This window comes from Gavia stellata, chromosome 30 (genome assembly GCF_030936135.1).
Source record: "Gavia stellata isolate bGavSte3 chromosome 30, bGavSte3.hap2, whole genome shotgun sequence".
In the NCBI taxonomy this organism is placed as follows: Eukaryota; Metazoa; Chordata; class Aves; order Gaviiformes; family Gaviidae; genus Gavia; species Gavia stellata.
Genome location: NC_082623.1, coordinates 3956534 through 4024124, shown reverse-complemented (window position 1 = coordinate 4024124; position 67591 = coordinate 3956534). Strand labels below are relative to the sequence as shown.

The window sequence follows — 67591 nt, the reverse complement described above, 5'->3', positions numbered from 1 at the left end:
TAGAAACGAAATTTAATTCAGGACAGATTTTTTTTCCTTTTTCCCCATCTCCTCCCCCCTTCTTTCACCAAGTTATCGAAGCAGCCAAAATTGAAGTGATCACAGGAGGTGCACGTTTTTGCTCAGTTTTTTTTACTCACATTTTTTCTCTGCCATATGTTGGGTCATCCACTACAAAAGACTTATGATGAAGAGGCTACATGTGATCAGCAGATTTATAGATTATCAGAAAATGAAATTCCGGAGTGCCTCTTCCATGTGATGTTTCTTAACATCTAAGTATTTGGGTTCCTAGGTGTGTACATGCTTTGACTTCCACATAATTCTGTTCTCTGTAATAAATGTGTTCTCCGCAGTAGCTCTTGCACTGATGGGATTAATCGTGTTCAAAAGCAACCCTGCCAGCGTTCTTAGTTTGTTTATGTGCATCACAAGAATATTCTCTCTCTAGGGCTTTGAAGCTGTGCTGCCTTACAATGAAGACTTAAGTAGTAATTAAATTCTCGAAGAACCGCCAAGACTCCTTTGGCTGAAATGGGGATCTTCCGCGCCCTGGATGCTGCGTCGCGGAGGAAAGGATGTTTAAACATGACTCCGTGAGTAGGGCGTGCGAGCGGGTCTGGGCGCTGTTTCTGTGCCTGGATCTCTTTCCGTTGGATCAGAGCATTGGAGGGACTGTACAAAAGAAACCACAGTGCTGGCATGCGGTGTTTTAGTTGTGCTCTTTGTGCGGCTGAGTATCTTTTATGAAACATATGGGCGCAGGACACGGAGTGAAAGCTTTTTGCGCCTTCTAGTATCCCTGCTTTGATTTATCTTCAATATAGTAATTTAGTAAATCAGTTGCTTTTTCTGTTTATGTGCGCTCACGCAAACATGTACACACACAGATGTTCCTTTAGGTTTACTATAACATGGTGTTACACAATTCATTTTTTTACCTGCTGATTTTTTTTAAACATTAAAATGTTTGGGAGGCTGTGGGAAATCGGAGAATTCGAGGGTAGAATGTTAAGCCTGCAGACTTGCAAATGGTCTGGTTATGACAATTATCTGATATTTTTGTGGCTTCTGCGAGAAGTTGGTAACCTCAGTCTAGTTCCTGATGACATGCATTCCAATTCCAAATTCATTTTGTATGTATCACTTTCAAGAGGGCAGCTAAAGATCAAATGTGTGTGTGGACTGAATTAATCTTTTTCTCCTTGGAAGCGTGCCATTCAGGTTGGGTAAGGCGTGCTGGCAGCTGTCTGGGCCGTCCTTAGTAGACAGATAGACAGTTTTATTCTGTAGACCTTGTCAATCCAATATCTTTTGCTGGTACTAAAAACTGCTTTTAAAAACACTGTGCGCAGAAATAGTGTAGTCGGTTGAAGGAAAACTGCAGTCAGGATTGACAAGACGCTACATCTGTATTTTTACAGGTCTTTACAGCTGGTACCAAAGAGATTTTAAATATGTATAGTGGCTCTAAGATCCTTTTCTTTCTGTTTTTTTGCCTTCCAAGGTCAAAGCAGCGAAGACTTCTGTAAGACATGGATAGATGCAAACATGTTGGGCGGCTACGACTCGCCCAGGACCACTCTATCCTGAACCCCCAGAAGTGGCACTGCGTGGACTGCCAGACAACTGAATCTATCTGGGCTTGTCTGAAGTGCTCCCACGTAGCCTGTGGGAGGTACATCGAGGAGCATGCACTTAAACACTTTGAAGAAACCAGGCATCCGTTGGCAATGGAAGTTAATGATCTGTACGTCTTTTGTTACCTTTGTGAAGATTATGTCTTGAATGATAACCCGGAGGGTGATTTGAAATTGCTGAGAAGTTCTCTGTCAGCAATTAAAAGTCAAAAACATGATCCGTCAACAAGAAGTGGCAGGACGTTGCGATCGATGGCTTTGGGAGAGGACATTTGCAGCCATCAAAGAAGCCTTCAGGGACAATCTCAGATGCTTACAGCTCTCTGGCACAGGCGCCAGTCCTTGCTTGCAAAGGCGCTGCGGACCTGGTTTGATAAGAGCTCTAGAGGCCAGCTAAAATTAAAACAAAAGAAACAAATGGAGGAGTTGGAGAAAAAGAAGGAGGCAGCTAGGCAGCGGCGGCAGGAGATGAAGAGACAACTCCTGGAGGAGCTGGCAAACACTCCTCCGCGGAAGAGTGCAAGGCTGTTGTCTCATGTGCACAGAGAGAACTTGATTCCAAGGAAATTCAGGGAGGTGGCGACCGCTTCCCCTACCTCAAGGCAGATGCAGAGCAGCAAATTCAAACAGTTTTATTCCATCCGGCGTAAGCCTCTGATGACTCCCGGGGTAACGGGTCTAAGGAACCTGGGAAACACATGTTATATGAATTCTATTCTGCAAGTGCTAAGTCACCTCCAGAAATTTAGAGAATGTTTTCTGACACTTGATCTCTGTGAAACAGAAGAACTCTTAGCCAAAACTGTGAATGGGAAGTCTAGGATGCCTGGCAAATTGGCAAATGGGTCTGCTGCTAATGAGTCAGGGAAGACCGACAAAGTGGGATCATATGGCACGCAGAGCTTGCCAGCTGGCTTAAATGGTGGCTCCTCAATAAGCAGGAGTTTAGAACTAATACAACCCAAGGAACCGAGTTCAAAGCACATCTCCCTCTGTCACGAATTGCACACCCTCTTTAGAGTGATGTGGTCTGGCAAGTGGGCGCTCGTGTCCCCCTTTGCCATGCTGCACTCTGTGTGGAGTCTGATCCCAGCGTTTCGAGGTTATGATCAGCAGGACGCTCAGGAATTCCTCTGCGAGTTGTTGGATAAAGTACAGCAGGAGCTGGAGTCGGAAGGAACAAAGCGCAGGATCCTCATCCCTTTCTCACAGAGGAAGCTCACCAAGCAGGTCCTGAAGGTGGTGAACACCATTTTTCATGGGCAGTTGCTTAGTCAGGTATGCACCTGCTTTTGCACAGAAATCAATTGGAGCCGTTCACACCAGGAAGCAAAGGCTCTGTTTCTTGAGGAGCCACCAGATATGTAAGAGGAATTGCTTAGGAGCGCCTCCTGAGAAAGAAATCTGCTGGGTTGCTGTGCAGGTTGTCAGCATTTTGATATTTGTCACATGTATTGTAAATTCAGTTGACTTTTGCCACTTCAGAATGAAATCTGCACAAGTACAGAAGTTCTGAGCCCTGAGTTTTAAGTTTTTACTGTGTTTTTAAAGTGTCTTTGTAATTTATTTTGTTTCTTCCTCATTTTGTTTCCATGGCTAGAAAGAATATGATGAAGGACAGAGAGGGCAGTCTTCTTGGGCTATAAAGAATAAGCTGTCTGTGACAATAGCTTTTTTTTCAGGCATTTGAAAGTAATCTTCAGACACTGAGCATGCTTAACACGTTTCTGTAGGAGCTGAAAGTGCCTGTCATGGTGCTCGGTCTCTTATTCCTGTGTTGTTCCCTTGTCTGAAATGTATTATTCCCCACAAGGCAGACCCTGAGAGCATTTTGAAAGTCCTCAACTACCTTTGCTTTCCAGGAGAAATGAAATGTGCGCATAACTTGACACTTGAGAGTTTGCAAGATCAGACCACGAAGCGTATTATATGTGTGCGCTCTCATTACTATTTATATCGTCCTTCTCAGTGCCAGTCTTACTAAGCTTACCACTCATAAGAACTTACGTGCACATTAAAGATTAAAGGGTGTATTTTTCAAGTTAAAGCTTTTGGCTTTTCAGGGAAAGGATGCTTGAAGTCATGGTTCATTTGAATCATCTCTGCAGTGCACGAACTTCTTGTGGACTTCTTAACTAAAAGCTCTTTGTTCAGTTGTCTCTTGACTCTGGAAGGTGGTCCGTGTTCTAGATTCAGTGGTAGGTCTCTGTTAACAGTGTGAATATGTGCACAGATCAGTGTAATTTATCTGTTACTATGACACACTATAAATAACTTGCCGAGCTATTTATTCTACTTATGTAACTCTTGTGTACGTGTACTGTATTTAATTTCAAACCCCTCTATGCACAGAAGACTTGTTCCCTATCTGCTAGCTGCGAATCCATCTTGAAGTTACTGGTGCCTTCAGTGGACGAAGCTGCCAGGCTGCAAGGCTGGAAGTTGGTTTTTGGTGGATGGTTCTCACAATAACAGAGTCTAACCAGACCTGCTTTCTGGTTTTGTTACCTCCTCACGTTCTCACTTTCTGCCTCTGAGTTTAATTGAAAACTTTTCTGCTGTTCTTATTTATAATACTCTGGGATGACATAAAAAAACAAGGGCACCTGAAATTTATCCTTTCATGTTCCATTCATGAATAATTTTTATATAGTTAGCAGAAGAAACATGAAAGGAATTACACACTTTGAAATACGCAAGGAAAGTAGAGAAAATATGGAAGGAAGATTGTATAGTAAATGCAAATGTGTGGGTTTTGTAGTAGAAAACAGATCCAACGTGCTTGTTACCTGACTGTGAATTGGTATTATACCTGTAATGGTGTTTATCCAAGGAAGTGAATCCCATAAAGGTGAATATTGTCTCCATTTTTTGAGAACTGAGAAAGTAGTTTAAATTATCTGCTCAAGATAGACAGCTTTCAAACTGGAAATAAGCAGTGTTTCTCTTAACTCGCAGATCGTCGTCATGTCTGTGAAACTGCGCTGCCTTTTTGGGCATATACTGGCTATTTAGATGTGAATGTAAATGTCAGTCTGCAGGTGTACATGTACGTAACTTAATTTGCATATAAACATTTCATTCCCAGGTCACCTGCATAACATGCAACTACAAATCCAACACCGTTGAGCCCTTTTGGGACCTTTCCCTGGAATTCCCCGAGCGCTATCACTCTATCGAGAAAGGGATTGTCCCTGTTAACCAGACAGAGTGCATGCTGACAGAAATGTTGGCCAAGTTCACCGAGACCGAAGCTCTGGAAGGGAGGATATATGCGTGTGACCAATGCAACAGTAAGTCAGATCCTGCTGATGTCTTTGCCATTAGAAGCACTGTCTCTTTTTCCAAGTGAGAGGTTTCTGATGCGTGTTTTGTGTGTCTGAAAACATGTATTGTGGCCTATCTGTCTAGGAAAACAGTGTTCTTCCTTGCTGCTCGTGCTGTTTTGTTTCCTCCTGTTAGTAGCTTCTGCTCCTTTGGGCACCAGTTTGGATCTGATACGTCATTTTTCTCTCGTCTCCACCATTCAGCAGTGCATTTACTAAGGTTTTAATACGACCCTGTTCAGAACTGCTCTCACCATTTGTGTTGGAGCGGAAGGCAACTTCAAGAATTTTTTGGGTGAGAGGGGGTTGGATTTAGAGACAAAAGAAGGAACCTTATCCCCTGTGGTTTGCTCATCTCTGCATGGCAGGAAAGCCTTCCTAACAAGTCATCTATATGCTCCTTGTTCTTGGTTGAATCCTTTAACCAGAAATCACAAATGCAGTGTTCTCAAGGTCTGCTGCCAGGTTAGACTTTCCATCTCTCTGTAAGCATTTTGTCAAGAAGCAGTGAACTGACATTATTCAGGGAGTCTCGGGCTAATGTATTACCTGTTGTATGAATGCATATGTTTTGCTGCGCTCAGCTAGAAGATGACTTTTGCCTTCCTGTAGTAGGTCTGAGTGTACGGTCATTATACGCCTGAAAATAATTTTAGCCATGTGTATAATTGTGCAGCTCAGCTACTCTGATAAGTTGGATTTTAAATTTTTTTAATGCAGGTATTTAAGGCAAATGTTCATCCCCTTGGGAGGAAAATGGCAATAATTTGACTTACATTGCAACTAAGCAGCTGAAATAGCAAATATTTGTGGAGATCTGTTCTCTATCAATTTGCAAATCTGTTACCAAACATCTTCACAAAGCGTTAGGAAGAATCGTTGACTAGATGTTCTTGAAACAAAGCCAATATAATTTGAACAGATTCTGATTCACAAATAAAGTTCACAAAGTGCTGATAGGGACGACTACAGTTTCATCTTAACTCTTGTTTTCTTTCATTCTTTGTGAAAGCCCGAATTTTAACAGTTACTTTAGAGTTAAATGGCTAAGGAAACATTAACCAGCTGAAAAAAGTCAGGGAAAGGCATCCAGCCTTCGTCTAGGCGCCAAAAACTATTGGGGGCACTGCTTGTCAGACGTGATGGAGGAGGAGCAACCCATCTGTTCTGAACTGGTGCAGTGAGGTGCAGAAATCTAATTAACCGGTACATTTCTTACTGGAAGCTCTGAAAGCTACCTATCTTCCTCCTGGTGTAGTCGTATGTTCAGTGTCCTGGAAGGAGTAATCGCTGGGAAGGGAAACCTTTTTTCCTCTTCTCCCATTTCGATTCAGAGGTTGTCTTGCATTCTGGGGAACGCAGAAACCCTGCGGGAGGTGGAACGTTGCTGGAAGCATTTTCTGCTGACTTGTATCAATATTCTTGAGCTGGTGAAGCTTGCTACTACTATTCCACTATTCTAGTGGAATAATAACTAGTATTTTAACAGAATACAATGTCAAATAGTATTATTTGTATGTTAGTAGTTCACCTGTTGAAACTGCTACAGCCCTAGATGTCTGTGGCACTAGCTCTGTCTTAGTATTTCTAGTGTATTTCTCAGAGCAACATGTCAGCATGAGCAGCTTGCAGGTGATAACTGATTGTGTGATTATGAGCATCACAAAAGTGAAAAAGTTTAAGTATTTTTAAGCGTCTGAGTTTTGATCCTAGAGAAGTTCCTGCTCTGTGAAGGAATTCCTAAGAAATGTTTACCTGCGTGTCCATCCTGAGTGCATGTGAGCTGGACTACTGCTACTGGAAGAAAAAGAGTTCAGAATGTGCTCTTTTCTCCTTCTGAAAATGGATTACACCCTAAAAATCTTTGCCTTAATTTTTTTTTTTTGTTTTGGTAGGCAAACGGCGAAAGTCTTCTCCTAAACCTCTTGTTCTGAGTGAAGCTAAAAAGCAGTTAATGATCTACAGACTACCTCAGGTCCTCCGACTGCACCTTAAACGATTCAGGTGAGTGGGGCACGCTACGTGGTTTCAGGCAAGCGACTTGCCTCTGCCTTTTTGGAAAGAAGTGATTAGTGTGGGCCCGTTACTTCTCACTTTCTGGGAAATGCATGTGCATAAACATTTTACCCAAACCAGACATGTGATACCCTCTCAGAGTACTGTTTCTGTTACAATCAGTAGCCTGTCTGTAGCATGTTTTCTACTATACACACAATGTAATATTTTGTAAATATTAATACTGATTTCCTTGAATTGTACTCAGTGGTATTTGTCTGAGTTTGCAGACAACTTGAAACAGTGGCTGTGAGACTGCTGGACTGATAAGTTGAGTGAAAGATTTGTTGAAGCTGGAAGCCTGTGATAGTTAAAGGTCAATATAATGTATTTACCTGTTGAATAAAACATAGCAGACAAAGTTCAAGATGTTAATAAAAGTTTCTAAAATGGCTAGCACAGGTAATTGAGGTGTGTAGTGTTTATGTAACTGAGTGTTTTAAATGCTGTTTGACTGTCACAGTACATGTTTGGCTTTCTTTGTGTTTGGCTGTTGCAAATCTCAACAATATCCTAACTATAACAAATGGGCATCAATGAGAGAATCAGCTGTATGCAAAAGATGGCTGTAGTACATGCTAGAGTGAAAACGGAAGGAAAAAATGATATGACGCCTACTTGACCCTAGCAAGGAAAGCTCTTCAGAGTTGTGCAGCAGTGGCTACTTCTGTGTGCATCTTCCCACAGCCCTATACCCCTGTCCAGAAGCAGGATCCCGAGTCTTTGATTCGTGCCCTTGTGTTTGCAGGTGGTCTGAACGTAATCACCGTGAGAAGATTGGGGTCCATGTCCTCTTTGACCAGGTATTAAACATGGAACCTTACTGCTGCAGGGACTCTCTCTCCTCTCTTGACAAAGAGACCTTTGTCTATGACCTCTCCGCTGTGGTGATGCATCACGGGAAAGGGTTTGGCTCAGGACACTACACAGCATATTGCTACAACACAGAGGGAGGTGCGTGTGCCTTATTACGGGGGAAACAAATTCAAGAAACTCGTGTTTTATTCCATAGGCGTAGTGCGTTGTAAAGCCTTATGATCAAACTTGTTTGGAATCAAGTTTCATGACATTCAGTAGTTTGTTTCCCAGAATGTATTGCTAGTAGCATGTTCTATTTTTTTTTTTTTTTTGCATAAAGCCACAGATTGCTGCTCTTTGCTTTGCAGCCCTTCGGGATGCCTTTTATTGCTTGCTGTTAACAGCATGAATGCTTCATTTTCTCATGCGATGTAACTCCGTGGAGCTGCTCCAGCTGGGTGTCTTTTCTCAGTATCCTTGGGATGATGAGATAAACAGAAAGTGTTTTGAAACTGGACAGGGACTATTCATGAATAACATCCGCAGGGTTTTTGTGAATTTCCAGCAGTCTCTTTCTGCAGATGAATTAGTATTGACTCTGCCTTCTGACTTGTGGAGAAAGAGGTACAAATTGGCTATCTCCAGGGAATTTTTATGTTCCTAATTGAATTTTGGGGCTGTGATTGGTTAAATTATGATTTGGTATTTCTAAACTCTGTTAACAGCACAGAAACAATGAAAATGTTTTCCAGATTAGAAACTCCTTTCCAAAGCATCTGTAGGCGAAAAGATAGAGATGCCTTTCACCCTTTTTCTCTGTGGATGTTTCCTATGAACAGTTTCAAAATGCATTCAGAAGGAATGATGCCTCCTTTACTAATGTCCTCTTTCTCACTTTGATTCCTAGGTTTTTGGGTCCACTGCAATGACTCCAAACTGAATGTATGTAGCGTGGAGGAGGTGTGCAAAACCCAGGCCTACATTCTTTTTTACACTCAAAGAACAGTGCAGGACAAAGCAAGAATCTCAGAAAAACAACTCCAAGCTCAGGTGCCGTCCAAAAATAGTGATAAGGACAGAAGACTGACATTCCCGTGATGGAGCTCTGTAACTCAATCAACAGTCTCTTTTTTTTCTTTTTCTTTTTTTTTTTTTTTAAAACCATTGGCGTTCACATCTTTCCTCTTTGTAGGAAAAAAAGGCTCGCTTCAGGAAGGGGATCAGATCATGATGTTTGCCACCCAGGGTCTGGAAAAGCGTATCGACCTGTGCAATTTTGACATGTAAGATTGTAGTCAGAATCTTGTTTTTAAACCACCATGTTGTTAAATTATGCTCACAAAATGAAATTAGAAGGTTTGATGCTGTATATCATTCATCTCATATCAAAAAGGAATTGCGTAAAGCGTGTAACAAATGAGCACAACCAGGAAATAGAAGCATTCAGCTGGCTTCAAAAACCTTCAGTACCTAGTCATGCTGATAAAACTCCAGAAGGAACATATATAGTACCCTCCCATTTAATTGCCATTCACATCTCCAGGGTTTGCATCACACAGTCACCCAGGTAGTAATTTGAACGGTTGTTGGATAGATGGAGTTGACTGCCCTGAGAGCCATTCTTGCTGGAGAAATGTTTAATGTTCTTCTACCAGAGAAAATATTCCCCCAGGCCTCAGCTATCTCGGTGATACCAATTTCTTTGCCATCAGTTGAGGGCAAACCCATGACTGGCAAGCTTTGTCAACAGCTCTTTCTCAGTGTTACTGGGGCTGAGTGCACACTTCATGGTTTATTCTCTGGGCTGAACTGAATTGGCAGCTAAATTCACTAGGAATGTGATTTTAAAACAGTTCTGCTCTGGAGAGAGTGTGTTTATAAACAAAACCAAAACCCTGTAACAAAACAGGAATGTACCTGTGTGTCATAACTGTTTACAGCAGCAGCAAAAACAAAGCCTATACTACAGGCTTCTGCTGGCATAACTTTGTCTTCAGGATTATAAAGAACTCTAAGCCCTGGCTTGCACAGCTGTGACAGCAGAAGCAGGTAGCGTGGAAGCATCTTACACTGGTAAACTAGCACTTTTTTACAAGTGTGGCTTGTTTTCCTCAGGGGAACGGCATGGTGGTAATACCACAATGGTGGGAGACAGAGCTAGCTTCTGTTACTGCCTCTGTAATGGAAATATTCATTAATTGCGGTTGTCAGACGAGGCCCAGGCTAACCGAAGGCAGTGAGGTTGCAGAGGTGTAGTGTGCAGAATTCAGTGAAGTCTTTATTTCTGCTGGGACATAAAGGGAAGGAATGTAGTTAAATCTCAAATTCCATGTTGAGGTTGAAAGGTTACAAAAATGTCTGTATCTGTAATCATCTTGATTTTAGAATTCTATGAGAAACATAGGGCCTTAGTTGACTATTTATAGTCACTTCTCAGCCTACAGTTGCACCTCAGGTGTTTTTATAATTTGGGGTTTGGCTGTTCGCATTTCATGTTTTAGTCAAATCTGAATATGTAACTGCAAAGAGACATGACATCTTTCAATCTTGATCGTTTGTTGTTTTTATAAAGTGGTTAAAGGTGAAGTAATCTAAAATATGAGGGTCTTCAAAAAAAATTGGTTCCATTTTCAGGCAGAGAAGTTCTGAAAGTGCGGTCCTCTTCCTCCCTCTTCTCCTTTCATTCTTGTCAGCATTTGCCCATCAGACACACACTGACAACCCTCCGTTGTTGTTGGAGGGGGTGAAGAGGTAAGTTTCCCAAATACCATTCCTCTTTTTCCACTGCCGCTACTGCAACTTTTAATCTCCTGTCCTGTGGGCAAATTGGTCTCTCTTACTTTGGCTGCTGTTAATCGTTTCAGCCATGCAGAGATGAGCACAGCAAACAAGAAACTTGTATTTGGTCAGAGCACAGTGTCGCGCTAGGTCTTCTCTGTCCTTAAAGTTTCCCATTTCTTGTATGTCTGAGAAACATGCTGCTTTTTGAGCCTGCAAAAACTGTCTTTATGACAATTAAGTATAATTTTGAGATCATATGCTCTTATTTTTTGGAGATAAGACAGTTTGAAACAGTCCTATGGGAACTGAATAAAAAGTTTTAGTTTTGATTCTCTAAATGGAGCAGGGTCTGGAAGGATTTCTTATGAATATCTGTATATCTGTGTATTTACTAGGTAGGGGATTTTTTGTGCTACCAGTAAATAACATTAATAAAAATGCAATAGGGCAAATTGAGATCAAATAAAAGTAAATGTGACTCTGCTGATTGCAGGGGAAGCTGAGTTGGGTTCAGCACAGGTAGAAGTTGACATTCCTGAAGGAATCAAAATCAAGTGCTTGTGATACATGATGGATTCTTTTCTAGAGCAAAACATATGCTTTGTGAAGACTATGTGTCTCAAAAGGAAAATGAAAGGAAAAAATAGTGCTTAACATTGCCTTTTTAATCTAAGAGGTGGAAGGGAAAACTGCTATTTTTCCCATGCATCTGTCCTTCCAGGCCTGTCCACCCTTTAAGAGGATTATATTCTTCTAAATGACAGTTGTGGTTTACTATGGTGCGTTCACTTTCTGAATCCCTTAGCCATGCTGGCCCTGTTTATATAAAAATTCAATAGAAAGGCAAACCGTAATGCAGCATTAGTTGTTACTGCAGTGAGCCGAGACTCTTCGCTATGAATGCTCATCTTTTGACTGAGTGTTTTGCATTAATATTTGGATTCAGGTAGTAAGACGGTTGTCACGTGAATCGAGTGGGTTGCAGTGGGGAGCTGGGAGCGTACCTGTAGCCGTTGCTGCATCTGGTTGCCCAAGCAGATTTTGTAGCATTCGCTGGTGACATCTTTTGACATTAGTGGCCTCTCCATGTGACATTAGCCTAGTTGTGCTGAGATGTGGAGATACTGCAGTCAGAAAAATGATTGCCCTGATAGGGAAGGAATGAATTATACTTCAAAGTAAATAAACTTGCTTTTTCCAACACTGTGAGGTTTCTGTAATATTTAGCTTTTATTTGGAAGCGATAGCGTATAGCATTTTTTATGCTGTTTGGTTTATATTTGTCTACTGAAGGCTTCTTTGTATAAGCATAGCCCAATGCTCCCTCCATCGTGGACGCTGTTTTATAGTGTCCTGCTTGCCAGAAATTCTGACTGGAAGTTACCTCTCTACATCAGTAAGATGAAAAGTACTACTTGCAATTACAGTGAAGCCCACCTAAGTGCATGCTCAACAAAGGGTAGCCTGTAAAGCAAACGTTGTCCCTCCTTTAACAGTACGGCTTCAAATCCTGCTAATACACTGATGCATATTCAGAGTGATGCCAGGTTTAGGCTCTGCCTTTGCAATACGCAGGCAGATGATGTGACTTAACTCATGCGTGGAGTTCAGTGGTCACAGTTGTGAGTTGCAAACTAAGCGTCTGCAACAGAAAAACCTTTATTTTGGTGCAACTGGGAGCAGAATTGGTTTCTCTGTGTGCGGGGATTCCTGTACTGGGGTTCCAGTCCTGTAGCACGGAGTCTGTTGCCTTGAGAGACGCTCAGAGCAAGTGTGAGGTTCTTGGCACCTTGCAGGTTATTGTCCGAGGGCGTAGGAAGCCACTGTACGCTGGCAGACTGTCAGCCTCCTGAGTATACAGCCTTCAGGACAGAACTGTTCCCAGCATATCCTTATTGCATTCAACTTGTAAGTAAATTGGCATTCCTTAATTTTATGTTTTTAAGGATGAAGAATCTTAATGTATTCATGGCAAGGTATGATACAGCATCTGCTGCAGCTGTTGGAAAACACTATTTTAGCTAACTTTATTCCACTAGCAAGTTAGTTACATAAATTTGCTTTTACTGTCTGTGTTCCCAAATTAAACTATGCATACTGCAGAAACAGTTTCTCCGCAAAGCACTGAAAAAACAATTTTTTTTCCCCATTAGTTCTGACCAGAACAATTCTCTGGTCTGGCTTTTAAGTTGTTGATGTGAGGCAGCAAATGGAGTAATGCATATTAAATGCCTGACATCAAACTTTCCTGGGTGTACCACCCCCACTTGCTTAGGGACTTCCAGGCGTTTTTTGAGTATAAGAGTAAAATTGGAAATGGTACAAGCATTAAATGTGTCCTATGGACTCGCTATCAGGAGGGGTTTTTGCTTTTAGAAGGCAAGGCTTCTAGTATAAATATTGTCTTGGTGGTAATTTAGAAACTTTCATTGATTTTAACGTCCCCAAGCCTGAATATGCTCAATTGCATCTCGATGAGAGAGACTAATGAAACTTCTAGCTGTTGCCAGATTACCCCGGGATGAGCTCCAGTGGAAGTCAGTGGTGTTGCAGAGTGAGAACTACGTAAGCAAGAGACAGGGAGATTAGTTTTACCTGCCAATACAGTTTTGTGAACTAATTTTGTATGATTCCTTAGATTTGGTGCCTTGTATCCAATAATATTTTGCATGGGGCAGAAACGTTGGGAAATAAGTCGTGAGTTCCCCCCTCCTGACTGAAGCAGCAGACGGATTTGTGTGTTTTTACAAGTACTCAGTATCACTGACATTTTTACATTTGACATTTTTACATTTCCTATCTGTATGTGAATGAAGTTTACTAGCAAGCTCAGAAGCTAGTATTTTAGTGTAATAGGTTTGAAAACTCTTTATTTGTAATAATTCAAATAACAGCCTGTTCAAAGGTGGATTGGATTTGTCTTCTTAGATTTTCTTATGTCATCCAGGCCCCTCCAGTCACGTCCGTAAGTTGACGTCTGTCAGAGCATGTAGCATAGAGCAAGGATTAAAAACTCCAGTGGGGTTTTTAGTAGAGTAGCTGTAGCTGTTACAAACCTAACGAGAATTGCTGGTTTAGAAAGGAAAAAAATACAGTTCCCATTGTCATGGCACTGTTTGCACAGGTTTCCTCTTAGCAGCCTGGCAAATACTTCCACACGTGAGCAAAAGCATGCCGTGGTAATGCCTGCGTAAATTTAATATGCAATAGATATAGTTGCATAAGGTGGCCAAGTCTCCCTTCTTCAAAGTAAATAGTAAAATCCAAGCACCAGCTCTGAACACTGCCTTTTTGTGTGCGTCTAATCCCTTCAGTGGGTTTGAGATCAGATAGGGCGGACTTAGGTTGAGAATTTATTGCCTGTGGAAATATAAAACCTCAATTCAGAGAGTTTTTTGGTGTCTATTACATTAATATCGATACATGTTTATTGCAGATGGGAATGTGAAGCATTCTAGCAAGCTTCTAAATTGGTAAAACTACATGTTGAAGCGATCAAAAGCTACGTGCGTTAGTTACCTGTACCAACTAGTGATTATTTGTCTTAGTTGATTTTAGGGGTGTGCCTTTAGGCCACTCCTTCTCTTGTACTGATTTATTTTTTGTGTGTGTGTATGGGTTCCACTTGTTTAAAATATGGGCCAAAATACTTTCAAAAGAGTTTTTAAGTAAGTCTTAAAATTGAGCTTTGCAATGTACGTTTCCAAAGGGCGGGGGGAGGACCAGCCCAAGGGGCCCAAGACTGACTTTAACCACTGTTAACTATTGTTCTGCAGCTTGCGCATGATACAGAATGAATTGCAGTTACAGCAAAATGTGGACCCTTAGGGTTCTTCTTGAACTGCCGTACTACTGATTTTGTGCAGGCTAGGGGTAGGGAAAGAGCTGGGATGAATGAAACAACCAGTAAAAAGAAAACCAAGCCGACCACAGCAATAAGCTGTGATCCAAGTTTAGAACAGGCAGGAAGCATCTGATAAGGGGACCTTGTGTGTTAGAGGATTGCATGTTTGGCAGGCAGAGACATTAACAAAATCCAAACACAGTTTCGCTAGCAGCAAGCTCCTACTGTTTTTGCGGCAAAAACTTTCTCTGCTCAGTAGCCTCATACTGGCAAAATGAATGGTGCTTTTCCATTAGATTATTACAGTTCCTAAGGAACAGTACCCCAAATTCTCAAGTTTTATAAAGGAGCTACCTACTTAAAGCCCACAACATCACTGTGAATGCTTTGCATAACTGGAAGTGAGAAAGGAGATGATACAGTTGATGACTTTACCTAATTCAATTTGTAATTTTTAGTCTTGATAACATACTTCTATCCAATAGAGGTGGCAGGTGGTGAATTTTTTTTTTTTTTCTTCCCCATGCTGAAGTGCTGCGCCCTGGCTTGTCAAACTAGGACTTGGTGGAATCTGGAGTAGAAGAGGCCTCCTCTTGTTTCTGTTCCTGCTTTCATCCACTTTCTGTGTGAGCATGTCTTTTTGGGAGCGTGGTGGGGCTGCCAAATGTTACTCCTGCTAAAAAGGAACAACCACATCCCTTCGACGTGGGCAGGGCTAAGTGTAAAGTACTTAAGCTAGCCTTATTTCCTTAGATAACCATATCTGTACCATGGGGATAATTTGTACTGCTACAACTGTGTTAGTACGAATCCGTGCCACGTTGGTGGCTAAACAAGGTTAAAGAATGTATGATAGCATGGGCAGGCTAGAGCTATGCACAGGAATAATGTCACCACAGGCTCGTGGTGCGCCGCTGAATGGAATCGGTAGCTGAGAAATTAGGATAACCACCCGTGAGGCTCCTTCGCTTTTGCACAGGTAGCGTGGTGTTTGGGCTGCATAACTCCACACCTCTGATTTAGGAATGGCATTTTCACAGCAAGTGTCATCTTCACTCTCCTTACATTTATTAAATGATGTTACTAGGCCTGGCCCTTAAGGCTATTTCCTACTGCTACAAGATGAACCACATATTTCCATGTGAAAACCAAGTTTTTGCCTAGTTTATCAGATGTGTAAACTACAGTAACTTACCACTGGCAACCTAGAGCCCATGTAAAGGAAAATTAGGTCCTATTTTTTTTCCTGCTTAACTTCAGCTTAGGTTAAGCAGTCACAAACTCTTTAAGCCACAGCCTTTTATACATCTAACGAGCAGTTTACAGGAAAGGAACAAGCGGCTAAGTTTGTTTCCAGTAAAACTTTTTTTAACAGGTCTGCCTTTCCATAAAAGAAACTTAAACACAGCTTAGAAACTTCAAGCAGCTTCTCCAAGAGGAGTGCTGCCCGGGCGAGCTCCCTCAAGGTGTGATGGGCTCAGGCAGAGTGCTGCCACAGAGACCCCGCTTCTGCTACTGCCCTGGAAGTGCCACCCTTGACTTGAGTGAGGGCAGAATTAAAGCTAATCTCCAGCACTTTAAAAAAGTTAATCCCGCTCTACGTTCAGGTTGCTGGACAGGTGCTGTTGGCAGAGGCTGGACAGCAGACAAGCCGTTTTCCCTTAATATGAAATCCCCTGGCAGCCCTCCTGAAAAAAGGAGTGAAATGCTGCGCCGCTTTCTGAGGTGAGGAGCCAGGCTGGAGCTTGAGTGGGTTTCCTGGTTTTTCAGTGACTTCTGCGCGGGCTTTAAGTCAGAACAGCCTCTAGTTTCTGCTTCAAGTTTCTGGTACTTGCGTCACTAATGACTTAAGCTGATGTATGCCATGCTGTGCTCATGAATGAGACCGCCTTTGCTTCAAGGACACTCCCAGGCAGCAGCAAGTGACAAGAGAATCCAATTAATTACTGAATGTTTCTGGCAATCTGTCCAGCTGTCTGGCAGCTCCGTGCAAGCGCACTGCTCCTAATCGCAGGTTCAGCAGCTTTTATTTTAGTCAAGGTTTGTTAAGACAACATCCAATAAGTCGCCTATGGCAGCCTTATGTACTTAACCGCAGGAACTGCCCCCTGCCTGAACCCAGGCCTTGGGAGGAGATTAGTGTGTTCTAAATCAAAACTAAGATTAACTATAAAATGACTTAATGTTCTAATTAATCCCCTTTTCCTGCAGAAACTGTTTCTGCATAACTTGGATTATCCGTACTTCAAAAGAACTTCATTTCTTTACAGGATGTTAAAATACCCGCTTTGAAAACAGCATTCTTAAGAATCTGTATGGGTAGTGGAATGAGTTTCTGTCTGGGGCAGGTAAGGGGGCAGTTCTCAGTCACGAAACGCGGAGGCAGCGCTACGTCAGAAGAATGTCTTAAACTAAAAACCCATGCGTAACTGTCCAAAGAATCTGAAGCCATGCTGCAGTCCTACTGCCATAACACTCAGGGCTGGGAAGTTACCCTGCTCTACAAATAGCATCTGCGAGGAGCTGTCATGTAACGCAGCAAAGTAAATCACAGCCGTCAGCCTCACGTGGTGCTTTCACTGTCCCCTGAACGGCTTCACCACCCGCAGCGGGACTTTATAAAGTTGGTAACGGCAAGCTGTGGTCTCAGTCCAGGGCACTAAAATGCTATGCAACACCAAATGGCGGCTTCTTCCTGCACACAGGCGTCATTCCTTCACAGTAAGTGTCCCAGCTTTATCTCATCCGGACATTACCCGGGAAACCTTCTGGTGGTTAGAGTTTACCTAGGGCTTCTCACAGTTTTGTTTTTCCTTTGAGTAAGTAGCGGATGGGTCCTGCTTACAACCCAGGACTGGACTCGTTCCTTTGTCTTTCGGGTGTGAAATACAAATCATGTTTTTATGATTTTTTTTGTAAATCTTTACTCTTTTTACACCTTGTTTTTGTAAGCTGAAGTTTCTTATTAAAAAAATGAAATTCCAGTGGGTTATGTCATTATTCTACATACTTTAATAAACACCTAGACAGGGGTACAGAAGAAAATTCCACAAACAATGGCTTCACATCCTTGAGAAAACTATTCTCATTGTGCCTCGCAGAATGAATTGAAAATAAGTTCTCCCTCTCGCGCTTCAAAGCTTCCCCCCCTTATCACTGCTTCAAGCGTGACAGCTTTGAAGCGCGAGTAGCAGCTCTGCAGAGAAGGAGAACAGAACGTGCTCCCGTGAATGTATCGGAACTTGTAATGGCTGAACACATCTCTTCCGCTCCTCGTGTGCGGGGGGTGAGCTCTTCTCCCTCGCAGCGCTGGTTTTTTTCCTAGGTCAGCAATTAAGCAGAGTTAGACGAGGTTGTTTCTACTCTACCGGCAATTTAAGGCAGCTTTGCAAGTCCTTGTACAAATTAGATGGCTTTTGGCTTCAGTCTTACTGGTGCCAGGCTGCGCTCGGGGTTTGGTCCCTCCTCTATCTCACTATCCTTCACCTGGTCACCTCCCACGGTGACATCCCCTTCCCGGGGCGCGGGGGGGTGCTGACACGCTGCGGGGGGGTTCTGCCAGCACGGGTACACACCCGCGGTCACCACGGTTGGGTCACCGGTGTCTGGGGACAAGTGTCACAGACAAGCGCGGCAGCTCCCGCTCGGCCGAGGCCCCTTGTCCCTGCGGCCTCCCGGGCCCCCCCCCGCCCTCGCTCCCCGAGGACTCACCGCCGCTACGGGACGGGCTGCGGGGCCATCAGGTCGATGTCCGTCAGGTTGCGGGCGACCCAGACTCCCGCGGCGAAGAGCCCCAGGTTCACCAGCAGGTTCCTGAAAGAGAGACCGGCAGCGCTGGCTCCCGCCCGCGGCCCGGGCCCGCCCCCGCCCGCGGCACCGACCTGCGGAAGTCGTTCCGGTCGGTGGCGAAGCGGTAGGCGCTCCGCAGCCACCCGCGCAGCCCCTGCGGCGCGGCCCCCGGCCCACTCGCCGCCGCCGCCGCCGCCATGCCGCCGCCTCCTTTCGCCCCGCGCCGCCGCCGCGCGATGCCGTCACTTCCGGCGCGCCGCGGGGCGGGGGGCGCGTGCAGCGCCCTCGTGCAGCGGCTCCGCGTGCAAGCGGCGTGGCCCCGCTGCACGGCCCCCGGGCGACGCGCGGCCCGGCGGGGCGGCCTTGCACGAAGCGCGTGGCCTCCCGCCCCTTGCCGCTGCAGGGCGGGGGGTGTCTGCGGGCCCCCCCTCCCCGGACCCCCCTCCCCGGTGGGATCGGGGTTGCTGGGAGCCGGCTGTGCGCAGCGGCGGTGAGGGAGGCCGCTGTCGGGGGTGGCTGCCGCGGGAGAGGGGGAGAGAGGCGATACGGGGAAAACGTGTGGGAAACGAGGGAATGCCGGGAGAGTGGTGTGGGCCGGGAGCCTGGCCGGGCTGCGGGGAGGTACCTCCGCTCCGCCTGACGCTGAATTTTCCAGGGGCCGGGCCCCGCAGCCGGAGGGTGGTGGCCGGCGCTGTTACACCCCGAAGGACATGCTCGGCAGTAAGCACCGGCGGTACCCGGGCGCAGGCCGGCGTCGCAGCCGTGGCGTTTGGAACATGGCTCTCCTGTTCCCTCTGTCCCTGCCCGAACAAGGTCACAACAACCCCAGGCAACGCTCCAGGCTTGGGGACGAGTGGCTGGAAAGCTGCCCTGCAGAAAAGGACCTGGGGGTGTTGATTGACAGCCGGCTGAATGTGAGCCAGCAGTGTGCCCAGGTGGCCAAGAAGGCCAACGGCATCCTGGCCTGGATCAGAAATGGTGTGGCCAGCGGGAGCAGGGAGGGGATCGTGCCCCTGTACTCGGCGCTGGTGAGGCCGCACCTCGAATACTGTGTTCAGTTTTGGGCCCCTCACTCCAAGAAGGACATTGAGGTGCTGGAGCGTGTCCAGAGAAGGGCGACGGAGCTGGTGAGGGGTCTGGAGCACAAGTCTGATGAGGAGCGGCTGAGGGAGCTGGGGTTGTTCAGTCTGGAGAAGAGGAGGCTGAGGGGAGACCTCATCGCTCTCTATAACTACCTGAAAGGGGGTTGTGGGGAGGGGGGTGTTGGTCTCTTCTCCCAAGTGACGAGTGATAGAACATGAGGAAGTGGCTTCAAGTTGCGCCAGGGGAGGTTCAGGCTGGATATTAGGAAAAATGTCTTTACTGAGAGAGCAGTGAAGCACTGGAATAAGCTGCCCAGGGAGGTGGTGGAGTCACCGTCACTGGAGGTGTTCAAGGAACGTGTGGACGTGGCACTGCGGGACATGGTTTAGTGGGCATGGTAGGGTTGGTTGACGGTTGGACTTGATGATCTTACAGGTCTTTTCCAACCTTAGTGATTCTGTGAACCTTTGTTTTGTTCCTTAGTCCCAAATCCTCCCTTTCCCTTTGACTCCTTCCTGCTCTTGCGCTCCCGTTTGCAGATCTCAGGCCACTCTCCCCACCCTGCGAGCCCCCGGCTCCCGGCAGCCCCCCTGCCAGCCTTTGTGGCTTTTGGGGGAAAAAAAACCTCTCTGCCACCCCAGGCACCGCCGCCTGTGCGTTCAAAGGAATGCAGCCTCAATATTCGTCTGCCAAAGTCCCAGGACTTTCACCGATTCCTTTATCAGAGCCCCAGCCAAAGGACTTGCAGTGAACAGATACACAAAAATCGAAATTAGTTACTTTATCGAGAGCGACAGAGCAGATTCGAGATTGCCGTTGACAAATTCACTAACTACAATAGCGCTACTCGTTAATACCACTCACAAACTTGATAGTGATCCGACAACGTGGGGGTAACCTTCACCCAGAGGGTGAGAGACGCAGCGCTTACCAGCGAGGCTTCCCTGCCTGGGGTGGAGGAAGAGAAGTCTAACGTGAGGGATGCCCCCAAAAGCGGTTTTACGCGAGTGTGATGTGGATTTCCATCCGAGTGACTATAGTCACGGGGTGGATAATGTGGAATTTGGGTAATGAGGTGGGGTCCCTGTGCTCAAAGAACAGTTAAGACCGACCTTGCTGTCTCTTGTGCGACCCGGGGGAGTGGAGACCGCCCGGCTATCAGAGAATGCAGCCAAGGAGGGGGCCCTGTGGAGGCAGGACGGTCCTGCTTGTGGTCAGCAAAGACAGCAAAATAACAGAAACCTACGTGGTTCTTTGTTTCTTCAAAAGGCTATCGTGTCCAATAATGAACTTTGCCTCATTACCTGTGAAATGCATATTAAAACTGACATCCCTGCATATGCTAATGGAAATTATAGAGATCATGCTAAACATATATGACTATAGCACTCGTCTCTCCACCCAAATCATGATACATGTCACATATGGGGGGGAACCTCGTAGTTTTGGGGAACAAAAGATGGAGAAAATTATTGTTAAAGTGGGAGAGAACCTCAATACTTGACGGACTGGTCGATGGGCTGCGTTCTTTTCCTCTCTTGATAGTTGTATTACTATCAAGTTTGCTAGCAATATTAACTTTAATTAGTAGTGCTGTTGTAGTTAGTGAATTTGTCAATGGCAATCTCCAATCTGTTTCTGTCAAGTCCTTTTGCTGGGGCTCTGATAAACGAATCGGTGAAAGTCCTGGGAATCTGGCAGACAAATAGCGAAACTGCATTCCTTTGAACGTGACACCGCCTTCCCCGGGAGGTTCCTGTTTCCGTCAGGAGGTGAGTTCCCGACGGTAAAATGCGCTTCATTAACGCCATTAAGCCTCACGCGCGTACCTGCTGCCAGGGCACCCTGCACTGGTGCTTACCTGGGCATCCATCACCTTTTTTCAGTGCCCTGGTACTACTCTCACTGTAATTGTGGCTGTCCCTGCCTCGATTTTCCACACTCTTTGATGGCAGATTACATATTACTGTGCCCGCGTGGTTCCACATCAAACAATCTGGGACGGAGCAGCCAGGGTCACCGTGACGGCTGGTTGCTGGCAGGACAGGGCGTTCGTTGGGCAAGCTGGGAGCAGGTCGGTGCACCGAGACGGGGCCTCAACCCCGCGCCAGCTCGTGTGTTCTGCGCCTGAGCTCTTGTGCCTAGAAAAAGCAGCTTGTGGGACTGAGACCTGCTAAAGTAACCTGGCCCGGGCAGAGGCGTTGACTGCGCAGCCCCAAACCTGATGCGGTTTGCACCTTTTGGGGTGCTCCGTCTATCACCCGATGCTGCAGGTTCTTTTAAGGATCCGTTGTGGAATGAGAGCTGGCTACAGGGTTGTAGTTATAATTAGAGCTTTATAGAAAGATTTTAGCAATCAGTGTAGCTTATCCTTACACAGAATTTTTAGCAATTGGCATAGCTTTCCTATTACTCCTATTTCCCTGCTCCCTGAGAGCTGGTTATCCTCCTCTTTGGGGACACCCAGGTCACACCAAGCCAGGCTCTGGTAAGAAGACGTGTGCCGGCTGTGGGGTGACGGAGCCATTCGGCTCTCAAGGGGGACGTACTGCGACACTGGCCATCCAGGCTGCAGCCACGTTTGTCCCTGCTGCTGTATTCCTTTCCCAAATCCCAAAGAGCTAATTGAGCCACCCAGTTAGTTAATTGATTTATAGCTATTAGAGACTATAATTAACCGACCAGCTGGAAAGCTGTGTGTTATCTGCCCGGTGGGAGCAGCGTTGAGAGGCAGCCAGCTCTGATGGGCTGCAGGCTGCCCCATCCCCACCAACAGCACCGCTCGTTTGCCGTCTTTGAAGGATTTTACTCCACCTCAGACTTTGGGCTTTCCCTTTTATCTCCTCCTTTGCTAACATTTGGCATCAGCGAGTTCACCCCGAGCCTCCCTGTTCTCTCTTATCTCCTCCCGCGTTCCTGCAAGGTCGCAAACTCGTTTTCACGCTCCCTGTCGATGTAGGAGCTTGCATTGCTGGGCAGACCAGTTCGGACCAGCTTGTTATCAAAGCATTCCCAGCCCCCAGCAAAACCTCCTGCTGCTGTCAGACCCTGACACGATGCAGATGTTCATTAAGCATCGGGAAGGTGATGCATCTCATCGCGGGGCCGGGTGAGATGTCTCTACCTTGTACTAGCGCATCTGGCTGGTGCTGAGGAGCTCCTGGGAGTGCTGTTCCCAGTGGGAATGCAGGGAACTATGGAGGAGGTGTCGCAACCTGGTTCTAAAACCCTGGGTTAAAGGACAAGTTGCGGTTAGGTTTCGTGATCAGCCGCGGACAAATAAAGACAAGACTAGCACCAAGCAACCAAGGGATTCAATAACAATCCTTTATTGGTTGCAGACAAAAGGGATAAAAATATCCCTAACTACCTTTACAGTTATATAATTCTCAAATGAGAGGTAAAAGGAAAAAGAAATAAAAGTAAAAATAAATGAGAAAACAAGAGATCGAAAAGAAAAGGGGTATCAGCACCCTAGGTTCCAGCGATGTTGTAGTCGTGGTTCCTGGACGGTGGGGCGCCCAGGCTGTCCTCGCATCTGTTATACTATATGCTTAGAATGATCTTGAAGGACACGCAGGCACGCTGTGTACTTGGAACGGTCTCGAAATGAGTCTGGGGGTGTGGGGGGACCTTGATGGTCGATTTAGCCTTCCTACGGTTGTGACTGCGATGTGACCTTTTCCTTGCGCATGCGTCTCAAGTCAAAATAGGGAAGTTAAGGGAGGCGACACCGCCCTGCCTCCGCGAAGCCGGCCGCTTCCCTTGCTTCACTGACTTGCAAAAACTGTGTTTAAGGCATATCTAATAGGTCACACATCGTGTTTGTTACAGGAGGAGAGGCTGTAGGTGCCGGGCAGCGGTGCCCAGTGCTTGGCTGCCCCAGGAGTCAATGTGACGGACCAGCAGCGGGCTTGGAAAACCCTCTGAGCCTCAGCGGGCTCTGTCCCCGGGGCTGCTGGGGGGTGGCGATGCTGCGAGCAGGGCTCGAACTCGGCTGCGGTGCTACAGGGTGAGCCAACACAGGCGGCTTCAGTGGCACATCGGCCCCGAACAGCTCTCGGCGAACCCGGCGGTGCTGAGCCGCAGCCTCCCAGCCACCCTGGTGCCGGAGCCAGCCGTGCCTGGGGAGCAGGGCGCTGGGAACGCCACTCCTCGGCCTCCCAGCGTTGGCAAAGGTGGGTGTGATGGGAGCATCCCTTCCTGCTGGGTCCTGTCCTGCCAGGGCCACCACATTCTCTAGACCCTCATCTCCCCCTTCCCCTCCACCTCCTCACCCCTGCAAGCAGTGCCTGCGGCCCCGGGGAGCCCTGCTCCCCCAAATCCCCCGGCACAAGGCTGGCAGCATCTTGAGGACCATGTGGCTAATCCAGGTGATGCTGGAGCGGGATGAAGGTAGGTGCTGAGGGTGTGGGCTTGCAGGGATGCTCTGTGCCCCAGGGGTGCAGGGTCCCCCCTTACACAGATGGTCTGTGTTCTGAGGGTGCAGAGTCCCCCCTTGCACAGATGCTCTGTGTTCTGGGGGTGCAGGGTCCCCCCTTGCACGGATGCTCTGTGTTCTGAGGGTGCAGGGTCCCCCTTGCACGGATGCTCTGTGTTCTGGGGGTGCAGGGTCCCCCCTTACACAGATGCTCTGTGTTCTGAGGGTGCAGGGTCCCCCTTGCACGGATGCTCTGTGTTCTGGGGGTGCAGGGTCCCCCCTTGCACGGATGCTCTCTGTTCTGGGGGTGCAGGGTCCCCCCTTGCACGGTGGAGCGGCAGAGGTGGGATGGAGCAGGAAGAGGGGCTGCACCCAGAGGCTGATGCGGTGCAGAGTTTGCAGGTCTGGCATCAAACTCTGCTTTAAACCGTGGTTGCTGAGGGATCTTAGATAGCCGGAGGAATTTGGCTGTCCCTGGTTATCAGAGGCCGGTTTGAGAAGAGGTGCTGCCTGGGGTCTGTGCACCCCTCGGGAAAGGCGGGGGGTCTGTCGGCCCTCTGTGCTTCCCCTGGTAACGCGTGTTTGTTCTCAGCAGCTGAAATCAGTGTAAGGAAACTCTCTGCAAACAGGAGTGAAAGCTCCTGGAGGGTATTGCAGCCTGGTTTTCAAGGAAGGGAAATGAAATGCTCAGGAGGGCTCCAAGGGAGCTCCCTGGGGGGGAATTAGCACCTGGCTGCCAGCAGCAATCGCTTGCTATTGGTTTGCAGCCAGCAAATGCAGGGGGTGGGGGAGATCCACCAGCCCCAGGGGCTGCAGGGAGCTGGGCTGGGGTGCCGGGGTCTCCATCTGACACTCCTCCGTGCTTCAGCTCTCGGGGCGGGTAAGCTGCTTTCCAGGGTCACTTGGGACTGATCTGCCAGGTAAAATCGCAATTTGGGGACAAAAGTGTTTCTTTCTTTCTTTTACTCTCCCTAGCGTGGTCCCTGCTGACCTGTGAGACAAAGAGGGGCTGTAGTTAACTCCTGCCAGCCTGGGTCGCGGCTGTTAACTGGTGGCTCTGGGAGCCCAGTGCCCCGGCCAGGCTGGGGGCGGCTGGTTTCAGGTCAGAGCATCCCCTGCTCGCTGGGGCTGCATCCCTTCCGATAAGCCCTGATCTCCGACCCACACGGCCATGTGGCCCGGCGGTGGGGAAGCCACAAGGGCTGTCCCCCAGGGAGCCTGGGAGGTGCCCCTTTGCATCTGCAGGGTTTGAACCCCCTCGTCCCTACAGAGACCCCAAACCATGTTCCTGCCAGGCTGTCCGTGGGAGCAGCAAGGGGCAGGGATGCAGCCTGGAGTGGGGCTTGCGCCCCACTGCAGTGCCGGGCTGGCCGGGGGCACCCAGCGGGTGACTTGTCCCTGCTCCGGCACCGGGGAGGGAGAGCGGCTCAGCCGGGATCCCGTGGGACAATAGTGGGGTGGTGCTGCTGGGTGCTGTGACCTGTGCGGTTTGCACAGGGTGATTGAACCAAGGCTGCAAGCAAGCGGAGGCTCAGGCAGGCAAGGGGAGCCGCTTTGGGCAGGGTGCCGGGGTACCGGGTGCCGAGGGAGCCACCTCGGCATTGCCAGGACCCATCTCCTGGGGCGGGGAGCAGGTCCGTGTGGCCCTCAGCTCACCCATCTCCTGCGGGTCCTTGCTGGCGGCGATGCCAAGTGGCTCTGGCGGTGACCCAACGCTCAGGGCTCAGCAGAGCCGGGAGCGCTGCAGGTGGCACCTGGCCGGCAGCCGTCCCCAAGCCGGCAGTGACGTCCTGTGGGATGTGCTCACTCTCGCCTCTCCCTTTGCAGCTGGGTGCTGACCTCCCAGGGGCCTTTTCCTCACTGGGACCGGGGCCAGGACGAGCTTTTGGTGAGATGTTTTCACCGCTGGGCTGCAGGAGGGGCTTCCCCAGGGAGGTAGGTGGTTTTGCAACCCTCCTGCTGCCACGCAGCTGGAGCTGCCAGTGTGCTTGGGAGTGGAGGAGCTTTGCGGGGCAAGGATGGGTGCCCGCTGCTCCATCGCTCAGGATGGCGAGGAGCCAGGAGAGCATTGCTGCGGTACGGGGAAGAATTGGGAATCATCTGGGACCTTGGCTGGGAGAGGAAGGCGGGTGGGCTCCTGGCTCCCTGTCACGGCTCAGCATCCAGCCGGTGCAAGGGCAAAGTTGAGGGTCTCATCCTGCTTACATCTCCCTGTGCCCTCTCCGCAGCCCGGTCCGTGGCAGGCTGGACCACAGCCACCCCACAGCCCCCAGGACGTCTGGGAGGAGCCGCCCCGGGAGCACCAGCACAGGAGAGGCAGGGGCAGATGGCGCCCGGTAAGGGGGCAGGGGCCGGGGCGAGCAGCCGTGCAGCGAGGGGGGATGGCGCTGTCGGGGTTCATCCACAAATCCGGGGTGGCCAGAACTGGGGGCTCCCCCGGGAGCAGGAGAAGCAGAAAGAGCTGAGGGCTGCGGCAGGGAGGGGGAACCGCAGCAAAACCGAAACACCCCAGCGAGCTGCTGTCCTCACCGGCAGCAATTTGCTGTCGCAGCCCTGTCCCTGGGAGGCCAGACCCTTCCCTGGCCCTGCCAACTTCCATGGGAATGAGGAGGACAGGAGATGGGCACCCCAAGACTGTCCCCCGCCGCCCCCCTGGGACAATGGAGAAGACGGCCGAGGACCCGAGGACTGCTTCAGAGAGGGCTGGCACTCGGTGAGGGGGAGGTGGGCTGCAGCGGGGTGGCAGCTATGTGGCTGCCCACAGCGTGCCACCGTCCTTACGGGCAGCAATTTGCCATTGCAGCCCGGTCGCTGGGACCCCAGACCCTTCCCTGGCCCTGCCGACTTCCCTTGGAACGAGGAGGACAGGAGATGGAGACCCCACGACTGTCCCCCGCCACCCCCTTGGGATGACAGAGAAGACAACCGAGGACCTGAGGACTGCTTCAGAGAGGACTGGCACCCGGTGAGGGGGTGGCGGGCCAGGGGGATGGCAGCGGCCACGGGACTGAGGGCAGGGAGCGGGTGAAATGGAGCAGGGGCCATTCACTGCCCTGGTGACAAGGACAGTGCATGGGGACAGGTTTCCCTGCACGGTGCTGGGAGCAGTGGCAGCCTGGCTTCTCCGCTCTGCCATCACAGCATCCCCTGTCCTGCTCCATGTCTAAACCCACCCCCTTGCCCGCAGGAGCCGCCACTACCCGGCCCTGGCTGCTTTGCCTGGCCTGAATTCCCTGACGAGGAGCAGCACCCACCCTGGGCCCCCGCCAGCCTGCCAGGGTGGGTACCCGTGCCGAGGGTGGGGGCACGGGGGGACCGTGCAGCTGTGGGGTGGCGAGCAGAGGCACGGGGGCCGGGCTCTGCTCCGTTGCACAGCCAAGGGGTGATGCAGCGTTGAAGCTGGCTCTACTCAGGGTGGGGGGGTTTGCACTGGAGACCCCTTCCAGCCTAAATCCCCCCCCTGGGGCTGCCTTTGCTCCTGCAGGGAGCGAGGCGGCTTCCAAGATGGGTGCCCATCCTGGGCCTATCGTGGCCTGGGTGGGAAACACTGCCGACGCTTTCGCCGTGGCCACCGAGAGTTAACCTTGGTCCAGCGCCAGGTCCCGTGTCCTTGGCCCTCCAGAGGTTTGTGCTGACCCTTTACCGGCTGCAAGGGGCCCCATGCCATGCTCGCCAGCATCTCCTTGGTGCTCGCCAGCATTTCCTTGGGCAGAGCAAGGAGTCGCTCCTGTTGTGTTTCTCGCTCCGCAGGGAATCAGCCATCCTCCAGGTCCTCTCCTTCCGTCTCTGGGACAAGCCGGCCGGGGTTCAAAGAAGAGCCGCAGCACCCTGATCCTCCCAAGCCACTTACTTCCTTCAAAGATGGTGCGCAGAGCAGAGAGCGGACGGCTCAGGTTGTGGGTTTTTACCCCCTCCATCCCAGCACCCAGCAGCGACACGAGTTTGCACGGTCTGAGCCCTGCACGATGCTGCCGTGCTCTTAACTGGCATGGTTTCCCCCAGGGCCCATCGGCGGTGAGTGGGAAGGTCGCGGAGACCCCTGGACCAGCCAGCGCCCCTCAGAAGAGCCCAGCTGCTGATCCCCGGGCTGCAAGAGAGGCTGCGGAGCCGGAGCAGGCAGCAGGAACGACACCGGTAGGAGAGCACCCCTCTTCTGGGGGCAGGCAGGGATGCTGGCACCCCTGGAGTTGCTCAGCTCGGGGGTCCCTTCGGCCAGTGTAACGTCTTCCTTCTCCCTCTCATCCAGCCCTTTCGCTCTTCGCCTCGCTGTCTCTTTGCCAGGCATGGACATTTTCCTGACTCTTCTCTGGGGCTGCAAAGCCCTGTGGTTTCCTTTGGGTTTTAGCACCCCCATCCACCCCGTCCCCCAGATTTTCTCCCCAGGCCAGATGTGTCCCGGCCTCATGCTGTTGCATGTCCCCAGGTAGAGCCGGGAGCCAGGCAGAAACGTGCGGGCAGCCACAGCCAGGGTCCCTCTGCTCTGGAAACGGAGCCGGCGCCGCCGGAGGAGAGCTCTGCCGGGACAGGGGAGCACCTTGAGGTATGAGCTAACACATCTCCTCTTCCCACCTAAAAGCGGTGCCCAGGAGGAAGTGGGAGCTTGCAGTCCCCTTTGCAAACCTCTTTTTTTCCCCTTGCCTGGGCAGCGTTTGCCAGCCCTCACCGTGGGCTCTGCAATGCACCCGTAATGCTTTGCACAGGTAGAGCCGTGCAGCCAAAGTGTCCCTAAGGCTGGTGCATGTGGTGGGTCACAGCCCTGTGGTCCGACAGCCCCTCCGGAGCCTGTCGAGAGGGTCCGCACGGCAGCCAGCTCCGCCGGAGAGGTGGGTGCTGAGCTCTGTCCGTGTTCCCGAGGACGGCAGCGTCTGCCGAGTGGAGCTGGAGAAGCCAAGACAGAAGCTGCTCATGACGGGGTGGGTCTTGGCGCGTGGTGGGCAACTCTGTGGTGTGTGTCCCCCCGGGGGAGAGCCCACCGAGGCCGCTGCTGCAGGCAGGGGTGTGCTGGCAGCGCTGGCTCCCCCGACTCCTGCACGGCCGCTGCCTGCCTTCCCCAGCCACTTTCTCTCCCACAGCTTCTTGGTGGCACTCAGCCATCCGCAAACTCGCAGGTCCCACCGGGAGCCACCTCAGAGCCCGACGCACAGCCCAGCCAGGCTGGCTCCGATGTCTGCGCTGCGCCAGACACCTCACCAGGGACCCAGCACCCTCCTGGGTCCAGTGAGACCGAGCCGGTACGGGGTCGGGGTGCCTCCACTCCTGTGCTCACCCTGAGGTGTCCCCGGGTCCCCGCGCGGGGCAGGTGTCCTGGGCTCAGGGATACTGCCATAGCCCAGGAGCAGTGGAGGGGGATCCCTCCGGCCTCCCCGTTTGCAGGATTACGGGCTGGGGTTAAAGCGCTGCTTTGTCTGGAGGCAGAGCCCGTGTCAGCCCTGGTGCCGGCTGCGCCGGAGATGCCGATAAATGGGAGACAGCTGGGAGAAAGGCCAAAAAAATAACTAGAGGCTTGAGAGCGTGCTGGAGCGTGAACAACCCCGGGACTCGAGCTTTAACGAAGCAAACGAGAGCACTGCAGAGTGGCTTAATTGCTGCCTAATGGGGAAGAGAAATCTGCTAACGGGGCTCTCGGCAGCGATGCTGTGAGGGCTGGGGTGGAGAGGGGGGCGAGGGGCAGCTCCCGCACCAGAGGGAAGGGTGGCAAACTAGCACCCCGGGGAGCCAAGGTCCCAGCGGGTCCCCCCGCAAGGTGACCAGTTCCTGGCTGGCAGTCGGTGCCAGCAGCCCCAGTTTGGCCCCAGCCTTGCCCAGTCCCTCTCCCCTTTGAAGCATCTGACCCTTCCTCGCCTTTTCCACTGCCCAGGCTGTGGGCAGCCAGCACCAGCTCTGCTCCGCGCTCCCGACGTCCTCCCCAGCCGGCGCGGACCTCCGCTCTGCTGCCGTCCTTGCCAGGAAGGAGGAGATCGAGCTGGTGAGTCTCAGCGGCCCCCGGCCAAAGCGCACGGGGGATCTGGGGCCGGCTGCAGGGTGGGGAGGCTCACCTGAGGACCCTTTGAACCATGGGGCAGGAGCAATGCCAGGTGATGGGGGACATGAATTTGGCATTTTTGGGGTCACTGGGGAGAAACCCCTCCTGGCGATGGTGATTGCAGGGGAAGGTGTTTGTGGGCAAGAAGGGCTCTGCAGGGGTACAGATGCTGTCAGGGGTTCGTGGACCAGCCCCAGGGCAAAAAATATCCCTGGAGGGCTGCATATTGCTGGCGGGGAGGTTTTGGGGTGCCCCATGCTGACCCCGTGCTGCTCCCCTGCAGTCGTACCAGCAGTTCAGCCTGACCATCGCGGTGGTGGCCACCATGCTGCTGCAGAAGGAGCCCTCCATGGAGGCGGCGCTGGGGCTGGCGCTGAGGGCCAACCTGCGCCAGGGCCGGATCCATCACCTCCGGGAGCTGGAGGACTTCATCAACAGCTACGACTCGGCCACCCTCAGCCGCTGAGGGGGGGCCAGGGTGAGCGGCCGGACACCCACTGTTGCCACCCAAGGTTGGGGGGGTGATGGGGGGCCGTGCCAGTGCATTGGGGTCCTGGTGATGGTGCTGAGCCCTCGGGTCAAGGTGGTATGGACATGTTGGCACACTCCCACCATCTCTCTTGGAGATGGAGGAGGAAGGGGGGGTGTTTAGTTTTAGCCCTGCCCAGACCTGTATGTGCTGCAGAAGGGGGAGCTGGTTTTACCGGAGGGTGGTGGGAGGGAGAGCGGCTGTGGGGAGCTCCCCTCCGCTCCGGCTCCTCGCTCCATTCCTGGTTCACAGGGATGTTTCCCAAAACCCCGAGGATTGTTCTTGTGTTTAAAACTTAAAAATAAACCAGCTGTGATCTTTGCAGCCCTTGCTCTGCTGTCGTTCTGGTCCTGCTCTCCTGGGGCCGGTGAGGGAGGGGTCCCGCAGTGAACCCACCGTGGGAGACCCCCCAGCTGTGGCAGAGAGCAGCAGCCACCCCTGGGGATCACGCTGCCCTGGTGGCATGGTCAATGCCGCAGTGACCCTGGGGTGGGGAGGAACGGGGCAGACGTGGTGGCTCTCCTGTGTTCAGATTTCAGCCGAACTTTATTGGAGCATCGTCATGGGCAGCAGTAGCGCTGCCCCCCCCCCGGTCCCCTCCCCGTGGTGGCAGCAGGGCACAGTGCCACCAGGGATGGAGAGCATCTGGCAGTGGCACTTATCCTTCAACAATGTGTCCCAGGGAAGGATCCGACCCTGGCAGCCAGCACCCCTCCTGTCCCCATGGGTCCCCAGCAGCAGCCCTGCAGTGGGGCGATGCAGGCAGCTGCCCTTGTCTTAAGCACCCGGCCACCCTCCCCTGTGCGCGGCTGCTCTCTGCGGCTGCCGCCTTGTCAGAGATGGGAGCCCTGGTGCGGACTGCCGGCTCTCTGCTCCCTACCTGCTTTACCTGTTCCTAATTGCGGGAGAGGCCGGCAGGAATTGCAGGCTGTGCTTTGCCAGCAGCTGCTGGGGGGAAGGATCCCAGCGGCTTCTCCCCACCGCCTTGGGCTGCGTCCAAAACGCGCTTGGAACGTATTGAGACCATGGCAGGACCTGGCAGGGACTGGCAGGATGGCAGTGCCCATCCAGGACCCCCCGGTCCCCGCTGCTAGGACACGCTGCAGTGCTTGCTGCTGCCCCGTGGCTTTGCCGTCCTGCTCCCGGCCCTCCCCAGGGGCTCCCTGCCTAGGGAGCTCATCCCGGGCTTGGGGATGGGCTTCCCGAAGAAGAAACCCTCTTCCTCCGAGTCCGAGTCCGAAGATGAAGAGCAGGTGGGACACCAGGAGTCATCCTCCTCCGTGATGTCCTGCAGGTCGATGTCCTCCGGCTGTGGGCTGTGTCGGGCAGGAGATGTGCCCGCTCGGAAGTGTGGGTTTCCATGGCCTGCAGGTGTTCGGGGGTCAGGGCCCCCCAAAACTGGGTGGTTGGGGGCTCCAGGCCCATTGGGACCCTCTGTGCTGGGCTGGGGGTCCGAAGGGTGTCCGGCTGGTGGTCCCAGCATCCCTGCATACGCAGCATCCCTGCTCCGCTCCTTAGCAGGTGCTCCACAGTCCTCCAGGCTCCTGAATGCTGGATGCACGGAGGCTTGATCCAGAAATGCCTCTGGAAGAAGGATAGCAAGGATGGGTGAGGAAGGGGAAGGCTGAGCCTGCCTTGCCACAGCCCCCCGTGCAGCGAGGGCTGCCTCAGGATGCAACGGAGGGTTGTACCAACCAAACCCCAGCTGCCAGCGCTCGCCCTCCTGCGGGAGTTCGGCTCGGGGCTTGTCGCTGCTGCTCCAGCCCTGGGTTGGGCTGTACCCATGCAACATACCCCATAAAGTACCCAGGGGTTGAGCAGAGCCTGGTTTTGCTCCCCCTCCCCTCCCGCCACATAGCAAGCGGAGCAGCAGGATCCCTACCAGCCCCTTCCACCCGCTGTGTGCAGCCTCCGGCCGCCGAGGTGCTGCCCGTCCCCGGCGCGGTCCTGCCGCCGGGGCCGGCTCGGGAGAGGGGTGTCGAGTCAGGGGATGGGGCTGAGGCGAAAGCCGAGTCGGAGGAGTCGGAGGCGGTGGAGGATGTGTCCTGTCCCAGGCTGCAGGTCTCGGAGCAGAAGAGCCGGCCGTGGCGGGAGGTGAGGGGCTGCCCGTGCAGTGGCTTTCGGCAGAGGCTGCAGCAGAAGCAGGCGGCTCGGGCATGCCAGTGCAGCCCTTGGTGGGTGGCCTCCTCGCTGTCGGCACCTGAGGGGCAACCGTGGGTGAGGGGGAGGCTCTTCCCACCACCGCGTGCCAAACCCCATCCTCCGCACCGAGCCGCAGGGCTCTGGCTCCGCAGCCCTCCCAGCCCACGTCCTGCCTGCCCAGGCAGGGAAGCCCCGCTGCACCCTGCCCCGGGAAGGGGAGGACGGGTGCCATACCGATGGGGTCCCCGCAGGCCTGGCACGGCTCGGCAAAGAGGCTCTCGAAGCAGCCGCAGCAGCAGGGTCGGCCGCTCTTCATCACGTAGCGCTGCCCGCGCAGGGGCACGTCGCACTCCAGGCAGCAGAAGTGCTCCAGGTGCCAGCGCCGGCCCTCCGCCTCGATGCACTCCTCCATGAAGATCAGCTGAAGGGGGGGCAAAACAACCCATCCTCTAAGCACCCAGCTAGAAAACCCGTAGCTCGGAGGATGCTTTGCTGTGCCGAGGAGAGAGGAGGAGTCCCCGTGCCTCGGCACAGGGCTCTCTGCAAGGCTCAGGAAGGAACCTGTCCTCCTGCCCACCAGCAGCTCTTGCTGCATTTGCAGCCCCTGGCCAAGCACAGGAGCTTTTAACAACAGCAAAAGGGAGGTAAAAGCCTCTCCCCTGCCCGGCACCCACCTGGTCGCAGGAGGCACAGCGGGGTCGGAAGAGCTCGGCGTGGTGCCGGCCGCAGTAGATCCTCCCGTCCTGCTGGAAGTAGATGAGGTCCACCAGCGGCTGGTGGCAGAAGTGGCAGGAGAAACAGGACGGGTGCCAGAACTGGTCCCCCAGCCGGGATGCCGAAATCCCCGGGTCCCCTTTGTTCAGCCTCCTGCCGCACTGCAAGGCAGAGGGACGCAGGGTTTGGGGTCAGGCTGGCTTTTGGGGACGGGTCCCCACTGGGGAATGGGTGCTGCCCGGTGCGGGGGGGAGGATACCTCACCTTCTTGCAGGGACAGCCATGGCAGGGACCTGGCACAGGACATGCCAGCCCCTGCCCCAGGGCCTCCCGTCTCCGTCGGGCACTGAATGCTCGTAGCTGCCTCCTCTCCTCCTCCACGAGGTCGGGGCAATACCGCTCCTGCGCAGGGAGGTGGAGGTGAGGGGACGCACGGTGGGCGAAGCCCAGGGTGGGCAGCACCCAACAAATAGCACGTCTTACATCGCAGTCCTGAGGAGGCAGCTGCTGCAGGAGGGCTCTGTCGCGGAGCCGGTTCCTGTCGGCGGGAGAGGCAGGCTGCGGCGAGCGGGTGCCGAAGCTCACCGGGACCTTGGGATGTCGCACGGGAGAGAGAAACAAGCAGATTTTTAAGGGGATTAAGCTGTATTGCTCGAGGCTGCTAAAATGCGTGTTCCATGCTGGGGCTGGGGGTGCTGGGCTGCGGGTGCCACCCATGGATGGCACCCGCAGGGCTGGGGGAGAGCGGGGAGCAAAGGAAGCCCTGCGAGAGCCGAAATGCTGCCCACCTCAGGGGGAGTGGGGTCCGCGGGGGGCTCCAGGTACTCTTCCAGGGCACAGCCGGAGTCGCTGTCGGAGGAGGCTGGCGGGAGGCTGGTGGCAGTGCCGCAGGGGGGAGGCTCGTCTCGCTGGGGCCATGCAGGGCTCGGCAGGGACATGAGCTGGGGAGAGAGGATCAGAGCTGGGGAGACCCTCGGCGAGGTGGGGAGCAGGGGTCCATCCCCAGGACACGTATCATCCCACCTGCCTAGCGCGGACCTGTCTCCACATGGCAGCAGGACGAGCAGCCCCTTGTCCCGGGGAGGGACATCGGGGCAGGTCCAGCCGGGATGATGCTCAGTGCCACCACGACCTCAAGACCCTTGGCTGAACCCCTGCAGCAGTCCAAGGGCTTTTGGGGGCTGCTCCGTTCTCTGCAGGGGTTATAAGAAACCCACACCGAGGGCACAGGTGCTCGGCAGGGCTGGGGCTCTCCGCCGAACAGGAGGAGCTGAAGGGATGGTGATGTGGTGAAACCAGGCAGGGAACACCCCGGGTGTCCGTGCTCAAGCTGAAACGGGTTTTGGGAAACAGCACCAGCCATTCACTCACCCACAGCGGGAGATTTTCCTCCTTCCTTTGCTGGCACAGCTAATCCCTGGTCTAGTGGCCTGTCCCTGAGCGGGGCAGTGGGAGGAGACCGAGGTCTAGCCCAATTCAGTGGAAAATAATTTATTCCCCTCGGGCTGCTATTGTTCTGCCCCGAGCGGCTGTTCCTGCCCGGGCGGCCGGCTCGCCCAGCTGCCACCACCTCGCCTGGCTAATGGTTATGCGGTGGAAACCCGTCCGGTCCCGTCCCCTCCTCCCCACGCGGTGCTTTTCACTGCTCGCTTCCTTCCTGGCTTGGCTTTCCAAAACAAAGGCGAGATGGCGATGTGGTGGCGGCTCCTGGGGCTCCCTGGACACCGGCCCAGAGCCTGACGCCCTCTGCCCACGCTTCCTGCCCCGGCATGGGGAGCGAGGGTGGGATGCGGGTGGGATGGAAGTGAGCCGCTGCTCTGGGGGCAAGTCCCAGTGCTGCAACCAAACCGGCCCAGGACACCCCTGGATTCACCCCGGGCAGTGCCCACTGCGGGCTGATCAACTGCTCTGGGAAGTGTTTTACACAGCGAGCGGCTTGGCACAGGCTCAGGCTGAGGGTTGAGGCATGGTAACCCCCAGGCCAGGCACCTAGATCCTCCTGCATCACTGCCACCGCGAGGACCAGTTCACTCCTCCGCACTGGGATGGTGTTTCTGCATGTCTGGTTTATCCCCCCCAGCCCATGCTGTCAGGGCCATCCCAGCCAGCACCAGCAGCCGCATCCCCACTGCTCCCACTAAGCAGCTTGGACGCCCCCGGCGCAGCCCCTGCTCCCAGTGCACTCCCTCCACCACAGCTGCCCCTTCCTATGCAGCATCTTGGGGTGCCGGGATGTCACACCCAAATGTGGCCAGCTCTGGGGTTGGGAGCAGGTGGGGATCAGCCTGGGGAGCTCAGGTTTCCCTGCCATGCACCTGGGTCAATGATTAACGCTGCAGATTGGCTAATCAGCGGGAGAAAACAAAAGGGCTGCTTGCTCCTTCCTAGGGTTTGGGGTCTGCCAGCCCTGGGGTTAGTCTGGAAAGACTGCAGGGCTGGTTGCATAGTGCTTTTAAAGTTGTGTTTAGCTCTAGGACCTGCATAGGGATGAAATCATCCGACCTGACTCTGTGTCTGCAGCCTGGAGAGAGTCCTGGCCTTGCTGACATGGTGAAGGACCACTGTATCACTACTGGTGTTGGGCCAGTAACCAGCCTTGGCTCTACAGCTGCGCAGGAGGATCGCACATGTCCCTAGGAATGCTGAATGGGGACCTCCGTGCACTCGGTGACCGGTCCCAGCTCTGCTGCTGCCTTGTTTGGGTAACATGTCTCTGCTTTTCCCTCCCCACGGGAGGCGGATGGCAGTCCCAGGCTGTGCTTGGCTTATTAAGTCCCCAAGCTGCATTTGTCTAATCTGTTGGGGCTTTGCTGTAATTAGACCCCTCTGATGCTCTGTGGATAGCAGAGCTGGTGGTGCTTGCATGGCCTCAGCCCCGTGGCAGGGTGCACAGGGCACCTTGTCCCAGGGCGCTCAGCAGGGAGCCTGGTGGGATGATGCTGGGGGATAGAGAGGGAAAGGCTCCTGGCTGCTGTGAATCCATGGGGCTGTGCTGGAGAGCCCAGCCCAGTTTGATGTGATTACACCGACTGGCAGCCGTCTGGGCTGTAGACAAGTCCCTGTAATTAGCCTCAGACTGTGACAGTGGTATGCACCTCCCATGCTAAGGAGCCAGGCAGCCCCAACAGGTCTGTCTCCTCTGCTCCCCATCCCTGTCCCCTCTTCCTTCCTGCCCTCCCTCGCTGTCTCCAAGCAGTCCTGCTATTGCTCTTCCCTGCTGGCCTGCAAAAGGGATACAGGGATGCTCCCTGCCTGCCCCTGCCCTCAAAAACAAGGACAGGAGAGCCTGGACCAGGCATCAGGGAGAGATGGCAAGAGGGTGCTTTGGGGAGCTGCTCCCTCCCTGCCAGCGCAGACCCGAGCGCTGGAGGTGCGTCCCCCAGAAGGGTCGTGCGAGGGACCAGTCTCTGAGTGCCACTGGCTGTCGTTTGCCTCTGCTTTAAAAGCCCCTCGTCCTGCCCGTGGGAGCTCCTCCAGACTGCAATTGCTCAGCTCCCTTGTGCTTTCTGAAGGGTGGGCAATGTCCCTGCCGTGCTTCCCTGCCCGCTCGCAGCCTTTTGGCGTTTGCCAGGCTGCAAACAGCCATCCAGGCTCCGGCCCCGGTGCTGGCACCTCTGGGCTCGGTGGCCCTGCATCATTCCCCTTCCTGCTCGGAGCACGTTTCCCACAGTAGCTACAGCCCTTTGCGAAGCGGTCACAGATCCCTGGCTACAAGAGGCTAAAATCCATGGGAATATTAATCTTATTTGGCTCCCCGGGAGCAGGCCCCCTCTCCAGCTGGCCGCGGGAGCCTGTGTGGGCTCCCATCCCTTTCCTGCCAAGGTCACACATTAACTTGCAGTGCAGCCACCCCGGCCCATTCACATTCAGCACAGGGTCCCTGCCTGGTTCCCAGCATGGCCAGGGGCTGATCTGCATCTCTGCCACAGCCCTTGGCTTTCTAAAGTCATTTCTCCATCTTAGAAGATGCACTTTCAGACCCCTCTAGCCTGTTTTTCAAAAGCACCAAACACCGCCCCCCCCCCCCCCCGAGCTCCACAACCCCGAGGAAACACAACAGCTCATCGTCACCCAAAAGACCAGATCCCCTTTCAAGCGCCCAAAAGACCAGATCCCCTTTCAAGCACCCAAAAACACTGGCAGCTTTCAGAGGCATAGCTCTGTATTCCCCACCTCACCCACAGAATAACCTGTTTTCACTTGAGCTCCTGTCAACACAGCTGCAACGAAGGTACGTGGAAATAAAGATGCAGAGCAATAAAGACGCATCTCTTCTGGGGTGAGATAAGCTGAGGTCTGGCAAGGCGAGCCGGAGCAGCCAGTCCTGCAATGCCGCCCAAGCCAGGCTGCCCGAGCTGGAGCCTGTCTCGTGAAAGAGCCCGTGGTGGCTTTTGGACCTCTGATGGCACGAGGTGGAGCAACGCTTGGGTGCCACTGGCCGGGTACAGCCATCCCATGGGCCAGCAGTGTGGAGGGACAGGGTCAGCGCAGCGCCCCGAATGATGGGGGGGGGGTCTCAGCAGCCTGCTCTGCCATATGGCACCATGTCCTCCAGATCGCCGGAGGGGACCATGGCCAACGCCGTGGCCTGTTTGCTCAGCGGGGAATGCGCCAGCGCTGCGAAGGGCTTAGTGTGTTTTCCCCCACCCTGAGAGTGCGGGCGCGGCTGGCTGCTCCGGCTCAGCGGGGAGCAGTAACCCATTAACCCGCCGTAACTCAGCCATTCGTACATCCATGGGTACGAACCGAGACCTGCCACCCCACCTCTCCCCCCCACACCGTGGCCATCGGATCTCATCCCGGCACATCGGTGTGCGATGGGGCCCGGCCACCTCCGGTGAAAAGCTCCATCACTAACCCCAAAACATGCTGTTCCAACCCCAAAACACACTGTTCCAACCCCAAACCACGCCGTTCCTGCTGAATCCCGGGTGGGGAAGGGATGGTGGAGCCAACACCCCTTCCCAGAGACCCTCGTCATCCAAGGGAGCCGGGCAGCCCTGCCAGCCCCGTGCCCGCGCTCCTGCCCGCTCCGGAGGTGGCCGCACAGCCCCGGATGGCAGAGTCTGGCACGGTGGAGCAGATGCCGTCTTCTGCTCTCAGGGGAGATTTTCCCAAAACCAAAGACCGCGGGGGCAGCGATACCATTCTGCGCTCCCCATTTATTTCCCCCAAAGAAGAAGAGCCAAAACCCCCCTCCCTCTCCCCGCGTTCACCTCCCCTTCCCCTTGCAACAATTCCCGGACGGGGACTCTCTGGTGCCCCCCGCCTCCCAAGCGCCTTCTCCCCCAGCTCCAGCTCAGCACCCAGCTCGGAAAACCGACCCCAAGGAACCCTTCCAGCCTCACCTACCTGCCCTCTCCCCGCGCCCCGGTACCCGGGGACCGCCGCTCCGGGCTCCGCCGGCCGCTCCAGCCCCGCGCCGGCCGCCGCCGTCCCGCCCTGCTCCCGAGGAGGCGAGGGAATGGAGGTTGAGCAGGGAAAACTTTGCAAAGCGAAAGGAAAACATCCAAGCTCACTCAGGGAAACAATTTTTTTTTTTCTCCCTCTTTTTTTTTTTTTCAATCTGCCTGCCCAGGAAACTGGCTCTGTGTCAGCCGGGGTCCTAATTACAGGCTTTTTAGCCTAAACCTACAGAGACAGCCAATGGCAGGGAATCACAGCGGCAGGCAGGGAGGGGAAAAGCAAAGGATGGCGAAGGGGGGGTGTACATTAACCCTACAGGGGAAAGAGCTCGAGATGACATCTGTTTTTCTCGCTACCTCTCATTTTCCAAGCGTCCGCGCCCTTCCCTCCATCTGCGGCTCAGTTCACCCCAGGTTGCCGTTTTGATGACTTTTATGATCCGCGTGGTGATTTATTTTCCTACCTAGATCAGAAAGAGTTGAAGCTTCATGAAAGAAGGGAAGTGTCATTACACTCCAATTTAGAGGTGGAGAAACTTTGGCTGGGCTCTCACAAACGAGTTAGCCAGAGGCAAGTCAGCATGTCCTAGTTTTCGCCAGCCCTGAACACCTGACGAGTCTCCTAAAAGCCATTTAGACCGGCTTCGGCTGCAGCAATTGCACTCGGGCAAGAGTCAGGGCAAAATTTATCATAGTCTCCGACGCAAAGGCAAAGCCTCTTTGTTGTATTTCTGTGTATTTCTCACATGCCATAAGATTTTCCTGCCTGCTGATGTGACTTTGGGGATAGGCACAGACACAGCATCCCCCCAAAAACCCATGTCTGCAGGGGCCGGACCGGCCTTCTGCCACCCGTGTGGTCCGAGCACCTCGCTGCCCAGGAGCTGCATCTTGTTTTGGGGCTCTGTTGGGAGCCCTGAGGGGTGCCGGCAGCTCGTGCGTTATGTAGGTCTCTGGGACCAGGGTCGGGACTGCAGTTTAAATCTGTAAAGTGATGGTAATTTGTCAGAGGAGGTGGCCAGGCTCCACGGCAAGCTGGTGGCACTGCTGGGAGAGGCCGTGAAGGGCGGTGTTGGTGCACGGGTTACTGCACTGCTCACTGGCGGTTTATATCTCTGCAAAATCACCCGGGCAGAGAAAGAAGCTGGAGGAAAAGGAGAAGAGGCAGGCGAGCATCTCCACAGGCTGCCGCTCTCCGCTTCCCCGCAGAGGGGTCCCATCCAGGCTGTTGAACCAGCGCTGCAATTCCCCAGGGACCCTTTAAGGTCTTAGATCTGTGCCGGGGAAGTTAATCCGCTGTTTGATTTTGGTGGGAGGTTGGTCTCCGCAGCTTTATCTTGATCCATTTGCCGTTATGGACTTTGTACCACCGGGTGGTGGTGGGCCCCCCCTCCTCCCCGCCGCCAGCTCCCAGCCAGAGCTGCAAAGTGGCTGCTGCCTGCGCGCCCCACGCTCCACCGTCCCTCTGCACGGCGGAAAGATTAATGGGCAAAGTCCTCGTTAGACCAGCCGGACACAGGGACTCAGACTCGACAGATGGGTCACTCAGGGCTTTCTGAGGTGGGACCAGCCGCCGTTCCACCGAAGCCACCGCCCTGGAAATGCCACAAGGTCCCCCACGGGCGTTGGGCGAGCGTGCACGTGTGACGGGCAGGACGCTGGCCCGCAGGGCTTCCCTGCTGCCAAAACACCGCGGAGCGACGGGTGTGCGGCTGGCAGCGTCCCCGTGGAAAGGGCAGGGCTGCAGCCACGCAACTCGGCGCTGGAGCGGACCGGGAGCGCTCACATGTTACAGCTGAGGAGCCGGCAGCCCCCGCCGCCCCTCTGAAGCCATGGCTGATGTCCGACAGCTCCGTGCCGTAACAGCGTGGGTGGGATTGTAATTGCAGAGCGATTGCAATTGTAAAAATTGCGAGTGTAGAAATGACAACTGTAAAATCTGCAGCCCAGCCTACCTCTTCTCATGGCCTCCCTGTCGTCCTGCGTGCAGGGCAGCCCCCTCGCACATGCCCTGAACCCTTCTGGAGACCCTGCACATTCCTGGCCGGGAAACGGTGCCTCGTCCGAGGCCAAATGCTGTCCGCGGGCGTTATTATTTAGCACATCGCAGTGCTCAGGGGTGCTGGGGCTGAGTCGGGACCCCACGCAGCCCAACCGCGAGCAATTGGGCACCCGTCGAGGGGGTCTGGGGATGCAGCAGTCTGCGGGATCCCAGCACTGAGCTGCCATTGACTGTGCTGGTTTAGTACTCGGATACTGGGGGAACTGGGGCAGGCGATGCACGGGGATGCTGTGAATGGGGGTGGCTGGGTGCAGAGCAGACCCCCCAGCTCCCCTCCTGCCCCAGCCCCCCCCAGCCCCTTTCACTGACTCCCCTAGAGAATCCCCCGACCCCAGACCCCCCCAAATCCCCCCCCACTGACCATCCTAGATCATCCCCTCACCCCAGACCCCCCAAATCCCCCTCCACTGGCCCCCCTAGATCATCCCCTCACCCCAGACCCCCCAAATCCCCCTCCACTGACCCCCCTAGATCATCCCCTCACCCCAGACCCCCCAAATCCCCCTCCACTGGCCCCCCTAGAGCATCCCCTCACCCCAGACCCCCCAAATCCCCCTCCACTGACCCCCCTAGAGCATCCCCTCACCCCAGACGCCCCAAATCCCCCTCCACTGACCCCCCTAGAGCATCCCCTCACCCCAGACCCCCCAAATCCCCCTCCACTGACCCCCCTAGATCATCCCCTCACCCCAGACCCCCCAAATCCCCCTCCACTGACCCCCCTAGATCATCCCCTCACCCCAGACCCCCCAAATCCCCCTCCACTGACCCCCCCAGCACCCCCTGCCCCAGACCCCTCCCAATCCCCCTCCACTGACCCCTCCAATAAAATCTCCTACCCCTCTGCCCCCCTCAGCCCCCTCCTGCCCCAGGACCCCGTCCCCAGCCCCCTCGCTGCCCCCCAGCCCTCCCAGCACATCGTCTCGCCCCCCAGACCCCTGCCCTGGCCCCGCCCCTCGCCACGACCACGCCCCCAACCTGGCCGCGCCCCCGCGTTCGGGGCGCCGCGGGCCTGGCGCGCCCCCTGGCGGCCGCGCTCCTGCCTGTCCGGGTCCTCCCAGCCCGAGACGCTCTAGGCGGCGGCCGGCGGACTCGCTGCTCCCGGCGGGCCCGGCCCGGGCTGGGGGGACGCGGCGCTGGCGGGGCCCGACCCGCACCCGGTCCCCGAGCCCGAGCCCGGACCCGGCGGGCCGGGCAGGGGACGGGCCGGGCCGGGGGCCGGCCGGCAGCGGGGGGCCCGGGCCTCAGCTCCCGGACGGCGGAGCCGGGCAGCGCCTCAGGTACCGACCCGCGCCCGGGCCTTCCCTCGGCACCGGCACCGCGCCTCGGCCCGGGGCCCCTGCCCCCGCGGCCCGCATTGCCCCCTTTTCCCTGTCCCCCCTCCCCGTCGTGCCCTCCGGTCTCCCCTCGCACCCCCTTCGCACTCCCTAGCCCCCCCTTGCACCCCCTTCCCCGTGTCCCCCCCGGGACTCGCCCCTTCCTCATGCCCCCCGTCCCCGCGGGGTGCGCAGGCCCCTTCCCCCTCCCTCCAGCCCCTTCTCCTTCGAGCGGCCCCTCTTGCCCCGGGGGGTGCCCCCCTCCAGCCCCTCTCCTTCCCCCCCCAGGGTGGGGGGCGGTGGGTCTGTTGCTGCGTGTCACGAGTGGGTCGGTGTGGGGCCATGTGCATTTCCACGCGAGGTATCCGTGTGCCCCTGGGCAGGGCTGTCCCGGGGGGGCCCGGGGGGGACGGGGTGCCCTGCTTCTTTGGGGTTAGGTGGGCCCTCACGTTCAGTCCTGGGGTTAGGAGAATCGCTTGGAGGAGCGGGGGGGGCATGAGGGGGTCTTCTGCAGTCTGGGGGGTACGGACAGACCTCTCTGGGAGCAGAGGGTTTCGCAGGAGGGCGAACGACCCGGCTGCGAAATGGGGAGAGGTGAGCTGCGGTCTGGAGACTGGGCCAAGGAGGGCTGCGAAGGCTGTGAGGAGGGTTGGGGTTTGGGTCCTGGGAGGTGGGGAGACGGGGATGGGGGTGCTGGGCTTGGGAGGCACGTGCTCCTGCTCGCAGGGAAGCGTATCGTACTATTAGAGTGTTGGGTTCAACTGGTTACGGCTCTGAACCGGCAAACTGCCGTCGGAAAGGTGTGTGTCGAAAGCGCTGAGCAAGACTGGAGTCTTGAGAGTCTCAGTGTCTGCGTGAAAGGGATGCCCCTAAAATATTCAACAGCGAGGAGTACTGGGAAGCGCGGAGGGAGTGTTCGGGGATCTCATAATGTTTTTTTTTTTCTCCTTTGTTCAGTTCTGACCATAATAACTGTTCAGGATGGGTGAGAGCACTCCAACCTAACCCCCTCACAGGTTAGACAGACGTGGGTGGAGGGAGCACTAGAGGGAGAGAGGAATAAAGAAGAAAGAGGGGGCAAAGGTAATACGTTTTCTACAAGATTATTTTTTAACTGAGGGAATTGATGAGATGGGAGTGGGAGAGCAGAGACAGTAGAGGACAAGGCTGCTAGTGACCAGATTAGATGAAGCGGAGAGGGATCTGTTGCTAAATTATTGATCAAAGCCTGTAAGGTCAGCGGGGAGTAAATCCATACTGAGTCTAGAAAAACAAATAGGATGGCTTGAGCAGGATGCAGTGTTGAACAGGGAGCGTGTGGTCTTATTGCTGTTAGGGGTGACAGGTATGTGCAAGAGGGCAGGCAGCAGCCGGCTTGATTTGTGCCTGAGCTCCTCCAGCTTGCTCGGAAGGAAGCATTTCTCTTCTGCAGGACTTTCCAGGGTTAGGACGTGGTAGGGAATTCTTCAGGAGCCAAAGCTAAGGCATGGGGTTGCAGTGGAAGGCAATTTAGGTTCTGTTTTGATGTAAAAAATGAAATGGGACCCCTTGGTCAGCTCACCTCTGGCTCTTCCCCCTCCCTCCGCATCGCTCTGCGCTGCGAGGGCAGCTGTGCAACGTGGTTTTGCACGGAGATGCAACTCTGTGATTCATTGTTTAATTTGGAGTGACTGGTGAGGCCGATTCTGGCATGGCAGAGTGTGAGGTTTCCAATAGCCTTTTCATTTTATTTACTGCTCTAGTGCCAGGCTGGTTATCCATATGGCTTTATTCTCTCACGCCTCAGATGGAGAGATGGTTAGCTGTTCTCGCCAAATAAAGCATGGCGTCCTCTCATGTTATCTGCTGCTGAATCCCCTGCCCTAGAGCGGGTGTGGAGTCCTTTAACTTTGCATCAAAGGTAGCAGTATTCCTCACGACTAGTGCGTGCAACTCCTGCCTGCTTGATACTTGCGCTTGCTGGCTGTTGTCATATAGCGGAGGGTCTATGTTTTCTGGCATTTGTTACTTAGCGTAGTCCAAAGTAGAAAAGCTGTTGTGTTCACTTCCTTCTAAGGCTGCTGGTTCTCTGACCCTTAAGGACCTTCCGTCGAGTGAAGGTATCTTCACGTTCGTGGTCAGCAGATGCGTGTGATTCCTCGTATCCTCACTACTCTCAGCCATTCAATATTACTGTTGTGTTTTATTTGCGCTACAGTAGCTCTGATAAACCCCACTCCTGTGTAGGATCCCCAAGCCAAGAGGTAAAATATCTTTTATTTTTAGGTTTTTTTAGCTGTAGACTGTATATTTTTTTTTTCAGAAATTACAGGAATGGTCTGTGCAGAATTATTTTCTATGTTCATATAAATGCAGGTAGTTAATTTAGGAAAAAAAAAAGTGCACCTGCCTTCCTCGTGATATTTGAAGGGAAATTCCGTCACAACCCTCCCCCTACCCCCTGCTTTTTAATCTTCTGTTTTTTTAATTTGTTTAACTGTATTCTCCTTGTCAGGTGGAAGATGGGCCAGTTTCCCTTCTGTTTTAGGTGACTCTGACACCTGGTTACCATGAAGTCCTGAAGGAGATAGAGGGACAGTAGTGGGAATTTCTTCTTACTCCTCCAAAAATATCCAACATTTGCCTAATGGTAAGAAAGCTGTTATTTTTAATTAGCCTTATAGTGTACAATGTCCATTAATCGAGGAACACATTGAAGAATTTGAGATCCACACCCACTGGGCCACGTGCAGGGGGATTGAGGAGGATACAGGCTGTAAATACTGTGTTTGGAGAGGGTGGGAGGAGTTGGTTCAAAATCATGATTGTCTTCTGTTTTGTGCCCTCTTCCCAGGGATTAACTCTTATGCTGACGTCATGGGGAGCTGCTGCAGTTGTCTGTGCAGAGACAGCATCCCAGACAACCATCCCACCAAATTTAAGGTAAGTATTGCACCTTCATCCCCATCAGAGAGTCTGTGACAGCACCGACTACTAGCAAACGCCAGCATGGCTTGGTCTCCAGGCATGAAAGGAAAGAAAACCTCTGCTCTGGCAGAGAAGTCTTTCACTGATAAGGTTTGCAAGTATGTTGCTGTTTTGGTTTGTTGGGGTTTTTTTTTTTCCTTTCCTTAAGCAACCTCTGCTGCAAATGTGTTTGCATTTGCAGTAGAAATTGCCTCTGCACTGAGATTCAGCCTGAGCAAGGAAATGGGGAACTGGAGAGAAACCTTTTATTGCTCAGGGCTGTGTTCCAGTGTCTGGGCTGAGACACATCAGCTGAACTGCCAAGCCCACAGTCTCCAGGGCTGCCGGCTTGGCGCCTTCTGCCAGCAATGAATTAATGCTCTCAGCTGAGAAAAAGGCCTCTCAGTAAATGAAAAGGGAATCCACGGGAACTACAGTATCTTCGTGGGTGGGCTTTTTTTCAATACCAATGCACTGAGTTTCCTGATGTGAGCTCTGTGGCCTCTGCAGGTAACAAACGTGGACGATGAAGGTAACGAGCTGGGATCTGGGATTATGGAGCTGACACAGACGGAGCTCATCTTGCACACTCACAAGCGAGATGCTGTCAGGTGGCCCTACCTCTGCTTGCGCCGCTATGGCTATGACTCCAACCTCTTCTCTTTTGAGAGCGGTCGTCGCTGCCAGACGGGGCAGGGTGAGTGTAGAGGTTCCTGGAAGAAGGAACGCTGAGGTTTCTGTTCCCAGGCAGCTGGAGTGAGCTGATGCTTGCGTCTTCCCAAATTCCTGCATCTAATGAATCAACAGGTTCTTTTGCAGCCTCTGTTCTCCCAGAATACCGAAATGTGCATGCACGTACAGTTAATACTCCTGATTAAAACGCTGATGGGAACAACATCGTGGCTCAGGACCTGGGCATAAATCTACTGGTCTCATTTTGCTAGTGCATCGGTGCTCATGAGGTAATGAGTGAAGCAGGCTTGAGCATTGGACGGGGCGTATTTAATGTCAGAGAGGATGTTGGACATCAGTTACACTGTCAGCTCTGTGCTTCGGTACTGAACGATGCACAGCTGTGGTGGGAGGCGTTGCTGGCCTTCTTCCCTTAGGAGCTAGAAAGTACTTTTTGCAAGGCTGAAGCTTTGTTAAGCATCTTTTAACTCTGGGGATGAAGTGAAAGGGCATCACCTGCACCTTTTTGCAGGTCCCTCTTAGGGTTTGCTTATTCCACAGAGCTGCCAAATGCACGTCAGTAGCAATAGTTGTTTGAGCACATTTTGGTTTTGTCGGTGCATTCTCTCTGCCTTGGTTAGTGCTAGTTCTACTTAATGCTTTGCATTTTGTGTCTGGCAGCGCTTTGTAACGTAGAGGGAAAGGAGTTTTACGTTTTACTGATTTTATGCATGGGGATGCTGTGTATAGAGAAGGGAAGTGAGTCACCCAGGAGCACATGCCAAGTCATCAGCAGCGCTGGGAATAGACTCCAGTTTTACAATGGTGCCTGTTAGTTCCTTTACCAGTCTGTCTCTCTTGCTTTTAAAGAGCTGAACGTTTTCTTGGCATCTGCATCCCCGGGAAAAAAAAGTTTCTTTCCTCATTCTATTAATGTGTTTGTAAACTCCTCCTTATCCAAAAGAACTCCACGTGACTGTTCAGTGTCTGTGTAAAGCACTGCGCAAATCTGTACTGCCGTATGCTCCTTTTTAATATTTATGTAAGTGGGGTTTTCCTCTCCTGGAGTGGTGTGCTTATCAGCTGCCAGCGATGGGAACTGCTTGTCTTCAGTTTCTGTTTTGCCTTTTGCAGGATGCAGTGATTAGAATTCTGCCCTGGGTGCGTTTTGGTTTTTATTTAGTCCAGGTAGTGGGGATAAAGCAGAGCCATTTGCTCTTCATATATAACAAAATTTTTAGCAAACACATACTTACTCATCAGTCTTAAAGCAGACAGAAATGAAAGGGATGGTATTGCGTTTTGATGAGTTTTCTCCCTTCCTTGTAGGATTTTTTACTGCTTAGTTAATTTTATTTGGAGGACTCCTTCCTGATGCTGCTCCCCACCTTATATAAGGCAGATAGAGCTTTTTTTTTTTTTGGCCAGAATCTTTAAAACCTTATTCTTTGGGGTAGCAGCTGTTGTTGCCATGCCGTTCTCGTTGCTATGGCTTTTGTGCGTGTGTGTACGTGCCAGCTTGGGATTGGTTAGCTCTGCACACACCGGCTCTGGTTTGGGCTGCTCCTTTGGGGAGACACTGTTTAATTCCACACATTTTTAAAATATGACGTTCTTGTCCCTCCCTCGTGTGCACACTCCACAGGGCCCAGTTCAGCTTCGAGTAGTCACCGGATAGACTTTCCCCTTGCAGGGAGAATTGGACTGAGTGCCAAGTGAGTTAAAATAGAAGATTAGAAATGAAACGAGACTGGTTAGCCTGTCCCTTTCACACCTCTGCTCGTGTGGGATTGATTGTTTTAAGATAACTGGGGTGCTCACTATTTTTCTTGTAGTAACGCACCATTTGGTCAGATGGCAGTCATGGCATTGTATTTCTGTTGATGCAATAATCCACTGAGTTGTTGGTTGCTTTCCTGTGGCTGTGAGTTGCAGGGCTTGATTTCTTTTGCTGTGTTTAATACATTCAAAATTGCCTGTTCATTTAGAGCCAGGAATTACATATACTCTAGTTAAAGCAGGATTGCATTCTTGCTTTTCTGACCCTCCTCTTTGTTACTGTGCAGGGATTTTTGCCTTCAAGTGTTCCAGAGCAGAGGAAATCTTTAATCTGCTTCAGGACCTGATGCAGTGTAACAGTATCAACGTAGTGGAAGAGCCTGTTGTCATCACCAGGAACAGTCACCCCACGGAGCGGGAGCTCTCCCGGACCCCCCAGGCACCCAACAGTAAGGCTTCGTCAGTGTCTGGGGAGAAGAGGGGAGGACACACAGACATGGGTGATGTCTGCAATTGCTTGCTTGAAACTGCCCTTTGCAGCTTGTGGATCTCTCCCGTGCGCTGCCTCGCTGCTGAGTATCTTTATGTCCATGTGTGCCCCATGGAGCATGTTTATTTTAAGCCCCCCCCGTCCGTGATGTGGTATTTTGTTTCCAAATAAACGGCAACAAAAAGCCCTTCAAATAGTCAACCGAGTTGTCACCCTTCAGTTGGTTTTCATCTGGACCGCTGCGAAGTGGCCTTTTTCAAGTAGCACCTACAAGGATCAGGTGGTTCCTGGAGGAAACCACATCTGGAAGAATTCGTGTTTGCTCAATTCCTGTTTCCATTAGGAGTGACTTAATTAGATTTAAACAAGAGGGCCTAGCCCTTGTATTTATACCAGGTACTTCATGGTAGGGATCTTCCCCAGACAGGCTGATTCTGACTTAGAGGGTGCAGTTAAGAGGCCAGCTTACTGTGAAAATAAAGCCAACTCCGTTTTGTAACAAATCAATGCTCTAATAGTTTTCTGTCTTGATTCTTTCCCAGGTTTGGGGTACACCGTCCCAGGATTTCCCAATGGATTTCACAGCTTCCCTGGAGAAACCCTATCATACTCCACAGCCCGCCACCCCTCAGTGAGCAGCCTGAGGCATTCCTCTGTGGGTGAAGACTCTACTCATGCCCTTATTGGGCCTGATGAGCAGGTAAACCTGGATGTCCTAAATTCTGGTGTTTGCAAGCAACGAACAAGCAGCTTGATTTGCTAGCAGTCCTGTGCAATACTAGATTTCTCTTACTCCAGCAAAGCTTAGGGGATCCTCATACCTTGTCATCCTTTTTTTCCTCTTTTGCTTCATTTTACTCTTGGAGACTTCTGCTCTCTGACGCTTCACTAGAACAGGCACTCTATCAAGGCTGACTGAGTTGGCTTCCACTAGTATTTGCGTGGTAATTATTTAACAGCAGCACTTAGCTTGTGAGTCCAAGTCATACTGCCCTATCTGTCAGCTATTACTGCAACCCCTAAACTGATGTGCAGATGCATACCCAAGCTCAGACTCTTTTTGGTTTTAATGTTCAGCTCTTTGTTCTTGGTTTTAGAATTTAAGATTTTTCCCTACAAAATCCAGCTTGTCTCAACCATTATCAGAGAAGCCTAGGTAGGTGTGAGAGCTGCAATAATGCCAGTGTAAGCTGCTCAAGGAAATATTTTGCAAGTGGCTTTGCTTTTTGTTCTGTGCCATATGCATCAAGTGTGAAATAGATGGTCTGCATCTTCTGCAGTTGGACTCTTTTTTTTCTGTCCTTCAGCCCACAAAACCAGAAATGGCTTTTGTTTGGCTTCCCAAAATCTTTTCAACTTCTGAAATTCTTTCATCTCCTGCTTCATCAGCCACTGAAAAATTTTCCATTCCTGTTGGTTTCTCAGCTGCTGACAGCTGCTTTGCTCTTGTCTCTTCTCTTCTCCTTTCACTGTCCCTCTGCTTCTCTCCTTGCAGTCCCACACCTACGTCAACACGGCCAATGGTGATCAGGAGCTGAGGGGCCGACATTGTATGCACTCCTTGCCTGAAGTCCACCCTCCTTTCCCCCATAGGAACCACAGCTGCTCCCTCGAAGATCGCAATCCCCAGGTCTTTCTGCAGCCAGGGGAGGTTAAGTTCGTGTTAGGTCCCACATCCAACTACAGACGCGTCTGTCGGCACCACCGGGAGTGCAGGACACACTTCTGCCCCCCCAACAACAACAACAACGAGTGCGAGGAGGAGTGCCCTTCGCCCCAGTGCGTCTACGAGAACGTCAACGGCTTGCTGCCCCCCAGCACCTCCTCTCTCTGCCGAGGCGGGCGCTTGAAGCTCACCCGGGAGGACACGGGCTTACCCGGCTGCTCCCATCGCAGAATGGCGTTGCTGCACTATGAGAATTTGCCATCACTGCCTCCGGTGTGGGAGTGCCAGCCGCTCCGGCGGGGCGAGGAGGACGCGGGTGCCGGGGATGTGCTGACGCCTTCCCCCAGTGGCTACTCCGAGGCTGGTGAAGAAGATCCCCTGCAGAACTACATGAACTCGGACAACACCGCGCTGCACGGGGGCAGCGGCCAGCGGCGCAGCGGCTTCCTGCCAAAGCCTCGTCGCGGCTGCGTGCCCAGCGTCTTCAGCTTTGACTTCCCCCGGCCCTGTCCAGAGCAGCCGCGACAGCTCAACTACATCCAGGTGGAGCTGGAGGCTGAGCCGCACAAGGGACATCAGAACCCACCGGTCTCCCGTGTCCCACCTCCTGCCACCCACGAAGCCCGCCGGACGGACTCCTACGCGGTCATTGACCTAAAAAAGACAGCGGCCATGTCCAGTTTGCAAAGGGCCCTGCCGAGAGATGATGGGACTTCGCGGAAAACTCGACATAACAGCACTGACCTGCCTCTGTAAGGGGAAACGCCAAGTGCAAGCACTGTGTCGTGGCTTCGGTACCTGCCCTTCAGTGTATTGCCCGGTGTGACTTCCATTCGCCATTGCCTTCTGCTTCCCTGTTTACGCCATTACCTGGTGTTATGGGATGGCTCCTACAGCTGATGTTAAGGCTAGTCTGTCTGTCCGTCTTCCTCTCTCTCTCTCTCCCATGTAGTTCATTTTTAAAGCCTTGTGGGATATTTGAAGACGCTGTGTGAAGGTTAAATTTCTGGCGAGAGGGGCAGAAGGTGCCAGCAATAATACTGGCATGGTGTGGCTACGGCCTCGAATTGGGTTAGCTCTCCTAAATTGCCTGGCAGCTCCGTGAGCAGTGCCAACAGCCTGGCTGCAGAGGCAGGGCAGTAGCATGGTGGAGGTGTGTTCCCAAAAGCGAGTTGATTTAGGAGCTCCACTGCAAATCAAGCCTGTTTCCCATGGATTTCATGCCTTGCAACTGCAGGCGAGCTCTGCAGCCGGGCCACTCCAAAGTCGGGTTTTGCCTTGGGGTTTCGCTGATCACTGATGACTTGGGAACTCATGCCGTGGTCTTTTCCCCCTCAACTTGCTCCTTTCTCCTAGTTTCTTGGAGCTCGTAGAAGCTTTTTATACTTCTGTCCCTTTCTCAGATTCAATTTAAATTGGGCAACTCTAGAAATCAATAGAGGAGGACAGACAGCCATGGGTACAGACACTGTGATCACATAAACCTGATTTCCTGAAGAGATCCTGCTTTAAAAGAGGAGGGGAAGACCACAACTGTGAGAGAGATTTGAGGTTTGGTATAGAAAACTTCAATTGTACCATACCCTGTTTTGATTTTTAAGGGTTCTTTTTGGTGGCTGTTCAGAAGTGTTGATTTATTTATTTGTTTACTTACTTATTTATTAAATGTTCTTTCGCATCCCAGTGGTAATTGCCAAAACCGGTGCCAATATGAAACATGTACTTGCTGTGGCTCACTCCTGTCTGGGGGACAGATCTCGGAAGAGGTTGGTGGCTTTGCTGAGCTGTGGTTGGGGAAAAGAGCAGCTGTCAATCAAAGATTTTTTTTTCAACTGGGACTGACTGTCACAGGGTGGGTGGGAAATGGTAAAGGAGACGTGGGAGTGCGAGCAGAGCTGCCAGGCAGCCAAGCTTGGAGTTGTATCAAAGTTGTTGCCTACACCCACGTGCCTGGCTGGGTCGATGAGAAATATTTGATTAGTGTTTTGAGTGAATGTGCAGTTTGTTTCCTACAGCTACAGACTTGGAAGGGCTAAATTTCAGCTCTCGGGTAAATTTGTGGCCTTTGATGTGGATTTTTCTCTTGACACCAGGGCTGAGCCTAAGCTGAGCTGTCAGGCCTCTGTGTGAGGTCCTGTGTAGGGTCTCTGCTCCTCTCCCGTTGCAGGATGTTCCTCCACCCTTCTCCACATGGTGACACGTTTCGGCTTAATCCCTCCCTGGATTACTCTTTGCCATTATAAGCTGTTTCAGTGAGACAGAAGTGCTCTGGGTTACTCTGGAGTCCCACCTTTCTGCTGTCTGTATTATTCATCTTCCTCCCTGGGATAGGAGTTGAGCGATCCAGCACTCTGCAAGGTGTCCCACTGCCTGCAGAAATGTTGCCAAACCTTGCTGTGTTCTCCTTGTCCCTAATGTTTTCCCAATGTCGAAGTCGGCGAGCCTCCGGTGTGAAAGAGGAGAGAACCTGATCGTCCAGCTGCAACCTGCTTCTGAGGTCCAGAAACTTGATTTCCAGATTTTTGAAGTTCAGCCTTTTTGGTTTTGGTGCTGTAATGTCATGTTGAAATGTGACTCTTTTGGGAGCAAAGGCATGTGCCATGCAGTTCAGAAAAAGTGATAAAAGCGTGAGTAATGCCATGCTTGTGTCAGCAGAACATGGATTTCTTGGCTTGCTGTTGCACTTTGAATTTAAAATGCAGCATATGCTTAAAATCACTGTTTTTTCCTTTTTTTTGGAAGTCCTTGTGCCTGTCTTCCATTCTTTTCTCCACCCTAACCTTTGTGTGATCTATAACTGAAAGGAAACCCAAGTAATATATTTTTATATGTATACCAAATGACTTTATTTGAAGGGAAAAAAAGACAAGTAATGTATCCCCCTAAATCTAGCTTTCATTTAGGGAAGTGAGAGAAGAAATTGTTTATATATATATATATATATATAAAACTTAACTGCGTTAAGCTTTAAATAAACTATTTAAATAAAGAGTTTCTAAGCTGTAAGTGTCACCCTCCGGGACAGCACTAGCAACTCCCACATGGCAGCACAGGGCAATGCTCTGGGAGCCTCCATATGAACCTACCTTTCCACTGTCGGAGCTGAGAAATGCAAAATACTTATTCCCCTCTTCCCCCCAGAAAGGGAAGAAAACGGATGAAATGTTTCGCATTCACGTGGAGGAAGAGGCCAGGGCCCTTTCCCACCCGCACGGGGGGTTTGCAGGTTGGTTAAATGCAAGGGAAGATGCTGTTGGGTGGCACCTTGTGTCTTGGGAGAAAGCAGGTGAGGCATGGGGCTGCTGCCTGGGTGCTCCCTGTGGCCACCAGCCTGGCTGCGTGTCCCTGACGGGTGGGACGAGGCTGGTGTGAGGGTCGGTAGGTGTTGTGAGCTCGAGGGGTGAGGGAAAGCACACCGGTGCTGGTGGTTCAGAAGGGCTGGGCTCCCAGCGAGCCCCGGCTGCAGTCCCATTTAGGTGGCTCTAAATTAGCTTTGCTTTGGGAAAGCTGGCTTTGATCTTTTGAACTGCTGACTTCCACGTCCTCCAGACAAACTGGCTTGTCCGACTTGTGCCTCCCTCTCCTCTTCGGTGAATCTGATGCTCCCCTACATCGCAAGGATGCTGAAAGCAGTAGTGACAAGGAGACTGCTGTGCAATAGCTGTGTGCACGCACAGCAGATACGTTATTGCTGTTCCCTGACGGCATCCCTTATCCCCTTTATAGTGGAGGATGCTGCACCTTTGCAAAGGAGAAGAGTTTCCTTGACCTGAAAGATGAGAAAATGTTGAGCTGATGCCAGCTGCGTCTGCTGCTTTCAGTGCACAGTGACCTGGCGGGTGCCTTCCTCCACCAGCCTCTGCTTTACGTCCCACGGTGTCCTCCCTGGTGGCCGTGGGTCGGGGAGCAGCACTGCTGGCTCAGCAGGCTTCGCTCGGGTGGTATTGCAAGCTCCCCAGAAAGCTTCGGGAATGAAAAGCGCCGGTCACAGCTCATTGTTTGCAGTGGGTTTGTTTAATGTTTAAGCAATTAAATGGGAAATGCCATGCAGGCAGCCAGGAAACCAGTTGTCATTTATGGCTTTCAGGGTGCACGTTGGGGTCACATCCCAGATTTTCTTGCTTTTTTGCTTTTCTGGAAAACTTCACAAGAGCAATGTTGGCCTTAAGTAGCCAGGACCCTTTGAGAACTTCTTAATATTCAATTTTTGAGGTGGTGTGAAAGCGCGAGGAAAGACCGGAGTCATGTTCGAACACTGAGGCAGTAGTTCTTGGGGCAGCGGGAGCACAAATGTCACAATTTCGGATTTCTGCCTGTGTTCCAGCCCGAGCGGTGCTCGGCAGTGTCGCAGCTTCCTCTAGTGGCCACCCTTAAAATGAATTGGGAGGAGAAACCAGTATTGGGTTGAAAGACGAGGTCATCTGAGTTGACGTTTTCTTATTCCTTCTGTTCTTTGATTTGGGTGACGGGCAGGAGGGATCCCTTCTGATAACTCTCTGGAGTCTTTCCTTGTTACTGTTTTCTTTTGGTTGAAAATTATGTTTATGCAATGTGTTGGATCTTTATGGTACCTTGTAAAGATGGATCTTACAGATTTTGCTTTGAGCCTCACGTGCAAGTTTGCTGGACTTTCCCAATGGATGCATACTAATATGCATGTGCATGCTTACTTGGATGGGAAACTAAACTAGGGATACCCAGTGACTCCTCCTGTCCCTTCAACCGTGGAATATCCCCCACAGTAAAGATCACCTCCATAGAGGAGAATACCTCACCCTTTGCGGCTGCATCCGTAAATCTGGTTTTGAGTTCGAGGGATTCATCCGGGGCTCGGTGCATCCAACTGATGCCACACAGGTGACCAGGAGGAAACCAATGAGCACGTGTACATCTGAAACCTGCTCTGGAGTTAGTCTCTGAAGCTGAGTTGAAGCTGTGACATCTCTTACTTTCCCAAGCTTGCTTCTGCAAGGCAGATGGTTCGCCTCGATGTTTTTGTCTGTGAATTGGTAACTTGGAAAAAGGAGCTGCATTCAGTCAGCTGTTGCGTTTGCTGAGACTTCCTTTGGTTCTGAAAAAAAGGTTTAGGCAGCAAAATGAAGCTGCCCAGGGTAGCTGCCCAGCTGCCCTGGCGAAGACCTGGCAGCATGAGCTTGGCTGTTGGTTTATGTGCTTCGCTGCGGAGTGGGTTTGCGTAGCCCCCGCCGGGGACTGTACTGCAGTTTCACCGATCTCTTCTCTGCTCATGAGAGTGAAGTTCAGGGGGTGACTTGGTAAGCAGCTATGTGCTATGCAGAAAGAATTGGACTGCCTTAACCTTTTTAAGTGGTTCTTGTTTGAGTTTTGAGTTAATCAATCAGACTTCTTCCCCTGATATTTCTTCCCCGGTGAATGCATAAATAGATCTTTTACCCTTCCCTTTTCTAAGAACCTGTTGGTAGGAATATAGCTTCTCCTGGCGCTTAGTTGTCTTTTATCGTGGGAGGGTTTTTTGATTTGTTTTTTTTCTTTTGACCCATTTTGTGTGCCTGCTTTTCCCCCAGGGAAGGAGGTTTGAGTATCTGTGAGTTGTACCTGCCTTACAGGAAGAGGATGGCAAAGGAGAGGCTGCATTGTGAGGATTAAAGGATCAATATTGCTGGAAAGAGACTCAAATGTGTTAGTTGTTACTGAAGTATTGTTATTTTTATTACCTAAGCCATGCTGTTCACCAGGAGAAAAACCAAACCAGGGCTTGGTATTACAGCTGTCTGTTCTTTTAGCCATTTTCTCCCAAAGTCTTTCCTCTGTCCCTCCGTGTGATGCTGCTCAGCCCTCTCAGGTGGTATCTTGACTGTGAAACATCATTAACGAATGATCGTTAATGAACACATTGCCTAAATTCAGCTTCTGGGAGGGCTGCCGTCAGTCTTTCTGGGAAGTTTGTCTCTCCCCCAAACTTGGCGTGTCTTGAAATGCCGCGCGCAGGTAGCAGAACAGGTTTAGATTCCTGTTACTGAACAGGACCAAAGGTGAATACATTACTGGAAATCCTGAGAGCTTTGAAGTTGGCAATTACAGGCCAGGGTATGGAAAAGGCTAATTGTAAAGAAGGGATCTAATTTGTTTTTCTTCAGTAAGTGAATGTGATTTTACAGTTGAAAGGCCCAGATGCATTAGTGTTATCTCAAGCTCTTCTCCCATGTGATTCTCCTTGTTGTTACTTGTACTGGTGTCTTTGATACTGAACATTTCTGATGTGGCGGAAAAACAAAGGTGCTTCGGGGCTCTGGCCACCGGGGATTCAGTGGCTCTGACCAGAGGGGTTGATCTTGCTGTGTAATTGCTTCTTCAGGTTATTTCTATGGATATCCATTCAGTCCCTCTTTATATCTCATCCGGGTGTAACCTTACAGGTGAAGAACAACAGCAGTGCTATGTGACCTGAGGAGTGCTCATGTCTTACATTAATGTGCACTACGAATGTATGCAGAATAAATGGAATATGATGATTATCCGGTGGTCCTGTCTTTTGTGTGTGGTGCAGAGAAACAATTACTGCATTTCAAAGGGAACTTTACTTTTTATTTAAAATTGAAAGCCAGGCCAGCAGTCACCAGTTGTCCTCACGCAATTCAAGCTGGACTTCACGCAACCTTTTTTTTCCAGGTCTCCCTCCCCTGAAGGAATAGTGTCTATGTCCTTCTGTATTCTGCCTGGAGCAGCGGTGGCTGTCTTCCACCTGGCTAGTCTCACTGCAATAGGCTATAGAAAAAATAAATGAAAAAGAAACGCCTGCAGAGACAGACACCTTTCCCTCTCCGTTGGCTGGTGACCAATATCTGATGGCTGGTGACTGATATCTTTGCAGGACAATTCCACGTGCTGCTTGTTTGAGCTGGAAGCTGAACTCACAGAAATGTTTGGATGAGGCTCTCTGGCCCGTGTGATACAGGAGCTGAGGCTCTGAAGCCGCTGACTCTTTCATGGCGACTCTCTTCGGGGCAGAGCCGTCGCTGACGGTTGATCAGGAAGGTGTAGACCGGATTTCCATCAGGAGGAAATCATGAAGTTGCCTTGGAAATTGGTGTGCTACGAATGTAGGTTGAACATAGCAATAATATTCATGGTCTTTGGAGCACCTACCCTTTAAGACGTGCTGTTTCCACCATGGGTAATTTAAGCTAATATTTTGGAGCAGTGGAATTTGGGGGCTGGTGGGAATGAGGTGTTTTTGCCAATGTTGAACAAGATGTGGCTTTGCTCTTCCTGGCTGTGCTGATCTGCTCAAGGCCCAGGGCCTTTCCATGGGTTCTCTACCATCGCCCTGTGCCAAGAGCCGACCTGCTTGTTTTTCCAGACTCTACAGCAAATCAGAGCTAATCGTGTGGTAACATGCACGGTTTAATTCCTTGGCGTATAAAATTCCCCCTGAAAACTCTTCCCCAGCAGGAATCAGTGTAAGAAGAGCTAATAGGGCCATCTGTGCCTTCATGTGTGGTGTCTTTCCAAACCAAACCCATGTGTTTCTTTCCTTCAGGGTCGTTCCATGGCTTTCTACAATGCTGGAGGTAAGAACTGGAAGGGAAACAGAGAGGACAACACGACTAATGATAAACCCATGTTGTTATTTCCATCCCATCCCAGGAAAACACAATGAAACCTTTTTCATTTCTCTTTCTGGGAAGACTTTGATAGCCCTATCAGAAGTTGAAAATAGCTTGAAAATAGCATGGCATTTGACTGGTATTTGACTTAGAATTCTCAGGATAGTCCTTAGCATCGTGGGCAAATCTCTTGTGATGCGTGCATTTTTAACTTCGGGTCCGTGAGCGGACGCTGATGCAGGGAGGTGGGGACTGTTTTGGGGTGTATAAGGAGGTGATGTAGAGCTCCAGCATCAGCTTGGGGTCTGGGACTGGGCAGGGTGTCTGGAGGTCTCTTTGGAAACTACCCACAAGAGAAGATCACCATGAAGTGGTTGATCCTTGCCCTGGTTTAGGAATTTAAATGTTAGACCTAGAGCCTAGCTTTTTTTTTCAGGAGCTGTTCTCATGGTTGCGTAGGAAAGGAGGAATATTTATTTTAACATGAGGGAAGCTGTTCATCTGTGTACTAGAATCTCTGTTTTGGAAATAAAACACTAAAACCAGCTTGCGCAGCACTGAGTAAAGGATACGTGTGCTTGTACGCAGTTCATAAACACAGCTGCTTCGGACATACTCATGCCATTGCAGCTCCCACCAACAGCTTTTCTTGGTTGAAGAACCCAAGCAGAGAGCAATTGTGCTCCAGGCAAAGTGTACGTAGCTATTTTAAATTAATCAGATAGAACAAGACTGTTTAAATTTCCAAGGGGGAGAGCACGAACTCGGATGGGATTCAGCACCTTCCGGAAGGGTTTTAGCTGACATGGTGCTTGCGACAGCAACAGGCTTTAATGACCAGGGGAAGCTCCTGGCAGTCCCATATTCATGTTTATTAAGTTCTGCGCTACTGTTTGTTGAGGTAAATAGCAAAAGCTTGTGTCTGGGGCAGAGGCGGAGGAACCGGGGTGGTAAATTATCCTGGGGTTGGCACCAGTCACTTCTCTGTGTTTTTGCCACGGGTAGAGCAGCGCCTAGAGCAGACTGGGAAATTCAGGGCAATGGCAATGTTTTTTGAAAAGCTTTCTGTCCCCTGATGGCTCTGGGAGTGGTGTCTGCAGGCAGGAGAGGTCTTTGGGTCATGGTGGAGGCTGGATCCCACTTTAGAGCCCATTTCTACTCCTGCGAAACGCTCTGTCGAGAGCTACCAGCTTTTGGGAGATGGTGCCCACCTCTGCAGTGGCTGCTGGTTTCATGGGATTTGTTGGCTCGTGTTGAAAGTGCTTAAGCCCTCCGGATAGCCAGGACAGCTGCTGCTCCCAGCTCATTTCGCTTGCTGGTTTTGCCCCGCCGCGGTGTCCCGGGAGAGGTGGCAGAGTTGGCCATGGGATGTAAAGGGGATCCGTACTCATCTGGGAGAGACGGGATTCCCCGGGCTGGAGCTGTTTGTGTGTGGGCTGGGCCATTGCCCCACCACAGAAAAGAAACGGAAAGCAAAGGAGGAGAAATGCCCCGAGGAGAAGTCCTGCCTTGGAGCAGCGTGGGTACGCGCTGTTGGCCGAGTCCTGCTCCGCGTAGAGACACGGGATCTCTGATGTTCGGAACTGTAAATCCTTGATTCCCGTTAGAGTAAATGCCTCAGCAAACAAGTGCTGTCTAACTTTGGGTCAAGAAGTGCTGAAAGTAGAAAGTGGTTGTGTGTGCTGTAGAGGGCACCTTATTGCTTTGTCTTTGGGCAAGGCTGAGTCCCCGTGGGGATCTGCAGCTAACACTCGGTATATTGACGTTTTGATAACTGCTCTTTGCTTTCAGCCAGAATTTGCTTTTTATCCAATCTTAATAAGTTGATCTTTCTATCAATCCTGCTAGCAAACAAGATAATTGCTTTATTATAGTCTCAATATCCAGCAAAGGACACACACTCCCTGGTGCTCCCGAGGGAATAAAATCCGTGCAGAGCGCTGACACGGGATGAGCGCAGTGATAGTGACACCGGGCTATCGGCGGATGATGCAGAGCGCGATTTCCCCGCTCTGAAGAGCCAGGCTGCTCGGAGTGGGGATGCAAGCCGGGCTGGAGGAGATCTAGAAAATATTTAGGTTATAACTGAAAACATTTTGGTCCATTTGCTGGAAAATATTTAGGTTATGACCAAAAACATTTTGGTCCATTTGCTAGAAAATATTTAGGTTATAACCGAAAACGTTTTGCTCTGTTTGGGTGTTTGTTGGCAGTTTGGGAGGTCTGTGTTTGTGGTTCTCTTTTTCACTGGAAAAAAAAGCAAACAAGAAATTTCCTGACTTTTTGGGCTGGTGTGAGGACCCGGTGGGTGAAGTTGCGGCTTGGCCGGCCCCGAGGGCTTCCTCCACGGGTGGGTTAAACCTCCCCGGGCAGGGAGGCACAGCACCTACCTTTGAACGCAGGATGGAAAAGGAATCAGTTGTTTCACAAAATTTTTTTTTTTAAAAAAGGAAAAATATGTGATTTCTGTCCAAAATAGTATGAAAGCAGAAGCAGGATTGAGGTGTACGACATATGGAAACCAGCCGTGTGTGGAGGAGAGGATGGCGAAGGACTGGGAGACTGATGCGGGGGTGGAGGACAGACCAGATGAAGAAGCGGAGAAGGGCGGACCAGAAGGCAGAACAGCGCTGAAAACCACCTACGAGAACGCAGGCGAAGAAACCTCGTGGGCTCCGTCAGCCCCTGGGCCAGGGGGAGCCGAGCAGCTGGCTCCAGCTCTTTGCACCGTGCCCTGGAACAGCCTCAACGCCAGCAGCCATCCCTCCTCCATGCCAGAAGGTCCCCGCCGGCGGGCGGCTGGGCGGAAGAATGGCAGACAAAAGTCCGACGCGTTTCCATCCTGCGCCAAGAGCCGCGAGCGCCTTTGTTTTGGGAAAAGGTTTGAACAGGTTTTGACGAACACAGATAACGCCCCACCACGGTGACGTTTGGGTCACTCCTCTCTTTGCTGCGATAAGAGCTGGCTTCTTATCGGATAGTAACACTTTGATCTTGCTGTCGAAGACGTGTGTTGCTCTATTCTCACCTGAGCGCCTCGCTAAGGACACAAACTCCTCAAAATCCTTGTGGCCCAAAATACAAAGAAACCCTTGAAGCCGGGGGTGCACGTGGTGGTAATGGAAAATGGAGCAGATAAGGGGGGGGGGGTCACTGCTTCCCAGTATAAAACTGGGGAGTCCGGGCAGCTCTGCCCATCTGCTGCGGTCTCTGAGAAGGCGTGTGTGAACCGGTGGACAACTCCTGCACCATGAAGTGGCTCATCCCGGCCCTGGTGTGTCTCCAGCTCTCGGAGGGGCTGGTGAGGTGGGTGTCCTGCAGCAGCCGCTGCGGCAGAAGGAGCGGGGAGAGGGCAGATTACAGAGCCCGGCTGCAGCTGTAACCTGCACGGGCTGCACTGCATCCCCAGGGATGCTGACCGAGTCTAACCCGGTGTGAATCCGGCCTCCTGCATCTCCACAGACCATCGTGGTCCTAGTCCGGGCTGCATCCCTCTCTGGGAGGGCAGCCCCTGGGGATGTGCAAGGCAGATGAGCGGAGGGCTCCCATCATGGCAGGGTTCCAAGGAGCCCGGAGAACTGATCATTTGAAAATGCCCAAATCTGCTCCTGATTTCCTGCTGTGTTTTGGTTTTTGTTTTTTTTTTCCCCACTCTGTGCAGAATCAAACTGAAGAAAGCCAAGTCTATACGGGAGAAAATGAGGGAGGCCGGAGTGCTGGAGGACTACCTGAAGAAAATGAAACATGATCCAGTTAAGAAATACCGCTTCAGTGAGGGCTATGTTGTGTATGAGCCCATAACCAACCACCTGGATGTGAGTACCGGGTTCCCCTCTCACTGCCTGCTCGTACACCATGCTCCCCTCTCCCTCCGCCTTCCCAGCTGCCGGAGCGATCTCTTTAGCCCTGAGCCTCCAGGAGTGAGAGATTGCTTTTTTCCCCCCAGTCTTTTTTTAAGCTTCTATTTTAGACTTTAGAAAAGTTTTCTCCCAGCAATGAAAAGTGATGCTTTTCTACATGTAACAAAAGACATAACAAAAGAAATATTTACTATTACATCTTTTGGGAGAAAAAGCAGGGTGAGAGTTCAGTCCATTCCTGCCTGCTTTGTTATTTGCAAGAGTGAGCCTGGCATTCCCGACACCCTGCAAAGCGCCAGGATGCCGGCGCAGGGCTGGGAGGCGAAAGCCTGGTCTGCCCCTGACCCTGTGGCCAATGGAGACACCCCGTCTCTCGCCTGCAGTCCTCCTACTTCGGGGAGATCAGCTTCGGGACCCCTCCACAAAACTTCTTGGTGCTCTTCGACACGGGTTCCTCCAACCTGTGGGTGCCCTCCACCTACTGCCAGACACCGGCGTGCTGTGAGTACCGCAGCCGCGTTGCACAGAGCTCCTGCAGAGGCTCAGCGTAGTCCGATCGCGTGGGGGAAATCATGATGCCAGACCAAAAATGATCCCGGCACGCTGCTCTGGGATAGCTGCTCCCCGGTACCAGCTAGTGCCTTGCTTGGGAAATACAGAGCCCTCTGCCCTTATGTGCCTGGCTAGTGAAGACGGCCAAATCGCTACGGCCATCGTGGGTGTCCCCAGAGCACAGAAATTGCTGTGGTTGTGCCTGACCTTTCGTGGCCGGGTGGAGGGAAGAGCAAAGCTACAAATCATGGAGCTGATGTCCCGCTCTCCAGCAGAGCTCATCCGATGTAACTCGCTGCCGGCGGGAGAGCGATGGGGATTTAACTGCTGATGGCTTTGCTCACGCTGGGTAGCTGATGTGGTTGTTATCACAACAGCTCTTCCCTTGAGAGGGATGCAGGCAAAACTGGGATGCAAACCCTGCCTTAGAGATAGCTGCGAGGCAGAGGAACAGCTCGTTCCGCTCTTCAAGACTTGCACTCTGCCAGGGAAGCCGCTTTCCCAGGCATTATCCCGGCAGAGCCACCGGCAGTGAAATCCCACCGGGGCCAGGCGAGTGTGTGCCCAGGAGCTTTGCCCTCCTCTCTCTCATGCAGTCAATCACGCAAAGTTTAAGCCCAGCGAGTCCTCCACCTTCACCTATAACGGCCGGTCCTACAACATCTCCTACGGCAGCGGCGCGCTCACGGTGGTGCTGGGCTACGACACGCTGAGGGTGAGTGCATCCTTCTCTGTCCTTGTCTTCCTCGGTGCTGCGTCCCCAGCACCAGCTGGGTGCCCCGATAGAAGGAGCCTGAGGGACAGCCTAAGGGCAGATCTCATGTCTCATGTAGCCAAGACTTGGGCAAACCAGGGCCTGGGATGGGCAGAACTGATATAAAGTGGTTATTGCCACCGTCAGTTACCCAGCTGGATTTTTACCTTGTTTTAACCCGATTCCTGCTAATTGTCCCAGCTGCCTGGTGATGTTTTCACCAGCTATGACCTTGCAGTGTGCACTTTGGGCATTCAGAGCAGCAGTCATCCCATCCGATGGCTGCTCAGGTTTGCCTAAGCGTGCAGGCTGACCTGGCATCCCCTTCCCCTCCAGATTCAGAGCATCACGGTCAAAAATCAGGAATTCGGGCTCAGCAAAGACGAGCCAACCCAGCCTTTCTACTATGCCGATTTTGACGGGATCCTAGGAATGGCCTACCCCTCGCTGTCGACGGGAGGGATGCCCACCGCGCTGCAGGGCATGCTGCAGCAGAACCAGCTCACCGAGCCCATCTTCAGCTTCTACTTTTCTCGGTAAAAACCTGCCGGGGCCCTCTGCATGTCCCACGTGCACTGGTGTCCCTCTGCCTGTCCTCATGCAGGTTCCCTGCGAATTTGTCCCTCGCTAGCCCATGCATATTGCACTGATTTACCAATCTCTGCTGCTCTAACTCTGTTTTTGCAGCCAACCCACCTACAACTACGGGGGAGAGCTCATTCTCGGAGGAGTTGACACTCGGCTCTTCCATGGGGACATTATGTGGGCACCGGTGACCCAGGAGCTTTACTGGCAGGTCGCACTTAATGAGTGAGTTCTGTTTGTACCTGATGAGCCTGATCCACTCGGGGAAGCTCACGCAACGAGGGCGGTACAACTGTCCTCCAGATGAAGCTGCAGCTATTGCAGCAGGCATGGGCTCGAGGCAGGGGTTGGGAACCGCATTTCAGAGCATCCCAGTCTTATAGATCCAGCCAAAACAGATTTAGTTGCCAGTGGGCGCTTAAAGTGATGTCCTTCTCCCTGTTCTCCTCCCAGGTTTGCTATCGGGCAGTCAGTGACGGGCTGGTGCAGCAAGGGCTGCCAGGCCATCGTGGACACGGGGACGTTCCTGCTGACGATGCCCCAGGAGTACATAGGCAACTTCCTTAAGGTCCTGGGTGCCCAGCTGACCAGCTATGGTGTAAGTGCAGGGGGTGCTTTGGAGGTGCCCACGGAGCAGCGGGGGAACTTGCAAGTGACCAGAAGCCATGGGCTTGACCAGGTCCCCCAAAACTCCTGTGGCATCTAGAGAACACGGTACTGCATGCATGACAGGGAAGGACAGGGCGACGTGGCACTGCCAGGGGATAAAATGTATGTTACCCCCCGCATACGGGGGTATCTTCTCCTCTCGCAGTGGGTGCTGTTCCAGCTATAACCTCCTCTTCATCCTCTCTCCGCAGTATGCGGTTGACTGCAATGAGATCCAGAACATGCCCACCATCACCTTTGTCATCAACGGAGCTCAGCTCCCACTCTACCCCTCCGCCTACATCTTGAATGTATGTATTAGCTGAGCAGCTTCATCCTGCTGAGTCCTCGAGGGCCAGGAAAGGACCTGGTGCTTCTTGACAAGTAGCGATGCTCTCCCTCCCTGCAGCCCAGCTGGCAGGGTCCTGGTGCTTGTCTGAGGCTCTGACTCCCCGTTATTCTCCCCTTACAGAACAACGGCTACTGCACTCTTGGGATTGAGGCCACGTACCTGCCTTCCCAGAACGGGCAGCCGCTCTGGATCTTGGGTGACGTCTTTCTCAAGGAGTATTACACGGTCTTTGACATGGCTAACAACCGCGTCGGCTTCGCCCCATCGGTGTAGAGGAGTGGAGCAGCAAAATCCAGCCCCTCTCCTGGCCAAACGCACCTTAGCCAGCATTGCGGGAGTGCTAGGGGGTTCCTATGGACCTTTATGTTCCTTTACATGCCTGCACGGCTCCCTGTCCCTCTGGGATTTCTTTGTAAGTGTGTTCTCACAGTCTCCTGTTACAAATAAACCCCAACGTCCCAAATTGTCTCTGACCTTCTGAGTTTGTTGAGTGACGACTGAGTGCAGACTGATGGCTTGTGTGTCTCAGCTGCTCTTTCTCCGACAAAGTAAGCGCCGTGATAAACTCCTGGGCTGATTTCTGCAGAGTCAGCACGGGGAAAGCAGTGGGGAAGCTGTCCCTGGGCTGCTTCAAATCTAAAGTCGATGTATTTATGTTTCTTGCAAAGGGGTATGACATGTTGTCACCTCCTAATGGCTGCGGGACCAAGTCTCAGCCTTTATCTGTAGTGAATTATTGAGCTCGGGGGCGGCTCTGATCAACGCAGCAGGCTCCGAGCTGCAGCTCGGCTCACAGCCCGATGGGGCAGGGACGGGGCCGAGCAGTCCTTCCCCACGCTGGTGCCCGGGGTAGCTCCTGCAGACGGTGCAGCCCGGCTTCCGAGCCCGTGGGTATGAAGACGTCCCACAGCCCAGCCCCGTCCCCTCTGCAAGGCTCGTGTGACTCAGCTGGGGGCTGCAGACTTCGTGCGTTGGAAAGTAGGCAGCTGCCGTCCCCCAAATCCCGGCTGCTGCCTCTGGGCCTGCCTGCACCCCGCTTCTGTCCTCCTTGTCCTCAAGGAGGGACAGCCCAGAACAAGAGCCCTGAGCCCGGTTCCTGCAAGGGCTTTGCTTTGCAGATGAGAAGCACCATGCACCCGGCTGCGGTGCGGGGGGTCAGGACAGCAAAAAGTCACTGATATTGGTCTTAAACACCACCCGCAGCTCTGGGGACAGGAGTTCCCTGAGGGATTCCCCAAAAAGCCAGTTCTGCTCTGTGCCACCAGGCGCTGGTGCGTGTCTGGAAAGGCTGAGCGTGTCCCTAACGGGGTGGCTTCCTCCTCCTCCAGCCGCCGCTTGCTGCCGTGCTGCGCTAAGTCACTTCAGGGCGATGCTCACCAGCACCCACTCAGGCAAATATAGAGTTAGCCGGTGGCGGTGGACATTGCTTTGCTTGCAGTTTGCAGTGACCTTGGAGTGACTGTGGGGACACGCTGTCCCGTCTCTTGCTGCTGCTGGTACTTGCAGGGCTCAACTGATCGCTCGACCGGCCGAGGATAAATCTGCGGGGCCGGACGGTCCCCACCTCCATCCCTCTTTTGCTGGGCATCGGGAAACCTCGTCAGAGGTGCATGTGGGAAGGCACTAATCTTCCTTGCAGCTGGATAAGGTTTAACGAAGTCCTGTGATTAAGTCAGAGTGGGAATATGAGGCCAGGTTAGGTTAGCTATGACATCCAAATGACCCCTAAATCTGGAAGCGGGGCTATTCAATCAGGTAAAACAACAGCCGGAGTATTGGGAATTGTGATCTGTGGCTGAAGGGGACGGGGAACACCTTAGCAGGGGGAGGCTCGGGTAACACCGCTCTTTCCCAGGATCCAAACTCGTTTCTTAGAAGCTCTTTATCATCGGAGCTCATTATCAGATATATTAATAGCTCTGTCATTTCACCAGAGAAAGGACACAAACTCCTCTGTGTTTTGTGTCAAAATATTGACGCAGGCTGAGCGCAGTGAGACGGAGATTAGATAGGCGCAAATAGCAGGGAAGGGCATTTCTCCTCCCCTATAAAACGGGGAGGTTTCTGAAAGCCGAAGCTGCGCTGGCAGCAGCGGTGGCAGGAAGGGACAGGCGATGGCTGACCATGTCCCTGCTGGTCTTCACTCTCCCCTTTGCTCCCTCCAGGATCCATCGGAGCAGAGGTAGATCCATCAGGATGTGAGGGAGGAGGAGGAGAGGGTGCCAGGGGTTTTCTGAGCCACCGCGGGCTCGAAGCGCCGGTCCAACGCCGACAGCTCGGACAGGAGCAGCAAGGCTCTGCTGGGGTCCGTCCCCTCTGTTAGCGGGGACTGGGGAGTCTGCAAGTGCCCTACAGCAAAGGACAGCGGGGTTGCTCCTGCCCGACCCCAGGGACAGCAGCGCTGGCCCCCCCTTCTGCCTGCTCCCTGGGGTGTGTATGTTGGTGACCCCCCCGTGCAACAAATTCAGGTCTGGACAAAGGGTTTGCTCCCAGCGAAATGGAAGCAGAACGGCAGCGTGTGGCGGGTGCTTGAAGCAGTACGTGTTAAAGCACGTGGTTAAGGTGGGGCTGGCACAGCGCCGTGTCCCCCCGTCTGAGCAGCCTCCGGCTTTCAGTCCAAGTGGGGCTCCTTTGCTGAGAGCTTTGCACAGAAAAACTCCCACGTGTCTCCTCAGGTTTTCTGTGGGAGGTGAGGCCACTGGCCAGCGCAGATGAGGCTGCCAGGGCGATGGGGACGTGGAGACAGTCACCGTCCCTCGGCAGCGCGTGGCATAGTTTTTGCGGGCAGTGAGTGCGCAGGCTTTGGACTACGAGGCTGAGCAGCATCCTCAGGGTACCAGATGCCAGGATGGGTCTTCAGTGGCCTGGCGGGGACTGGCAGGCCTGGCTGGCTGGTAGCACCTTCCCAGGGGAGGAAAGGCTCTCCTGGGACTAAAAATCCCCTGCAACTGAGTGCCTAAATACACGCTCCCCTGCACCTCTCCCGCCTGGGTAGGACCAGCATCACTCAAAGCGTATGGGAAACAGCACCTCTAATGCACCAGGCGTGTGACCTGAGCATCCTCGGCATAACTCTGACACCGATAATGAACTGCAGCAAATCAAAGTGACTTTTGGAGATGATTGAGTGGTTGCAACCAGGCAGATAAAGGTCTGTTACGCCTTTCAGGGCTGCTACACCGAGCAGCCCCCATCTCAGCTTCCCTGGAGGCTATTAGCAGAGCTGGAGGGCAGCGATGGGCAGAAGGGGCAGAGTGACAAAAGGACAAATGCCTGGAAAGAGAGACATTTTGGGGGATACGTGCTGGTTCCCGGGAGGCTTGGAGCTGGGCTGAAAAACCACCACTGCTGTTCCGTGCTAGCTGTATTGAGGGAATTGGACATAACACAGTCTGTAGGCTTGGATGGAAGAAATACTGCAGACCTGTGGCACTTCCTTGGCTGCCTGGATGGGTCAAAAGAGGAACACCAGCATCATAAATTTCTATTTGCTATAAAGGGTGTGTTTTGCTTTTGTTTTCTGGAAAGATCAAGCTGGTGCTGAAGGCAGGAGAAAATACTTTAACTTCTTGATAACAACAGAATTTTGCTTTTTATCACGTCACATATTTGGTCTCGGTATCAGAGGTACTGGCCAAACTGTTAGCACCCAAACAGCCGGCTAAGGAGGCAAAATCAGGGCGGCTGTGGTGATAAACACACCGCAAGCGTTGGCGTTGGGTGGATGCAGCGATAGAGGAAAGGGGTGTCTGGAGGCAGGGGCTGGGCACGGCTC

General features: G+C 52.7%; 5 protein-coding genes across 5 annotated transcripts; 3 read left to right on the top strand and 2 right to left on the bottom strand.

Moving 5' to 3' along the window:
* Window positions 1–1532: 1532 nt before the first annotated feature.
* USP49 (ubiquitin specific peptidase 49) lies at window positions 1533–8917 on the top strand. Its single transcript, XM_009807262.2, has 5 exons — window positions 1533–2918; window positions 4729–4933; window positions 6862–6970; window positions 7770–7975; window positions 8727–8917. Exons 1-5 carry the CDS (start codon window positions 1536–1538, stop codon window positions 8915–8917), a joined length of 2094 nt encoding a protein of 697 aa, XP_009805564.1. The 5' UTR covers window positions 1533–1535.
* Window positions 8918–18154: 9237 nt separating this feature from the next.
* TOMM6 (translocase of outer mitochondrial membrane 6) lies at window positions 18155–24975 on the bottom strand. Its single transcript, XM_059831298.1, has 3 exons — window positions 24920–24975; window positions 18326–18409; window positions 18155–18257 (listed from the first exon to the last, which is right to left on the bottom strand). The coding sequence occupies exons 1-3, from the start codon at window positions 24973–24975 to the stop codon at window positions 18161–18163; spliced, it is 237 nt and encodes a 78-aa protein (XP_059687281.1). The 3' UTR covers window positions 18155–18160.
* Window positions 24976–31377: 6402 nt separating this feature from the next.
* Window positions 31378–34081, bottom strand: PRICKLE4 (prickle planar cell polarity protein 4). The gene is made up of 7 exons (XM_059831035.1): window positions 33932–34081; window positions 33627–33734; window positions 33408–33545; window positions 33104–33304; window positions 32664–32850; window positions 32170–32487; window positions 31378–31871 (listed from the first exon to the last, which is right to left on the bottom strand). Exons 1-7 carry the CDS (start codon window positions 34079–34081, stop codon window positions 31378–31380), a joined length of 1596 nt encoding a protein of 531 aa, XP_059687018.1.
* Window positions 34082–44433: 10352 nt separating this feature from the next.
* FRS3 (fibroblast growth factor receptor substrate 3) lies at window positions 44434–52405 on the top strand. The gene is made up of 6 exons (XM_009822067.2): window positions 44434–44555; window positions 44760–44848; window positions 45383–45569; window positions 47611–47772; window positions 48356–48513; window positions 49309–52405. The coding sequence occupies exons 2-6, from the start codon at window positions 44783–44785 to the stop codon at window positions 50233–50235; spliced, it is 1500 nt and encodes a 499-aa protein (XP_009820369.2). The 5' UTR covers window positions 44434–44555; window positions 44760–44782; the 3' UTR covers window positions 50236–52405.
* Window positions 52406–60303: 7898 nt separating this feature from the next.
* LOC104263264 (pepsin B) lies at window positions 60304–64089 on the top strand. Its single transcript, XM_059831210.1, has 9 exons — window positions 60304–60371; window positions 60727–60880; window positions 61309–61426; window positions 62074–62192; window positions 62568–62767; window positions 62919–63041; window positions 63270–63414; window positions 63677–63775; window positions 63937–64089. The coding sequence occupies exons 1-9, from the start codon at window positions 60316–60318 to the stop codon at window positions 64087–64089; spliced, it is 1167 nt and encodes a 388-aa protein (XP_059687193.1). The 5' UTR covers window positions 60304–60315.
* Window positions 64090–67591: the final 3502 nt, after the last annotated feature.

Excerpts from the sequence above, each read along its gene's own strand:
- TOMM6 (XM_059831298.1), bottom strand. The coding sequence starts at position 24,975 with ATGCAAAGGGGCACCTCCCAGGCTCCCTGGGGGACAGCCCTTGTGGCT. Across the intron at positions 18,410-24,919 it reads GCCCTTGTGGCTTCCCCACC|TGGGCCGGGGGCCGCGCCGC; the intron begins GCCGGGCCACAT and ends GGCGGCGGCGAG. Across the intron at positions 18,258-18,325 it reads GACCGGAACGACTTCCGCAG|GAACCTGCTGGTGAACCTGG; the intron begins GTCGGTGCCGCG and ends TCTCTCTTTCAG.
- USP49 (XM_009807262.2), top strand. The coding sequence starts at position 1,536 with ATGGATAGATGCAAACATGTTGGGCGGCTACGACTCGCCCAGGACCAC. Across the intron at positions 4,934-6,861 it reads TGCGTGTGACCAATGCAACA|GCAAACGGCGAAAGTCTTCT; the intron begins GTAAGTCAGATC and ends TTGTTTTGGTAG. Across the intron at positions 7,976-8,726 it reads TTGCTACAACACAGAGGGAG|GTTTTTGGGTCCACTGCAAT; the intron begins GTGCGTGTGCCT and ends TTTGATTCCTAG.
- LOC104263264 (XM_059831210.1), top strand. The coding sequence starts at position 60,316 with ATGAAGTGGCTCATCCCGGCCCTGGTGTGTCTCCAGCTCTCGGAGGGG. Across the intron at positions 60,372-60,726 it reads CTCTCGGAGGGGCTGGTGAG|AATCAAACTGAAGAAAGCCA; the intron begins GTGGGTGTCCTG and ends CACTCTGTGCAG. Across the intron at positions 63,042-63,269 it reads TGGCAGGTCGCACTTAATGA|GTTTGCTATCGGGCAGTCAG; the intron begins GTGAGTTCTGTT and ends TTCTCCTCCCAG.
- FRS3 (XM_009822067.2), top strand. The coding sequence starts at position 44,783 with ATGGGGAGCTGCTGCAGTTGTCTGTGCAGAGACAGCATCCCAGACAAC. Across the intron at positions 44,849-45,382 it reads ACCATCCCACCAAATTTAAG|GTAACAAACGTGGACGATGA; the intron begins GTAAGTATTGCA and ends TGGCCTCTGCAG. Across the intron at positions 47,773-48,355 it reads GACCCCCCAGGCACCCAACA|GTTTGGGGTACACCGTCCCA; the intron begins GTAAGGCTTCGT and ends ATTCTTTCCCAG.
- PRICKLE4 (XM_059831035.1), bottom strand. The coding sequence starts at position 34,081 with ATGTCCCTGCCGAGCCCTGCATGGCCCCAGCGAGACGAGCCTCCCCCC. Across the intron at positions 32,851-33,103 it reads GCTGTGCCTCCTGCGACCAG|CTGATCTTCATGGAGGAGTG; the intron begins GTGGGTGCCGGG and ends CCCCCCCTTCAG. Across the intron at positions 32,488-32,663 it reads GGCCTGCGGGGACCCCATCG|GTGCCGACAGCGAGGAGGCC; the intron begins GTATGGCACCCG and ends GTTGCCCCTCAG.